This window comes from Vigna unguiculata, chromosome 4 (assembly GCF_037176805.1).
Source record: "Vigna unguiculata cultivar grain cowpea cultivar isolate G323 ecotype 2 chromosome 4, ASM3717680v1, whole genome shotgun sequence".
NCBI lineage: Eukaryota > Viridiplantae > Streptophyta > Magnoliopsida > Fabales > Fabaceae > Vigna > Vigna unguiculata.
This window is the reverse complement of record NC_140795.1, coordinates 38,220,732-38,281,679: the sequence shown is the minus strand read 5'-3', so window position 1 is coordinate 38,281,679 and position 60,948 is coordinate 38,220,732. Positions and strand designations below refer to the sequence as shown.

At 28.9% G+C, this 60,948-nt stretch overlaps 4 protein-coding genes and 9 non-coding genes across 14 annotated transcripts in view; 12 read left to right on the top strand and 1 right to left on the bottom strand.

The window, feature by feature from the left end:
- The first annotated feature begins 6,026 nt into the window (after positions 1–6,026).
- TRNAI-AAU (transfer RNA isoleucine (anticodon AAU)) lies at positions 6,027–6,100 on the top strand. Its single transcript has one exon. It is a non-coding gene; the product is annotated as a tRNA-Ile (tRNA).
- Positions 6,101–6,843: 743 nt separating this feature from the next.
- Positions 6,844–6,917, top strand: TRNAI-AAU (transfer RNA isoleucine (anticodon AAU)). Its single transcript has one exon. It is a non-coding gene; the product is annotated as a tRNA-Ile (tRNA).
- Positions 6,918–7,610: 693 nt separating this feature from the next.
- Positions 7,611–7,684, top strand: TRNAI-AAU (transfer RNA isoleucine (anticodon AAU)). Its single transcript has one exon. It is a non-coding gene; the product is annotated as a tRNA-Ile (tRNA).
- A 686-nt stretch (positions 7,685–8,370) lies between these two features.
- On the top strand, positions 8,371–8,444 carry TRNAI-AAU (transfer RNA isoleucine (anticodon AAU)). Its single transcript has one exon. It is a non-coding gene; the product is annotated as a tRNA-Ile (tRNA).
- Positions 8,445–10,728: 2,284 nt separating this feature from the next.
- On the top strand, positions 10,729–10,802 carry TRNAI-AAU (transfer RNA isoleucine (anticodon AAU)). Its single transcript has one exon. It is a non-coding gene; the product is annotated as a tRNA-Ile (tRNA).
- An 833-nt stretch (positions 10,803–11,635) lies between these two features.
- On the top strand, positions 11,636–11,709 carry TRNAI-AAU (transfer RNA isoleucine (anticodon AAU)). The gene has a single exon. It is a non-coding gene; the product is annotated as a tRNA-Ile (tRNA).
- Positions 11,710–16,877: 5,168 nt separating this feature from the next.
- Positions 16,878–23,353, top strand: LOC114181501 (protein FAR-RED ELONGATED HYPOCOTYL 3-like). Of its 2 annotated transcripts, XM_028067974.2 has the most exons (5): positions 16,878–17,014; positions 17,125–17,219; positions 19,609–21,557; positions 21,675–21,779; positions 23,035–23,353. In XM_028067974.2, the coding sequence occupies exons 3-5, from the start codon at positions 20,400–20,402 to the stop codon at positions 23,071–23,073; spliced, it is 1,302 nt and encodes a 433-aa protein (XP_027923775.1). In that variant the 5' UTR covers positions 16,878–17,014; positions 17,125–17,219; positions 19,609–20,399; the 3' UTR covers positions 23,074–23,353. The 2 variants fall into 2 exon arrangements, with proteins under 2 accessions (XP_027923775.1, XP_027923776.1); XM_028067975.2 differs by lacking the exon at positions 17,125–17,219 and having other exon boundaries at positions 16,896–17,014.
- Positions 17,442–17,924, top strand: LOC146887128 (pentatricopeptide repeat-containing protein DOT4, chloroplastic-like). The gene has a single exon (XM_085672038.1). It carries the CDS (start codon positions 17,442–17,444, stop codon positions 17,922–17,924), a length of 483 nt encoding a protein of 160 aa, XP_085528164.1.
- A 1,801-nt stretch (positions 23,354–25,154) lies between the features above and the next one.
- On the top strand, positions 25,155–25,228 carry TRNAI-AAU (transfer RNA isoleucine (anticodon AAU)). Its single transcript has one exon. It is a non-coding gene; the product is annotated as a tRNA-Ile (tRNA).
- Positions 25,229–28,692: 3,464 nt separating this feature from the next.
- On the top strand, positions 28,693–32,305 carry OTP51 (endonuclease). Its single transcript, XM_028068991.2, has 2 exons — positions 28,693–29,245; positions 30,238–32,305. The coding sequence occupies exons 1-2, from the start codon at positions 28,787–28,789 to the stop codon at positions 32,074–32,076; spliced, it is 2,298 nt and encodes a 765-aa protein (XP_027924792.1). The 5' UTR covers positions 28,693–28,786; the 3' UTR covers positions 32,077–32,305.
- A 14,260-nt stretch (positions 32,306–46,565) lies between these two features.
- TRNAI-AAU (transfer RNA isoleucine (anticodon AAU)) lies at positions 46,566–46,639 on the top strand. The gene has a single exon. It is a non-coding gene; the product is annotated as a tRNA-Ile (tRNA).
- Positions 46,640–54,027: 7,388 nt separating this feature from the next.
- TRNAI-AAU (transfer RNA isoleucine (anticodon AAU)) lies at positions 54,028–54,101 on the top strand. The gene has a single exon. It is a non-coding gene; the product is annotated as a tRNA-Ile (tRNA).
- A 6,044-nt stretch (positions 54,102–60,145) lies between these two features.
- The window catches only part of LOC114181456 (DEAD-box ATP-dependent RNA helicase 39-like), a 2,628-nt gene continuing 1,825 nt past the window's right edge, over positions 60,146–60,948 (bottom strand). The window contains exons 4-5 of the mRNA XM_028067920.2: positions 60,696–60,836; positions 60,146–60,582 (exon numbers count right to left, since the gene is read on the bottom strand). Of these exons, the coding sequence (XP_027923721.1) occupies positions 60,409–60,582; positions 60,696–60,836 (315 nt within the window). The 3' untranslated portion in view covers positions 60,146–60,408. The remainder of the gene's footprint in view (positions 60,583–60,695; positions 60,837–60,948) is intronic.

The window sequence follows — 60,948 nt, the reverse complement described above, 5'->3', positions numbered from 1 at the left end:
CATTTCAATATGGTATTAGTAGTTTAGGCTTTCGATCTGTCTTTGTTTTCTCTTTCTCACTAAAACCCAATGAGGAAGCAAAGGTGTATGGAAAATACTTGAAAAGAAGAACACAATCCTCTAATGAAGTCAACATCGCAAAACGGATTTGACACTCACTCATCTCTTTTCCACCAATCATGTTATGAATCCAGCAACCTATGGAAAATCGTGGCCCTTTCAATCTTCAACCCCTAACTATGTTCTCGATCACAGTCGTCACCCAGCCCTTCGCCAGCCACCTCGCCAACCTCGATCTCACTGCCATTTCCATTGTCTGTGGCCAAGCCTACGACACTGAACAACACCGCATGTTGGGCGTTTATCTATAACGATCGTGGGTTTTTTGCTCCCTGTCCTCGATTTTGTGTTGTTGACGTTCATGTTCACTATGTCGTTGTTGAAGTTGGTGCAATAGCCCTCTCTGCGGAGTGGTTGATCTTGATCTATACTATTGGAGAAGTAAAAAAATCACCCAAAATTTATATATTTAGTTATATACGGTACCTAAAGAAATCATATCACTTCTTCATCTCTTATGGTTCTTGAAGAGAAGTGTGATCTTTCAATATCTTAAATTGTTCATTGCATGTTTCACTGATTAGTGGTTGTAATTTTCAGCTTGATATAATGTTTGGTTAATCACTCTAGTTTAGTTTATTAACAACTAGACATATAATCTTTGATCTGAACCAATGTAAAATCTACTGTGTAAATTTCTCTTATCTCTACACTCTTTATTTTAGTGTTGTTATTGCTAAGTTAAAATTAAGTAGAGGCTTTTATAAATCCTTGATTTTTAAGGAAAAAAGTTTAAAGTTTCAATCTTTAACAGAAAATCATTTCACCCTTCTCTTGGTTTTTGTCCATCAACAAATATTGCATTGCACAATTCTAACAATTGATATTAGAGTTTGCTTTGACATTTTTTTCAAAATAAGTTTAAAAATAATGGGACAAAACTAAACTTTTGTTGAGGGTGCTTCGATTAACGACCCCTTTGTTTGTTGGAGAAAATTATCCTTTTTGGAAAGTGAGAATGCAAATAATTTTGAAGGTTGTTGATAAAGGTGTTTGAGATGCTATTGTTAATTGTCCTTTTTTCCTGTTATTAATGTTAATTATGTGTAGGAACCTAAGCCCTTTTCAGAATGGACTACAAAGGAAAATAGAAGGGCTCAATATGATGTTAGGGCCAAAAATATCATATCATCTAAACTAAGTCCTAATAAATTTTATAGAATTTTGGTGTGTATAAGTGTTCAGGAAAAGTGGGAAATACTTAGTAACAAAAGGAACAAAAATAACGAACCTTTAATAATTATATTCTAATAATATTTTAAATAATTATATTTTATTTAACAATTGAATTTAAGAATTATAATTAATTTATAATTAAATCTAATAATTCATAATTGAATTTAAAAATAATTGATAAAAATGTTAATTTTAATAAAAATATCAGTATAATATTTATAAAAAATTAAATTTAGTCTCAATTTAGAAGGGACAAATTGTTCCATTTTAACCAAAATTGTGACTAAATTGAATAAAAATAACAAATATAAGGACTAAATTGAACAAAAATAACGAATATAGGAACTAAAATGAACAAAAGAAAATAACACAATCACAAACTGACTGACATGTAGCACTGACATTGACACATGACACAATGGTGATTTGACACATGAAATTTTTTTTTAAAAAATTAAAAGGAATAAGAAAATTAAATAAAAAAACATAGTGGACACATGGCATGCACTGTTCTTCACTGACATTAACTATTTAAACACTATTAACAAAAAGGACCAAATTGACAAAAAATTGACGAAAATTAGGACCTAATTGAACATTGAATCAAAACGAGGACCAAATTGAACAAAAGCGACGAAAATAGGGACTAAATAAGTATTTAAGCCTTAAAGTTTTAAACTATATTTAAAACATTGAAACACATGGTCTATTAGCTTAGTTGGTTAGAGCGTCGTGTTAATAATTCGAAGGTCACAGGTTTGAGACTTGCATGGCTTAGTTGAGTTTGTCGTTTTTTCCCTACAATTAGTCTGTATCCAATCTTTTATTTTTCCAACACAATATTATTTTTAAACTAATTTACTTTTTTAAAACTTTAATGTTTATTTAAAACATTGAAATGCATAACTTATTAGCTCAGTTGGTAAGAACATCGTGAAGGTCGAAGGTTTAAGACCTACATGGGCGATTGTGTTTATCTCGTTTGTCTTTTCAGAATTTAGTATTGTATTTTTGTTGAAGGTTCGATACATTCGATCTTTTTCTTTTTTCCCAGAAAATGTTTTTTAAATAATTTGTTTATTTTAAAGTTTTAAATTGTATATAATTTTTAAAATGTATGGTCTATTAGCTTAGTTGGTTAGAGCATTGTGTTAATAATGTGATGGTCATAAGTTCAAGACTTGCATGGGCCAGTGAGTTCTTGTTTATTTTAAAGTTTCAAAAAGTTAATAAAACATTGAAATGTATCCATCTTTTATTCTTCTTTTTTTTCCAATAGAATATTAATTTTAAACTAATTTACTATTTTAAAACTTGGCCTATTAATTGAGTTGGCTAGAGCATTGTGCTAATAACGCGAAGACAGTAATTGTCTTTATTTATGAAAAGTCAAGTCGATACAATAGGCAATTGAAGAATAAGTACATGAATTTGAAAAATAAAATGTTTTGAAAAGTAATATGTATGAAACACAAGACACATGAATTCCTTACAAAGATCTTGGATATATAACCGCTCAATACATCGGTTTACCACTCTCGATGGAAATCAATGATAATAGACAATATATAGCCAACGTAACAGAACCTATTAATTTACGTATTGAATTAAAATTTGATAGAAATCTTGTGTATCGTATAAAAAGACTGAAAAAATTTCAAGCCGAAAGTTATGATATAGATTTGAGACCTAAATGGGCCATTGAGTTCATCATTTTTTCCTATAATTAGTCTGTATCCAATCTTTTATTTTTTTCAATGGAATATTATTTTTAAACTAATTTACTATTTTAAAACTTTAATATTTATTTAAAACGTTGAAATGTATAGCTTATTAGCTCAATTGGATAAATCATCGCGAAGTTCAATGGTTTGAGACCTGCATGGGCAATTGTGTTTATCTCTTTTGTCTTTTCATAAGTTAGTATTCGTTTTGGTTGAAGACTCGACACATCTGATGATTTCCTTGTTTCCAATTTTTTTTAAACTAATTTGTTTATTTTAAAGTTCCAAATTGTATTTCAAAAATTAAAATGCATGGCCTATTAACTTAGTTTGTCACAGTGTCGTGCTAATAAGTGAAAGGTTGCTGGTTCACACGCTTTAACCAACTGAGCTAATGGGCCACACATTTTAGTGTTTTAAATAACATTTGAAATTTTAAAATAAACAAATTACTTTTAAAAAAACATTCTATTGAAAAAAAAAAAGGATTCATACACTGAATTTTCCTAATGTAGGTCTCAAACCTTTGTCCTACACATTTAAAAAAAGGTCACTTTAACCAACTGAGCTAGTAAGCCAAACATTTTGCTATTTTAAATAAATATTAAGGCCATAAAATAGCAAATTTGTTAAAAAATAATCTTCCATTGGAAAAATAAAAATATTTGATACATATAGGAGAAAATTGGTGAAGTGAATGGCCTATGCAGGTCTCCAACTTGGATACTAACTTTTAAAAAGACAAAAGTGATGAACACAATGGCGCATGTAGTTCTTGAACATCGACCTCCAACTTGGATACTAACTTTTAAAAAGATAAAAGTGATGAACATAATGGCGCATGTAGTTCTTGAACATCGACCTACACGTTATAGCATGATGGTCTAACAACATAAGCTAAAAGGTCATACATTTTAACATTTCAAATAAAAATTAAAGTTTTAAAATAGTAAATTATTTTACATATAATATTCCATTGAAAAAAAAAAGAAAAGATTGGATAAAGGTAATTATAGGAAAAAACCCATGAACTAATTGTGCCATGTAGGTCTCAAATCTATATCATAACTTCCATCTTGAAAGTTTTATATTGTTTTTGTAATATACCTACAATATCTCTCAATTTTTAATTCAATACACAAATCATATGTCATTCACTTCGTCGTTTTTCTCCTATTTGTATTTGTAAGACCAGAGAAATTTAAATAATTAAATAAATGATTATTTAATAAATGTGGGTAGTGGGAACCTTTATGACATTTAATGTTGGGATTTATGATGAGGAATAGTACTAGCTCAAGTGGTTGATAGTACTTAGTTATGTGAGAGGATTTGAGTTTGAGTCCTTTGTATGTTATTTTAATAGTTTGTTATTTTTAATTATATGCTTGATCATGATGAGTGATTATAAATTCCTAGATGTATAAGAATTATTATGAAATATGAATTGGTTGAATGATTGTGCATTGACTTGACAATGGTGTGATTGTGTGATTGAATCTTGGCTTATGTGAAATAAGGTTCCTTTTTGCTAAAATTATTTTTTGCATGGATAGGAAGGGTCAGAAACCCTAGCCGTAAGGGGGGGCAACCAAAAGAGCTGGAAAACCATATCATAATGGTTCTTGAATGGCAATCGATTACCGACTCAAAACTTTTATTTTTCGAAAATCTACTTAAGATAATCGATTACCACGAATGATAATCGATTATCACTGGCAGTTATAACTTGGCTCTTCAAAAACGACTCAAAATAATCGATTACCATTTCTGGTAATCAATTACCACTAGCAATTATAAAATTATTTGTTCAAAAATGTACATGAGATAATCAATTGCCATTTTGGGTAATTGATTACCACTGCAAAATTTGTTTTCAAAAACCATTAGAATAATCGATTATCTTAAGTGGTAATCGATTATCCTTGGCAGTTTTAGCTAAACTCTTCATTTCTAGCCCGGCTTTCAAAAATCTCTTTAAATAGAACTTAGTTTTCAACTTCAAAACCACCTTTTTAAGATTTAAAGTTCTTATGTTGTGACTGCAAAGTGGTGCTATATCAGATTCCTAAAAATAGCTTTGAAAAGCCTAGTGCGGGTGAGTGATAAAATTTTCTAAGTAAGTTCTTAGAAGATTGAGTGTTGTGTTGTTGCTAAGAAAGTTGGTCATCCTCTGTGTGACTCAGGGGAATTATTGAGTTTCGTGATTGATGAGTATCATTTTGGTAGTACTTATTGAGCTATGTTGAATATATAAATCTATATATGTTGGCTTGAATGTTTGATGTTATAAGTGTGTGAAAACGACCACTATTGATGATATCACTATGACCGAGTGTTGCATGATCATGATGGGTTTTGGGCAAGTATGAGAACATGATAATCATGCTTTAAATGTAATGGGATTGCGGGGGCATACAGAATAAGTATATAACTTTGATTGTGTCTTATGTGGTGTATCAGTTATGTAATTGTGCAATTGTATCAATTCGAATATATGTGAGTTTAAATGACTAAGTGTTGATGTTAATCTAATTTAACATAAGGGATTGGTAAAATGGGGGTTCTTGTAGTTATTGATTGAGGTAAGACATATGCTTTGTATGAATAAATGAGTTACGTGCCTGTTGCCTTATTATTTCATAATTTCATATGAGCATGGTTTACTCTTGGGTTCAAAATGAATATTGGCATTGATTTAAGATGTGAGCATCTATGAATTTATAAAGGGATGTTACAATATCAAATATTTTCATTTTTCCAAAGAAGATTAATTTTAGAAAACATTTACTATTTTATAACCTCAACATCTATTTAAAATACCCAAATATATTGCTCACTTGGTTAGTTGGTTAAAGTGACCTTGTATTAATGTGTAAGACAAAGGTTCGAGACCTGCATTAACAAAACCCAGTATTTGAATCCTTTTTTTCTAATAAAATGTTTTTTTTAAAGTAATTTGTTTATTTTACAATTTCTAACTTTATTTAAAAAACTAAAATATGTGGCTCATTAGCTCAGTTGGTTACAGCGTCGTGCTAATAATGTGAAGGTCGCAAGTTCAAGACCTGCATGGGCCATTAACTTCATCGGTTTTCTCCATCTTAGATGGTTATAAGATGGACAATACTTTTTATGTGTTTTTATTAAAACATGTTAATTTGTGTATTGAATTAAAACTTGAAAGAAATTGCGGTTATTGTACAAAAACAATGAAAGACTTTCGAGATGGAAGTTTTGATATAGATTTGAGACCTACATGGCACAATTAGTTCATCAGATTTTTTCTATAATTACCTTTATCTAATCTTTTCTTTTACCCATTAGAATATCATATGTAAACTAATTTACTTTTTTAAAACTTTAATATTTGTTTGAAATGTTGAAATCTATGACCTTTTAGCTTATGTTGTTAGACTATCGTGCTATAACATGCACGTCGAAGTTCAAGAATTACATAGGCCATTGTGTCCATCACTTCCGTCTTTTTAAAAGATAGTATCCAAGTTCAAGACATGTATAGGAGGCCATTCACTTCATCGTTTTTCTCCTATCTCTATCAAATCTTTTCATTTTTCCAATGGAATATTAATTTTAAACAAATTTACTATTTTATAACCTCAACATCTAATTAAAATACCAAAATGTTTGTCTTACTAGCTTAGTTGTTTAAAAATACCTTGTATTAGTGTGTAGGACAAAGGTTCGAGACCTACATTAAGAAAAGCTCGTATCTGAATCCTTTTTTTCTAATAGAATTTTTTTTCAAAAGTAAATTGTTTATTTTACATTTTCTAACTTTATTTAAAAGACTAAAATGTGTGGCCCATTAGCTCAGTTGGTTAGAGCGTCGTGCTAATAACGCGAAGGTCGCAAGTTCGAGACCTGCATGGGCCATTAACTTCATTGGTTTTCTCTTATTGTTAGTCTATGTCTATTGAATTAAAACTTGAAAGAAATTGCAGTTATTGTACAAAAACAATGAAAGACTTTTGAGATGGAAGTTTTGATATAGATTTGAGACCTACATGGCACAATTAGTTCATCAGATTTTTTCTATAATTACCTTTATCTAATCTTTTCTTTTACCCATTAGAATATCATATGTAAACTAATTTACTTCTTTAAAACTTTAATATTTATTTGAAATGTTGAAATCTATGACCTTTTAGCTTATGTTGTTAGACCATCGTGCTATAACGTGCAGGTCGAAGTTCAACAATTACGTGGGCCATTGTGTCCATCACTTTTGTCTTTGTAAAAGATAGTATCCAAGTTCAAGACATGTATAGGCCATTCACTTCATCGTTTTTCTGCTATCTCTATCAAATCTTTTCATTTTTCCAATGGAATATTAATTTTAAACATATTTACTATTTTATAACCTCAACATCTAATTAAAATACCAAAATGTTTGGCTTACTAGCTTAGTTGGTTAAAAATACCTTGTATTAGTGTGTAGGACAAAGGTTCAAGACCTGCATTAAGAAAAGCCGGTATCTGAATCCTTTTTTTCTAATAGAATGTTTTCTTTAAAAGTAATTTGTTTATTTTACATTTTCTAACTTTATTTAAAAGACTAAAATGTGTGGCCCATTAGCTCAATTGGTTAGAGCGTCGTGCTAATAACGCGAAGGTTGCAGGTTTGAGACCTGCATGGGCCATTAACTTCATTGGTTTTCTCTTATAGTTTGTTTGTGTCTATTGAATTAAAACTTGAAAGAAATTGCAGTAATTGTACAAGAACAATGGAAAGACTTTTGAGATGGAAGTTTTGATATAGATTTGAGACCTACATGTCTTCATCAGATTTTTTCTATACTTACCTTTATCTAATCTTTTCTTTTACCCATTAGAATATCATATGTAAACTAATTTACTTCTTTAAAACCTTAATATTTATTTGAAATGTTGAAATCTACGACCTTTTAGCTTATGTTCTTAGACCATCATGCTATAACGTGCAAGTTTAAGTTGAAGAATTACGTGGGCCATTGTGTCCATCACTTCCGTATTTTTAAAAGATAGTATCCAAGTTGGAGACCTGTATAGGCCATTAACTTCATCGTTTTTCTCCTATCTCTATCAAATCTTTTCATTTTTCCAATGCAATATTAATTTTAAACAAACTTACTATTTTATAACCTCAACATCTAATTAAAATACCAAAATGTTTGGCTTACTAGCTTAGTTGGTTAAAAATACCTTGTATTAGTGTGTAGGACAAAGGTTCGAGACCTGCATTAAGAAAAGCTACTATCTGAATCCTTTTTTTCTAATAGAATGTTCTCTTTAAAAGTAATTTGTTTATTTTACATTTTCTAAATTTATTTAAAAGACTAAAATGTGTGGCCCATTAGCTCAGTTGGTTAGAGCATCGTGCTAATAACGCGAAGGTCGCAGGTTCGAGACCTGCATGGGCCATTAACTTCATTGGTTTTCTCTTATTGTTAGTCTGTGTCTATTGAATTAAAACTTGAAAGAAATTGCAGTTATTGTACAAGAACAATGAAAGGCTTTTGAGATGGAAGTTTTGATATAGATTTGAGACCTACCATTCACAATTAGTTCATCAGATTTTTTCTATACTTACCTTTATCTAATCTTTTCTTTTACCCATTAGAATATCATATGTAAACTAATTTACTTCTTTAAAACCTTAATATTTATTTGAAATGTTGAAATCTACGACCTTTTAGCTTATGTTCTTAGACCATCGTGCTATAACGTGCAGGTCGAAGTTGAAGAATTACATGGGCCATTGTGTCCATCACTTCCGTATTTTTAAAAGATAGTATCCAAGTTGGAGACCTGTATAGGCCATTCACTTCATCGTTTTTCTCCTATCTCTATCAAATCTTTTCATTTTTCCAATGGAATATTAATTTTAAACAAATATACTATTTTATAACCTCAACATCTAATTAAAATACCAAAATGTTTGGATAACTAGCTTAGTTGGTTAAAAATACCTTGTATTACTGTGTAGGACAAAGGTTCGAGACCTGCATTAAGAAAAGCCACTATCTGAATCCTTTTTTTCTAATAGAATGTTTTCTTTAAAAGTAATTTTTTTATTTTACATTTTCTAACTTTATTTTAAAGACTAAAATGTGTGGCCCATTAGCTCAGTTGGTTAGAGCGTCGTGCTCATAACGCGAAGGTCGTAGGTTTGAGACCTGCATGATCCATTAACTTCATTGGTTTTCTCTTATAGTTAGTCTGTATCCATTTTTTGCTTTTTTCCAAGTAATATTTTTAGCTTAGATGGTTATGAGATTGACAATACTTTCTATGTGTTTTTATTAAAACATGTTATTTTGTGTATTGAATTAAAACTTGAAAGAAATTGCGGTTATTTTACAAAAACAATAAAAGACTTTCAAGATGAAAGTTTTGATATAGATTTGAGACCTACAAGGCACAATTAGTTCATAAGTTTTTTCCTATAATTACCTTTATCTAATCTTTTCTTTTACCCATTAGAATATCCTATGTAAACTAATTTACTTTTTTAAAACTTTAAAATTTGTTCGAAATGTTGAGATCTATGACGTTTTAGCTTGTTGTTAAACAATCATGTTATAATGTGCAGGTCAAACTTCAAGAATTACATTGACCATTGTCTCGATCTCTTTCGTCTATTTAAAAGTGTATCTAAGTTCGAGACCTGCATAGGCCATTCACTTCATCGTTTTTCTCTTGTATGTATCAAATCTTTTCATTTTTCCAATGGAATATTAATTTTAGAAAACCTTTACTATTTTATAACCTCGAAATCTATTTAAAATACCCAAATATTTTGCTCACTAGCCTAGTTGGTTAAAGTGAACTTGTATTAATGTGTAGGACAAAGGTTCGAGACCTAGATTAAGAAAACCTAGTATCTAAATCTCTTTTTTTTTCTAACAGAAGGTTTTGTTAAAAGTCATTTGCATATGCCATTAACTTCATTGGGTTTCTCTTATAGTTAGTTTGTACCATTAACTTCATTGGGTTTCTCTTATGGTTAGTTTGTATCCAATTTTCTTTTTACCAAGTAATATTATAGGTTCGATGGTTATAGGATCGACGTTTGAGAGAAATTTCGAATATAGTACAAAAACATTAAAAAAACTTTCAAGGATGAAGTTATGATATATATTTGAGACCTACATGGAACAATTAGTTCATCAGTTTTTTCCTATAATTACCTTAATCAAATCTTTTATTTTTCCCAATGGAATATCATATGTAAACTAATTTATTGTTTTAAAACTTTAATATTTGTTTGAAATATTGAAATGTATTGCATTTTAGCTTATGTTGTTAGATCATCATGCTATAACATGTAGGTCAAAGTTCAAGAAGTACATGGGCCATTGTGACCATCTCTTTCATCCTTTTAAAAGTTACATTCCAAGTTGGAGACTTACTTAGGCCATTCACTTCATCGTTTTTCTCCTATCTCTATCAAATATTTTCCTTTTTCCATTGGAATAATAATTTTTAACAAATTTACTATTTTATAACCTTAACATTTATTTAAAATACCAACATGTTTGGCTTACTAGCTTATTTGGTTAAAGTGACCTTGTATTAGTGTGTAGGACAAAGGTTCGAGACCTGCATTAAGAAAAGCCAGTATCTGAATCCTTTTTTTCTAATAGAATGTTTTCTTTAAAAGTATTTTACATTTTCTAACTTTATTTAAAAGACTAAAATGTGTGGCCCATTAGCTCAGTTGGTTAGAGCGTCGTGCTAATAACGCGAAGGTCGCAGGTTTGAGACCTGCATGGACCATTGACTTCATTGATTACTTTTATAGTTAGTTTGCATCCAATTTTTGCTTTTTTCCAAGTAATATTATTAGCTTAGATGGTTATAGGATCGCATTTTTCCTTTTTTCCACGTAAATATTATTAGCTTAGATGGTTATAGGATCGATAGTACTTTCTTTGTATTTTTATTAAAACATGTTAATTTGTGTATTGAATTAAAAATTGAGAGAGATGGAGGGTATAGTACAAAAAAAATAAAAAACTTTCAAGATGGAAGTTATGATATAGATTTAAGACCTACACGACACAATTAGTTCATTGATTTTTTCCTATACCTTTATCCAATCTTTTCTTTTTCCCAATGGAATATCATATGTAAACTAATTTACTGTTTTAAAACTTTAATATTTATTTGAAATGTTGAAATGTATGACCTTTTAGCTTATGTTGTTAGACCACAGTGCTATAACGTGCAAGTCAAAGTTCAAGAACTACATGGGCCATTGTGTTCATCAGTTTCGTCTTTTTAAAAGTTAGTATTCTAGTTGGAGACCTACATAGGCCATTCACGTCATGGTTTTTCTCCTATTTGTATCAAATCTTTTCACTTTTCCAATGGAATATTAATTTTTAGCAAATTTAGTATTTTATAACCTTAATATTTATTTAAAATATCAAAATGTTTAGTTGACTAGGTTAGTTGGTTAAAGTGACCTTGTATTAATGTGTGCTACAAAGGTTCAAATTCTGCATTAAGAAAAGCCAATATCTGAATCTTTTTTTTAATAGAATGTTTTTTAAAAGTAATTTGTTTAGTTTACATTTTTGTACTTTATTTAAAAGACTAAAATGTGTGGCCTATTAGCTCAGTTGGTTAGAGCGTTGTGCTAATAACGCGAAGGTCGCAGGTTCGAGACTTGCATGGGCCATTCATTTCATTGGTTTTTTATCTATAGTTAGTTTGTATCCAATTTTTACATTTTTCTGAGGATTATTATTTATAAACTAATTTAAAACTTTGAAATACATTATTCATTAGCTTAGATGTTAATATGATCGATGGAACTTATGATATAGATTTGAGACCTACATGGCACAATTAGTTCATCAGTTTTCTCTAATAGCTAGTTCAACTTCGTTTTCTCTTCCACCGTTTACAACTCGTGAATCTGCTCCGGAAGCTATCGTACTCATTTGCTTAGGTGTCAGTGTGTTTTGCTAGCATTTTCCAGGTGAAGGGAGCTAGGGTTTTGTGCTTTACTATATGTTGGATGTTTTTATTTCTGTTTTATAATGAAACTGCTTGGTTGGTATTTGTGAGCGTATAAAACTATACTGGATGTTGTTTTGGATTTATGGTCTGCCATGTATGCGTGAATAGGGGACGAGAATTGATATTTTAACTCAAACGAGCTCGTCTCGCCTAGGCGAGAATAGCAAAAGCTCGCCCAGATTTATGCTTGAGCACTCGCCCAGGCGAAGGGCTGCATTTTTTAGCGACGAACCATCTCGCTCAGGCGAGAAGGCCTCGCCTAAGCGAGAACTCGCAAAATCTTCCTAGGCCTTTGTTCGCAGTCTTGCCTAAGCGAGAGTCTGTAGCTTGAGTGAGACCTCTCCTCTCGCCTGAGCAGGGCTCCTAGCTTGAGCGAGACCTAGCGCAGGTTGTGCTGATTTCTTACATTGTTGATGTTGGTGGCATGATTGGCTGGTTTGCTCTATTTAAAGCACGAAGTGTGTGAATATGCATGTATTATGTAATTTATGGGCTAGAATTGATGAGTTTGGCATGATCTTGCGTATGGAACATGATTGGATGGTAGGTTATATATATTGGTATGAGATTGGTATGCATGACAATTCTATGTTGGGTTGGTGATGTATGATTATGGTATGTTTAGGACGTAATTCCATGAATCTCTTGGTGAGATCTCATGGTGGTGCCTCATGGTTAGGACGTCATTCCATGACCCTCTCGGTGATAGCTCATGGTGTTGCCTCATGGTCAGGACATAATTCCATGACCCTTTTTGGTGGGAGCTCATGGTGGTGCCTCATGGTTAGGACGTAATTCCATGAAGGTTTCGTGGTGGTGCCTCATTGTATAATTTAGTAAGGATTCAAGTATAGATTGCATCCTGAAACTCTAAAGAGTCAATTAGTCTCACGTAGAGCATACTGAATCAAGTGGTGAGAGTAGTAGGAAGCCATAGTCTTTGGTAGGATAATGGCCTTAGATGTTTGAAGGCTAATCTTGTGCGTGGTAGGGTGAAACTCATTGGCAATGACTCTGTAGAGCAGTAGAGGTCACCGCAAGTACAAGCATCCAATGAATCCGACTAATTATATGTATATGAATAATTGAGTCTTAGAGTCTTAAATTGTTTGTTATCACATGTTTGGTTGATTTATGTATCTTTGACTTTTAAATTGTATGCTCAATTATATAATAAACTTTTTCCACTATAGCTTACCCTTTTTGTTTGCTTGTGTGTTCTGTGTGTGGTTTTCTCCTTTTGCGGTGATCATCAATTTATTTATGTGAGCAAATATGGGAACTCCTCGTGGTCCTCAGAGTGACGGAAACTCCGCTGCGTAGCTTATCTTGGGTTGGATTCCCTTGCTCCAAGTTTTCTTTTAAAGCAAGTGGCCTATGTTCCATCTTGCTCCTTGAGCATGTATTTTGAATACTGTTAAACTTTTATCTCGTTTTGTTAATGACATCGTGGTGTGTCTTAGTTTTCTTCTAAGTATTATGGACAACTATAGGGAGTGACATTTTCACTCCATGATAATGCCCTTTATATTATTATGTGTCATGTTTCATTTAATCATGTTTATTTATTAAATGGGACGTTACAATATCCATTGTTTAAATCAAAATATGTTAATTTGTGTATTGAATTAAAAATTGAGAGATGTTGCAAGTATATTCGAAAATAATAAAAAACTTTCAAGATGGAAGTTATGATATAGATTTGAGACCTACATGGCACAATTAGTTCATCAGTTTTTTCAAATAATTACATGTATCCAATCTTTTCTTTTTCAAAATGGAATATCACATGTTAACTAATTTACTGTTTTAAAACTTTAATATTTATTTGAAATGTTGAAATCTATGACCTTATAGCTTATGTTGTTAGACCACCATGCTATAATGTGCAGGTCGAAGTTCAAGTACTACATGGACCATTGTATCCATCTCTTTCGTCTTTTTAAAAGTTAGTATCCAAGTTGGAGACCTACATAGGCCATTCACTTCATCGTTTTTCTCCTATCTATATCAAATCTTTTCATTTTTCCAATGGAATATTCAGTTTTAACAAATTTACTATTTTATAACCTTAACATTTATTTAAAATACTAAAATGTTTGGCTTACTAACTTAATTGGTTAAAGTGACCTTAGATTAATGCGTAGGACAAAGGTTTCATACCTGCATTAAGAAAAGTTAGTATCTGAATTTTTTTCTAATAGAATATTTTTTAAAAGTAATTTGTTTGAGACCTACATGGCACAATGAGTTCATCATTTTTTTTCCTATAATTAGTTTGTATCCTATCTTTTCTTTTTTCCAATGGAATATTATTTGTAAACTAATTTACTATTTTAAAACATTAATATTTATTTGAAATGTTGAAATATGTGGTTTATTAACTTAGTTGGTTAGAGTATTGTGCTGATAACGTGTAGGTCCAAATTCAAGAACTAGATAGGACATTGTATTCATCTCTTTCGTCTTTCTAAAAATTAGTATCCAAGTTGGAGACATGCATCAGCCATTCACTTCATTGTTTTTCTTCTCTCTGTATCCAATATTTTGATTTTTTTTCCATTGGAATATTATTTTTTAACAAATTTACTATTTGATAACCTTAATATTTGTTTAAAATACTAAAAGGTTTGGCTTATTAGCTTAGTTGGTTAATATTTTATTATGATGCTTACACCTTATCTTTATTTGTTATGAAGATGGGATACTACTGCTTAAAGTCAACCAGTTTGTGAGCACAGGGAAGTTTTAGAAGAACATTGAGAAGGTATAGCTAAAATTTTTTATGCTTTTGTAGAAATGGAATTTGTCTAACTCTTCATTACTAAGAATGCTGTCTAAACCTATGGTGAATGTAACCTGTGATTTCGTTATCTCTAGAGGTGCGTAATCTTACAACTCAACTCTCACTACAAAAATTCAGTTTGTTATTTTTGATTGTTAACTGAAATTGTAATCTTAAGGGGAAAACCAGCCTGTGTTTGACTGGGCAAACCATGTTAAAATTCTAGCTAGTGCAGCCCTAGTGTAACCTGTGTTTATTAAACAACTTATTGTTAAATCGTTCTGGATATAATATAATGTCTTTGTTTCATGTCACTTTCAAGGTATTGTCGTGTAATTGAGGGTTAGTGGTTTCATAGTTCTTCCGATTTAGTCTATTGTTTTAAGTCTTGTGTGACTGCTCATTATGTACTTATGCTAACATTTTATTTCTTCAATTATTCAATTATAGATATTATAAAAACTCATTTCAGTTTGGAAGAAGCCCGGAAAGGAAGGAAGGGTCTCACTTCAATCCCTACAACAATTTGTTCCCACCCAATGAGAGAAAAGGAATAGCAATTTCAACGGTGTGTTTGGCTTATCATGTAATCGGATGAAGTGTGGAAGCAAATCATTTTAGGACTAGGATAAAATAATGAGCCTGTAATCTTGTTTTTTTTTTTTTTTTATATTGGAACAAGGTACTTTGATGTAATTTAGTTTTGTTATATTTAATGAAATATAATGTTTATTAATTTTGTCGTAGTATTGTTATTTTTTTATATATTTTAAACTTTAATTATTAAAAAGATTATTAAATTTTGAAATTATAAATATGAATGGATAATAATAAATTATAAAATATTTGAATTACGACGTTTGATAATAGTGACAGTTATAAATGTGACAATATAATGTAAATTGTGACACTTTTAAGTCTCACTATTTTTGATATATTTAATTTTCATTAAAAAAGTTACGGTAGTTTTAACTACCACAGTTTACTCAAAAAAACTATCACATTATACAATGTAAAAAATGGTGATTGTTGCGGCGGTTCACTTGAAACCGTCACATTATATTTTGTGACGACACGAATAGTGGCAGTTTTCAAAATCATCGTAAACGTAAATTGTAGCAGCTCAAAATCTTAGAAGAGACTTAGGCATTATAAATGTTGATTCTTTAAGTTACATATGTTTTAGATGATTAACTTTGTGTATCTGTCATTTCACCATGTAATAATCAGTTACATCTAATCATAATCGACTATTAAATTTATGATTGTTAGAAGTGGATTTTAAGCCTACCTCAACTCCACAAAACTGGTTTGTAAGGTGATGATTGCACCTCACTTATATATTGTGAATTGGCCTTATCTCTAGTCGATGAGAGACTTCCAACACACCTCCTCGCGCCGAGGTATATTCCCTCGTGCGTGGGACTAGAAATTTGTGAGTGGTTCATTAGCGGTCTGATAGCGAGTGGTACAGAATGTCCAAGAAATTGTGTTAGGATAGACTCTAACATGATTCTGATACCATGTTATATATGTATAACTTATGAGAAGGATAAATATTAACAAGAGATATTTGAGAAAAACAACTCAATAAAAACTTGTTAGCTGATTTATTAGAACTTTACTCAATAAATAAATAAATATATATATATATATATATATATATATATATATATTAATGAGATATGTAATTAGACAAAATGTGAAAATGTCATTAAATATTGAATCTAACAAATATAGTGACTTTAATTATATCGATAAATTGAAGTTGGGACGTTAAAGGTAATAAATATAAAAACTAAAATATCAATTTAATCTAAATTGTCAAGTTTAATAATTATATTTGATTCAATACATTAAAAAAAATTCTAAACAAAAGATTGATACAACACAGAAAAGATTAATGTTGACGGTTTTTTTATTTCTGGTTATATTAAACCATAAGAAAAATAAATGATTAAATCATTTTAATATTTTTAACCTTTTATAATTAAACTTCAATTTAAATATTTACATCTCCGTTTCAGTGCCTCGATAATTTGTAAATGAATTTTAAAATACAGAGTCAGAAATATACAAAGATTCGTGTTTTCCTCTGGCGGGGTCTTCCTCCAGTCTATCTTCTCCTGCATCTTCTCTAGTGTGTGTTCGCGTCAAAGTTCTGTGAAATTTCAATGTGAGATTTTCGAAAGCTTGTTCAAGTAATTTCTTCATATTTCAAGTGATATTTGCCCTCTGAAGTAATATGCCCTATCCTGTGACTTATTTTATTCAAATGAAGAGTAGTGATGTAGCAGCATGCTTGTTGAGATGGTTTTACTGGATTAAGGAGAGGATAACTTCTTGAGAATGTGCCACTAGTTGCAGAGAGTTTTTCATGGGTATGTTTTTAAACTAGGTTTTGGTTCTGATAATACTATTATCAACTCTCTAATTGCAGCTTATTCTAAATGCGTGATGTTGAGAGTGCACATAATATGTTTGATGATTTGAGTGACCTAGATGTTGTTTCCTGGAATTCTATGATTAGTGGATGTGCTTTGAATGGGTTTTCCTGGGATGGACTTTAATTTTTCATTCAGATACTGAATTTTGGGATTAGTATGGATTTGGTAACCTTGGTTAACATTCTTGTGGCTTGTGCAAACGTTGGCAACCTTTTATTGGGTAGACCTCTTCATGCTTGGGGAGAGAAAACTGGTTGTAACGGGGATGTTGTGTTTGACAACACATTACTAGACATGTATTCTAAATGTGGTTATTTAAAAGGTGCAATTGATGTTTTTGCGGAAATGGATAAAACTTCTATTGTTTCTTGGACTTCAATCATAGTTGCTTATGTACGGAAAGGTCTATATGATGTTGCCATTACATTATTTGATGAGTTGCAAAGCAAAGGTCTTAAGCCAGATGCTTGTACTATCTCAAGTGTTGTTCATGCTTGTGCTTGTAGCAACTCGTTGGATAAAGGAAGTAATATACACAATTTCATCAAAAAGAACAACATGAGATTGAATTTGCCTGTTTCTATAATGTTCTCATGTATATGTATGCAAAATGTGGAATCATGGAAGAAGCTCATTTAATTTTCTCTCAAATTCCTGTCAAAGACATTGTCTCATGAAACAGGATGATTGGAGGTTATTCACAAAACTCACTTTTCCTTATAAAAAGTATGGGTTTTAGAATTCCATCTCTTGAATTTGAATGTTTGTACAATTTTTTTTTGGAAATATTGCAACCTTTTTTGAGTGATAATGCTTAGGCTTTTTTGTTACTGATAAATTAACATGCTCAAAGCAATCTAAGCAAGTAAATAAGCTTGTGGCTAAACTAGAGTGCTTAGTTTACCAACAATGCAAGGCAGCGTATAATAGAATATTATTATTCTTCAGAGAGAAAAGGGAGTGATTCTGTTTAACTGAATTGAACTTGTTCATTTTTTGTTTTCTGAACTTGTTAATGACATTTGCCTTATGCAATCATAGAAAGAATCCATGAACAAGTATTGTAGTTGATGAACTAATAAATTTTAAATGTACGTACTATTAGTTTCATAAAACTCCGTCAAGAAATTTAAGTAATCTTGAATGACATTTAATTGAATATTTGAATTATGTTCGGACCAAATTGAGATGCATTTATTAATCTTAATTTTAAAGTTTTTGTGCTTCATAATTTTAACTTCAATGAAATTCTTAAAAACTAATTATTAATAATTAAAAATGTTATTTAGTCATGGTTCACTATGCAAGCTGTTGTCTCAGTCCTATGTCTGAGTATAGTTTACAGTTATAGTAGATGCACAATTATTTACTTCATCTACTGACTATTTTGTCTAGAAGTTATGCTCTGTTGTTATTGATTATTCAAAAACACAATGAATTGCCTTAATTTTCTTTCGAACTTCAAATAATCATGCTACACTTTGTTAGAATTAAGGATAGTAATGAATACACATACATGTACATACATTAGCACTAGGCATTTAATTCCTTGATGCACTATTACGATAGGGTCAAGTTGTGTATATTATGGGTTTTCCTTAAAATTAAGCACTTTAGTCATTCAGTCTAAGCACTGTAATCATTGAGGGTAAGAATGAGTTGGGTAAATGTTACTGATATCAAACCAAGAAGATGCAGGAGTGTAAAACATCATGTTGGGTTGTGGAAGAGTTGAACACATACGTTAGTTTGTGCATAATGCATTACAGCATTGACTACATAAGTAGACAGGGGTAACCATATACTGGGTTTAGTTCCCGTAGGGTGCATTGTCATTGACCCTTATAAGTAAGCGTTTTAGTCCTTGAAGGTAAGCATGAGTTGGGTAAATTTGAAGGATATGAAAGTAGGTGCAACCCTGTAATACATCATTGCCTAGATTAACAATGTCATCATTACCTAAAAGAATTACATTTTAGCCAACCTCAAAATGGTGATCAATAGTATTCTTTAAACATCTAAGGTGAACCCAATATAGTCTGTCTGATGTAGATGTAGTTAAATATAGTTGATGGGACGTTAAATATTTCCATTCAGATTTGCTTTTGTTTTTGCTTTGGTAGTTGTTTCATAGATTATAGTTGAAGAACATTGGGCACGTTAAATGACAACTTTTCAGAGGGAAGCTGGACATTCTATTATGGAGAAGCATGTTTAATACCCATGCTTTAGAGTTGTTTGTTCATTTATGATAACATTTTGTTTGTGGTGGTCAAAAAATGACTTGATTTTAATGTGTGGTGACGTTTTGGCATTCATGTAGGACAAAGAACTTGGCTCGTCTTAATAAGATGTTAATGGAGGAGCAAAAATCTTGTATCAAGACACCCTACACAAAGCAATTGATTGTCAAGCACAGTTAACTATTACAAGGAAAGATTGCAAGTGGTACATTTCTGCATTCAATGATATTCATTCCTGTGATTTAAGCCCAAGAAAATCGAGGTTATTTAGGAGCAATTAGAAGATCAATCTCCAAGCCAAAAGAGCTCTTGATTTGAACGACGAGGCAGGAGTGAGGATAATAAGAGTTTTAGGTCGTTGGTTTGTGCATGAAAATATGGAATCTATAGAACAAGATGTTCGAAGTTACTTATCTAAACAAAGAAGGGTGTTATCAAAGGATGGTGATGGCAAAGCATTATTAGCACACTTTTCAAGAATGTGGGAATTGAATAGAAACTTCTACGAAATAGACATAGATTATCAAAACCATGTAAGGAATGTGTTTTGGGCAGATGCCCGTAGCAGGGCTGCTTGTGAATATTTTGGGGATGCCATCTTCTTTGACACTACCTACTTGACAAATAAATATGACATGCCCTTTGTCCCATTTGTTGGTGTCAACCACCATGGACAAGCTATTTTGTTGGGTTGTGGTTTGTTATCTTCAGAAGACACAAACTCATTTGTGTGGTTATTTGAAACTTTTCTTCGATGTATGTCTAACAAAGCACCACAAGGCATTGTCACAGACCAATCTAAGGCAATGAGTAATGCCATTGAAATTGTGTTTCCTAACACTCGACACAGGTAGGTGGTGTATGGCATATTATGAAAAAAATACTAGAGAAGTTACAAGGATATGCAGCATACAAAGATATCAAACGAGACCTTAAGGAAGTGGTTTATGAATCACAGTCTATTGATGAATTTGTGTTGGAATGGGAAAAATTTATTTGTAAGTTTGGCTTGGGAGACAATGACTGGCTTCATTCCCTTTACGAGGACCGACATCGATGGGTTCCTTGTTTCGTAAAAAGATATTTTTGGGCAGGCATGTCAACAACTCAAAGAAGTGAAGGAATGAATTCCTTCTTTGACGGATATATAAATTCTCAAACAACTCTGCAAGAATTTGTCAATCTGTATGGCAATGCACTACAACAGAAGGCAAAGAAAGAGTATGAAGCAGATTTTACATCGTTGAACACAATAATTCCATGTGAGTCGCAGTCACTGATTGAACGACAATTTCAGAATAAGTACACGCATGAAAAGTTTGTTGAACTTCAAGCAGAGTTTATTGGAAAAATGAACTTCACGCGTGATGTGGTTGTTGATGGTAATTCATGCATTTACAACATTAAGGAGGAGTTCATTCGTGATGGAATAAGCCAGAAAAGGGTCTTCATTGTCTGCTTTGAGCGTGACAGTGTTGAAGTCAGCTGCAATTGCTTCTTGTTTGAATTTAGGGGTATTTTATGTAAACATTGTCTTTTAGTGCTTGCACATGAGAGAGTTAAAGAAGTTCCTACGAAGTATGTTTTGCAAAGGTGGTGTAAAAATGTACGGAGGAAACATAATTATATTACAACAGCGTACAACAGAAAAGATAAGGAACCTCATATTGAACGGTATGATAATTTATGCAAGACTTTTGCTGATATTGCTGAGATAGCATGTGAGTCACCGAAAATGACAAAATTATTATTTCACCACATCGAATCATTTGCTACCAATCATGCCATACCCCTTCCAATGAACTCAGCCGTAACCACCAACCACTTGGACTCAACAGAACATGCTCTTGACCAAACAGTCCAGTCCCCTCATGCAGACATTGACATAGTCCAGAGTCAAATCCATAGCCTAAGATGTGTTAAGCGAAAGGGACGTCCCTGTTCAACCAGGAAGCAAATGAGGTTTGAGAAGGGTGGAAGAACTAAACGGTCTTCCAATCCAAAGCTAGGAACATCTATTCGGAACTTAGTAAGTCCAATACCATCTATCATCCTACCTCCAGCTTATGTACCAATTTTTTGGTAACTTTGACCACAATATTGAATGAGGTTTGAACAAGTACTAAATATGGACTATTACTTTTAGGGCTTGATGCAGGACACTACTATAATCCCACCACGTCCACGGTTCCACATCAACTGTAATGCGGACATAAACATTCCCATAAGAGACCTTCCTTCATCAGAACCGGTTCGTGTGAATTATAAATTTGTTATTTTATATCGATGATTGAATTGTTTTTCGATGCATGTGGTGAACATCTTAAATATTAGGTTCATTGACATATAAACACCCAATACCATCGGTCCTGTCTCTAAGGTTTGCTTAGGAAAGGTTGTGGCTAAAATCCTAAGGCCACAGCACCCTGGTGCCCCATTATTTCAAATTTGTCTCCTTGTTATTTCACCCTTTTATCCTTTTGCAAGATTTCGTTATGTGAATTCCAGTTTTCTATTTAAATAAAACCAAACATCAAATGATCTTTCTTTTTAATATTATTCCCTTTCCTCTTTATGGAATCAACATTGATTTCAAACCCATTTGTGGTATCATTTATGTGTTTTCCTAATACGTTGTTTGTTGAGTGTAAATAAAAGGAAGGGAAATAGACAGATGGTGAATACCAAATCTACACTGCTTTTTTGAAGGGAGAAAATGGGAGGAGAGTTTCTTTTTTTTTTTGGGGATTTTAAAAAAATCTTACAAGTGGTAGAACACATTACAAGTGCATGCAATCTTGGCCTTTTACCTTCATTCATATTCAGTAAGAAGTAGTAATTTTTTTTGGGATTTTACTTTCTACATTTTTCAATTTGATTTTGTTTGAATTTCCATGAAACTCATAGTAAAGCACGCATATTGTCTATGCTAGTTGTATAGTCATATTCTCCCATGGTCACTGACTGAAAGCTTTAGAATTTAGTTTTATTTATTTTCCTTCTTTTTTTCATGTCATCTAGATTTGAAGTAGCTGGCTAGTTAAACAAATTAGTTGTATCACACTTTTTAACAGAATGAAGCCCACTAGCTAGTTTAATTAGTTCAGTTGTAACCTAATAACGTCTTGTCTGTCTGGTAACTTAATTATTTTGGAACAAAATTTTTATATTTTATATTTGGTAAGTTTATTATAGTTTGTATATTTCAAGTAGTTTCAAACAAAAATTAGCATCCTACAGGTTTTGACTAGGAGCTTAGGGAGAAGGGTTAGGTACCCTCAGAGGCTTCAACTTATAGAGTATAAGAAAATAAATGATTTTAATATATTTTTTAAACATTTCCATTACTATTTGTTGATTGCTTGATTTGGCCATGTACATAGTAAGTGAGGATCATTTGTTTCATCTTATTCTTGCATGGACTCTTTTTTTTATCTTTTTGAACTACTTTGATCAATTTAGGGAGAACACCTACTTTTAACTACTATCATCATTTGTGATTGCAGAGACAGGATAGCCTTCTCGTGGGAACACCAATGAAGTAGGCGCAACTGTCAAAAACGCCAGGACTTATAATGGGAGCCTCATTAGATCAATGGTCACATTCATTCTTGCACTCTATGATGATGAAGTCATCTATATATTATTGCAATCAAAGTGTCCAAATTTTGAAATACATTAATTTTGTAAATTATGAGGCTCATTATGATTTGGAGGAGGGTTATACTAAGTTATTAAATAGTGTGTTTATTTGACAATGGTTTATTAGTCGGTGTCAATTACAATATACCCAATGGGACCTAATTCAATCATTAGTTAGCACGATCTATTTGGTTATTATCTATGTTTAATTATCTCAAGTTATTACCTATGTTCAATTATTTGGTTAGTCATGTTAAGAGTTCTTCACAATCTAAAGTATATTTTAAATTTATGCACAACCCAACACCTTTTATTATACTACTACACCTTGTTTTATATCGTTAATATTTTTCCAAGTCATGCTTACCTTCAATGAATACAATGGTTTCTTATCAGTGCTGATTAGAGTAGACCCAAGGGGACCAATCCCACTAATTGGTTAATCTAGTGTATTTATGTGGTTACTCCTGTTATGTGTGATGAATAAAGAAACCAACGTCTAAATTAGACTCCTGCACAAGAAGTCGTGCTTAATGCTTAAAATAAAGGAACGACTATAATATATGATCTATGAGTATGATATATGTATTGAATATGACATGTATTTATACATAAATATATATATTTTGAAAATAATAAGATATAATTCGTAATGTATGTATATTAAAAAATGTATAATAATTTTTTGAAATATAATAAATATATAATTGTTAAGATGTGAATCTATAAATCATATATATTAAAATTATCAATATAAAAAATTATAAATTATTATCATCACAAAAATATTTTTTATTTTATAAATTATTATCAATATAAAATATCTTAAAATATCGAGTGAGTTACTCAAATTAAAGTATTTGTCCTCATAAGCTATAATATACGCAATTGGACACCATAAGGTATCATGCATTGAAACAACACTTACATGTATCATTACTAATAACTACAAATTAATACAAATTAATGTTATATCCACATGGACAAAGAATTCAAACTAGTATGAATAATACAAATTACATATAATGTCAAGTACAGTCCTACTGTCCTAACTCTTTCGATTCCTTAACGACATCCCCAATTGCTTCAACAAGAAGCCACACCAAGAAGTGCAAGGGAGATCGAGATCCAATAAGGAGGTGCGCGCAACAATTCTGACAGCGGTAGTTCCAACAACATCGATTCCGACACATAGAGCAGGGAGGCAATAGTTCCCTTCTCTTATAGTTAGTCTTTTTGATTTTTTTTCCAAGTAATATTATTAGCTTAGATTGCTATAGGATCGTTGGTACTTTGTATTCAGTGTTTTTATAAAAATATGTTAATTTGTATATTGAATTAGAAATTGAGAGAAAATGTGGGTATAGTACAAAAACAGTAAAATAATTTCAAGGTGAAAGTTATGATATAGATTTGAGACCTACATGGTACAATTAGTTCATCGATTTTTTCCTATAATTACCTTTATGTAATCTTTTCTTTTTCCCAATGAAATATCATATGTAAATTAATTTACTATTTTAAAACTTTTATATTTATTTGAAATGTTGAAATGTATGACCTTTTAACTTATGTTGTTAGACCATCATGCTTTAATGTGCAGTTCAAAGTTCAAGAATTACAAGGGTCATTGTGTCAATCTCTTTTTTCTTTTTAAAAGTTAGTATTCAAGTTGGAGATCTACATTGGCCATTCAATTCATCGTTTATCTCCTATCTGTATAAAATCTTCTCATTTTATCAATGGAATATTGATTTTTAACAAACTTACTATTTTATAACCTTAACATCTATTTAAAATACCAAAAGTTTTGGTTTACTAGCTTAGTTGGTTAAAGTGACCTTGTATTAATGTGTACGACAAAGGTTCGAGACCTGCATTAAGAAAAGCCCCGTATCGGAATCCTTTTTTCTAATAGAATGTTTTTTAAAAGTAATTTGTTTATTTTAAATTTTCTAACTTTACTTAAAAGATTAAAATGTGTGGCCCATTAGCTTAGTTGATTAGAGCGTCGTGCTAATAACACGAAGATCACAGGTTCGAGACCTGCATGGGCCATTGACTTCATTAGTTTTCTCTTATAGTTAGTTTGTATCCAATTTTGGATTTTTTGCAAGTAATATTATTATCTTAGATTGTTATAGGATCGTTGGTACTTTGTATCCAGTGTATAAAAAACTTTCAAGATGGAAGTCGAAGTTCAAGAATTACAAGGGTCATTGTGTGAATCTCTTTTTCTTTTTAAAACTTAGTATCCAAGTTGGAGACCTGCATAGGCCATTCACTTCATCATTTTTCTCCTATCTGTATCAAATGTTTTCATTTTTCCAATGGTATATTAATTTTTAACATCTATTTTAAAATACCAAATTTTGGCTTACTAGCTTAGTTGGTTATAATGACCTTGTATTAATGTGTACAACAAAGGTGCGAGACCTACCTTAAGAAAAGCCTGTATCAGAATCCTTTTTTTCTAATAGAATGCTTTTTAAAAGTAATTTTTTTATTTTAAATTTTCTAACTTTACTTAAAAGACTAAAATGTGTGGCTCATTAGCTCATTTGGATAGAGTGTCCTGCTAATAACGCAAAGGTCACAGGTTCGTCATTAAGTTTATCAACTTTACTCCTTTAAGTACTTTGTATCCATTGTTTTCCTAAAATTATATTTATCCAATCTTTTCTTTTTCCCATTGGAATATCATATGTAACCTAATTTACTATTTTAAAACTTGTTTGAAATGTATGACCTTTTTGCTTATGTTGTTAGACCATCATGCTATATCGTGTAGGTCAAAGTTTAACAATTACATGGGCCATTGTGTCGATGTCTTTTTCTTTTTAAAAGTTAGTATTCAATTGGGAGATCTGCATAGTCCATTCACTTCATCGTTTTTCTCCCATTTGTATTGTATCTTTTCATTTTTCCAATGGAATATTAATTTTTAACAAATTTACTATTTTATAACCTTAACATCTATTTAAAATACCAAAATTTTTGGCTTACTAGCTTTGTTGGTTAGAGTGACCTTGTATTAATGTGTATGACAAAGATTTGAGACCTGCATTAACAAAAGCATGTATTTGAATCTTTTTTTTTCTAATAGAATGTTTTTTAAAAGTAATTTCTTTATTTTACATTTTCAAACATTATTTAAAAGATTAAAATGTGTGGTCCATTAGCTTAGTTGGTTAGAGTGCATGCTGATAACGCAAAGGTTATCCCGCCCAGATATTACGAATTTTAAATAATAAAATAAATTGTAATAATAATACTTCATTTGTTATACATTTTGACTTCAGGAAGTTGACTTTCGGTGAACATTCTGACTTCCGGTGATACATTTTGACTTCCAGAAGTTGACTTCTGGTGAACATTTTGACTTCCGAAAGTCGACTTTCGGTGAGCATTTTGACTTCTGGTGATACATTTTGATTTCTGGAAGTCAACTTCCAGTGATATATTTTGACTTCCAGAATTTGGCTTCCGGTGATATATTTTGATTTCCGGAAGTCATATATTTTGACTTCCGGAAGTCGACATCCGAAAGTAATTTTGGGGGTGTAGTCTCCGTGAGTTTCTTAAGTGGTCAAAGGGTTTTTTGGAAATTTAAAAAATTTTTGGAGGTGTAGAAAAAGTTTTGGAGGTACAGGAAGAAAGAAATTTTGTGATCTTTAGTGTAAATCAAAACAAATTATGTTAAAGCAAGAAAGAAAACTTTAAAAAGAATTAATGTACAATTCGAGAAGACAAAAAAGTGAGTGCAATAATGTAAAAATATTTTTTCTACTTGAATTTTAAAAATTAATTATCTATTTTATATTAATTTAATTATGAATTCATTTGATAGTTATATATTATTTATTCATTCTTTTATAAAACAACGATGAATAACATTTTTTTTTTATTTTGTAGTGTGATGTTTTTTTTTTTTTTTATAAAAAGTATGCTTTTAACTGATAGGATGTTTTTTTCTATAGAAGTATAATGAAGTTGACCAACAAAGATGATCAAATTAATATAAAAACAAAATTTTAAATGTGATAATATTGTTATTGTGAGTTTCTTAGAAAATATTAATATTGTGAAAAGGACAAGTTATCTCATTAAAGAATCGTAAAATAAGTGTGAAAATTTTCAAAAATAATACACTTCATATATTATTTTGATTTCTATCAAGAATATTATTATTGTGAGATAAGAACAAATTATCATATTTAAAAAAAATCAGAAAATAAATATAAAAACTTTCAAAGCATATATACAGCTCATACTATTATTGTGACATGTATGAAAATATTGTTATTCTGATTTAAGAACATATAAAAAGTATTATTTAAGTATTATTGTTAAGTAAAAATTCAAGTATAAAAGTATAAAAAGTAGAAGAATAAAGTGGATGAGACATACTGAAAACAGTTAAAAAGGATAGCATAAACTAAAAAAGAAATCAGAAAGAAGGTAAATAACAATTAACCTACTTAATTATTTAAAACTTAGGAAGTTGTTCCTAGTAAATGAAAATTATTTACCACTTAATACAAATTATTAATTATAAACTTTTATAAAAACTAATTCTTAGTCTCCCATATTTAATCATTTATATAAGTTGTCAAAATATATAACTTTTATTAAAACCATCAACTCTATCCATATAAATTATTTAATTTATATATATATATATATATATATATATATATATATATTTTGTTAATAGTTTACTTTAAATAGAAAATATATTTTATTGTTTTATTATGACTTAATTTTATTAAATTACCATTATAATATTTTCCCTTAAAAATTATTAAAATATTTTTTAATTATAACAGGTTAAAAATAATAATTGTTCATAAATTTTCTTGTAAGTATTAAAAATAATTCAAAATAACACTTTATAATTCTCTTTATATTTCAATTTTATTAATTTGTAACAAAATAAAAAAGTTAAATACTTCATTTTTTTATCAAAATAACATTTTATCATATAATTCTCAATATTTATTAATGTCAAACAAAGTAAGATAATAATTTTTTTTAATTTGAAATATAATTACAAAATAACATAACTTTATCACATAAATCTACTTATTTGTAAAATTTATTTTGTAACAATATAATATAATTAAATATTTTATAATATCGTAAACATAATATAATAAAATAAATTTTTTTGTAAAATAATTATGTATTTTATAATTTTCAAATATAACGACACTCAACATATTATAAAATAGGTTGAAAAATACTTAAGTTAAAAAATAATAAATTTATAATTCTGTCTCGATCACACCTTCCCACAAAATATACAAGAACTCATCTCAACCTAAAAATAATGTCTTAAAATCATTTAATATATCTAAAATAGAAAATTATATCACATTTAGTTCGTAAAAAAAATAACTCATCCAGAAAAAAAAATATATTAAGCGTAAAATAAGTAAAGTATTAAGTTACCATTATATTTTCCTAAGTATAGGTTCAGATAAAATTTTATTAATTTTGAATATGTGAAAGATAGAATATGAAAACCGAAATTTTGTTTGAGTTCATCTGTTGTGAGCCTCGGGAGGAAGAAGGTGTAACAGATTCTGACAACAAAACAGAGTGTAACCAAACATGCCCTTCCCTCAAACCCTAACCCTAACCATCTTCTCCACCCCTAACTTTACCCCTCACTTCACAACTTCTTCCATGCGCTCTTCTCTCCGCTCTCTCACCTTCTCTCTTTCACATCACCTCACTCGTCCTTTCCTCTCGTCGCCGCGGCTGCCACAGTTGCGGCTGCCACAGCTTCGGCGCCTTGCCGTGACGGCACCGGAGCAAGAGGCTCTGCGGTCGGCAGAACTGGAGTCGAGGAAGCTGCGGGGCCCGGAAGTGGAGGTGGGGGAACTCAGTGCGGTGCCAGAGGAGTGGCGAAGGGCGAGAGTGGCGTGGCTGTGCAAGGAGCTGCCGGCGCACAAGGCAGGGATGCTGGTTAAAATACTGAACGCGCAGAGGAAGTGGTTGACGCAGGAAGATGCCACCTACATCATCGTCCACTGCTTGCGTATTCGGGAGAATGAGACCGGCTTCAAGGTCTTCCTCTTCTTCCCTTCTCTCATGACTATGACCATGACTTCAGAGTTGATTTGTAATTTCGGACTTGTATTATAACTTTGCAGAATAATCTTGGGGATTAAATCTGTTGTGAGAGGCTCAATTGTTGAACAGTAAGGAAAAGTGAGTTATTGGCTTCTGACAGGAGAGATACTGGTTCAAACAAAAAATAAATAAAAAAAATGGGAATTTTAAGGTAGTATTTGTATTTTGAGGGAGTGATCGGTTTTGGATGAAATTGTAAATTAAGTTATAGGGATTGATGAGAACCATAAGCTTTAAACTGGATGGGAGTAATTTATATGTGTGAAACATTTCGACACATACATTTAAGGAATTCAAGTTGTTGTTATATTATATCAATGGAGCATATAAATTCAATTCATTACCAATTTGCTATTTTATGTTCACTTTGTTGTTATATTACATCAATGCAGCATATAAATTCAATTCATTACCAATTCATTATTTATGTTTGCACCAAATGGTTTTAGTGAATATGGAGGAAGGGACGACAATTTTGAGAGAACAGGTAAATTATACGATATTGAAAATACTGATTTTGGAATTTGTGAAATTGATGCCTAGATGTAATGGTGCTTTGAGAATGGGTGTTGGCCATAATTTATCATATGCTTGGGGAATGTTTTTTGTGGTTACTGGTTGATTATCAGTAGAGGGTGGTATGTCTAGATTTCTGATGCTTCATTTGCAGGGTCATAAGCATGAAAACCAATTGCGTTCATGTTGACTTTGGAAATGTTTTGTACCTGGAATATTATTTTATCAAATTAAATCTGTCTTTCCTTCATGTGAATCGGATGTTTATTCTTTGTTTCTTTTACTGCTTGGAATTGGTATTTGGCTATAAATTGTTATTTGTTTTATCACTTGACAAGAGCATTTTACAAGATCTCATCATAACCTGTTATGTTTGTTCACAAGTTTGATTACTTTTTTCCCTCATAAAGGTATACAAGTGGATGATGCAACGACATTGGTATCGATTTGATTTTGCTCTTGCTACCAAGCTAGCAGATTATTTGGGTAAAGAGCGGAAGTTTTCAAAGTGCCGTGATGTATTTGATGATATTATCAATCAAGGTCGTGTTCCTAGTGAGTCCACATTCCATATACTAGTCGTTGCATATCTTAGTGCTCCTGTTCAAGGTTGTTTAGATGAAGCATGTGGCATTTATAATCGTATGATTCAGTTAGGTGGTTACCAGCCCCGTCTTAGCTTACATAATTCCCTTTTCAAGGCTATTGTAAGCAATCCAGGGATCTTATCAAAGCATTACCTTAAGCAAGCTGAGTATATATATCATCATATGGTTACAACTAGACTTGATGTGCAGAAAGATATTTATGCAGGCCTAATTTGGCTTCACAGCTATCAGGATTCCATAGATAAAGAAAGAATAGCAGAATTGAGGGAAGCAATGCAATGTGCTGGATATGAGGAGGATATAGAGGTTCTGCTATCAATCTTGAGGATATGTGCAAGGGAAGGGGAGGTGGAGGAAGCAGAGAAAACTTGGGTCAAACTTCTTAAGTTTGAAAGTGATCCCCCAGCTTTGGCTTTTGTGTATAAAATGGAAGCATACTCAAAGGTTGACATGCCTATGAAGTCATTGGAAATATTTAGGGAAATGCAGTCAAAACTCGGTAAAGCAGATGTTGCAGCATATAATCAAATAATAGAGATATTATGCAAAGCACAAGAATCAGAATTGGCAGAATCAATAATGGCAGATTTTGTCAAGAGTGGTCTGAAGCCCCTTACATCATCATATGTGCAGTTACTAAACATGTACTACAATTCGGAGTTATATGACAAATTAGAAGAGACGTTATCCCAGTGCCTGGGAAAATGTCGTCCTAACTGTACTATATACACTATTTATCTGGATTACTTGGTGAAAATTGGTAATATTGACAAGGCTGAGAATATATTTTACCGGATGAACAATGATGCTTTTGTTGGTGTTAATGCTCGATCATGTAACACCATCTTAAGTGGATACCTTTCATCAGGAAATCACTTGAAGGCTGAGAAGATCTACGATTTTATGTGTCTAAAAAAGTATGAAATTGAATCCCCATTAATGGAAAAGCTTGATTATATCCTTAGCTTGAAAAGGAAAGTTGTTAAAAGACCAATAAACCTGAAGTTGAGCAAAGAGCAGAGAGAAATCTTGATTGGGTTGCTTTTAGGTGGTTTGCGGATTGATTCTGATGATCGAAGGAGGAATCACATTATTCGCTTTGATTTTGATGGCAATTCAAACAGCCAGTATGTTCTCAAGAGTCATATATATCGCCAGTTTTATGAGTGGCTGCATCCTTCTTGTAAGCCAAGTGATGACAGTGAGAATGTACCTGATAAGTTTTGTACCATTGCAAGCTCTCATTTTGGCTTTTATGCAGATCAGTTTTGGGCAAAAGGTGAACCTACCATTCCAAAACTAATCCATAGGTGGATGTCACCATGTGTTCTGGCATACTGGTACATGTATGGTGGTCTTCGAAATTCATCAGGGGATATTTTTCTGAAAATCAAGGGAAGCCAGGAAGGTGTAGAGAACATTGTCAAAAAGTTTAAAGCCATGTCCATGGATTGTAAAGTCAAGAGGAAAGGAAGGGTATTTTGGATTGGTATTTTGGGAAGCAATTCAACCTGGTTCAGGAAATTGGTTGAGCCATATATGATTGAAGATAGAGATTTTTCTGAAGCAGGTGATGAAACGGAGAAACATGATGCAATGGCAACTGAAGAAATTAACTTCAATAGTGATTCAGGTGAATAGAAAAAATGATGATACTGCACGGTGGTGTTTTGGTGAAGGTTTTTGAGGAGCTTTCCTTCAACCAATTTTTTTTTTTTTTTTACTGAAGTCATGATTGCTATGGTTGCAAAATGAAGGCTTTCATGAATATTTTTGTATTTATTCTTTGTAATATTGTAGGTGTATATTCATAATTTATGATGCATAGAAGGTTACATAGTAAGTGACTATCTGCCAATGGGTTTGCAAATTGTCACAGTTCATATAAGTTTTATTTTATTTAGTTATTTAGTATGATTGTGGCGGTAAATTAAATGTTCATAATTCATCTCAATATTGTAAATGGTAAGTGCAAACTAACTGAATGAGTGATGATGTACCTCTGTTTTTTTTTTTTTTTTTTTGTTATATGCAATGTTGGTTGACTTTGTTTCAGGCTTAAAATAAAGTGTTTTAAAAGAGTGATTATTAGTGAGACTTATAATAACAAAAATGATTTGTTTTGTTATAATTATAAAAATAATTTTTTAACTAAATAGTAACAATGTATCAATCAGTTGATTGAATTTTTAATTATAGTCAAAATAATTGAATTATTATGAAATCTAAGTCCACATAAAAAAATTGTTTGGATTTTGTAAATCTAAATCTAAATAAATCGATTAAATTTTAAATTGAAATCTATATTTCAAAAATAGGTTGAATGTTTGTAAATTAGTTTGATACCGATTTTAAAATTGATATTTATAAAATTTAATTTTAAATCTAAAATAATTTAAATTTGTTATATGAGATAATTGTACGATGAAAATTTATTGAAATCTTTCGTATTTAATAAAATATACAATTAATTAACATTTTAAAAATAAATTATTTTGAACGAGTGACTTAATTATATATACCGTTTGTTTGTGTATCATTTAGTTTGAATGAGTGAATTTATATATCGAATAATTTTGATTTAATGAGAAAATATATAAAGATATTTTTCAAAAAATTATAAAATTATTTGAATTTGTGATATTTATTTAATGTGATCTTTTTATTCTTTCATTTTAATAATCTTATTTTAGTGCTCTCTTATTTTAAATTGATGTTAAGATAGTTAGGTAAGATCACCACATTCAGGCTTGAATTTTTTCTTTTTTCTTTTTTTTTTTTAGTTTTTTGTGGTTTCATTACACCTATTACTTATTTTTTTTAATTTTAGAGGGATCACGTGTCATTATCGGGGACAAACTCTAGCATTCTTGGAATTTATATAGTCACCCACTCTTTTCTCAACCTTTTTTCTTTCAAAAGTTCTCGTTCCTCTCCTTTTTACATTGCTTTGAGTTGATGAATTACATTGTCAACTTCTAAACTATACCTATCTAATGAAAAGAACTGCATTAAATCTTTTTAAATAAAACGGAGACTAAGTTTAAAACAAAAAATTAAGGGATCAGATTTTGTAAATCAGACGAGATCAAAATACTAATTAAGTCATTATTTAAGAATGTACTTATTCGCAAAACACTCCGTAAATAAAACCGGACTAAAGAAAAATAGTACATTATTTTACAATGATTGAAATTTGTGGGAAACAAAAGAAACAAAAGAAAAAAAAATGGTTAAATTGTGATTCAAAATCCTTTTAATACTTTTTGGCAAAGTATTGTGTGATAATAGGTAGTTAGACAATAGTTTTTTTATGACAAATTTATTTTTCACATATGCTCTCATTCTTTAGTTAACAAAAATAAAATAACATGCAAAGTAACTTAGTAGGAAAGGGAAGGAAAGAGTACTCAATATTTTTATGTTAGTTTGTTTAATAGTGTAGACTATATCTAGTTCCACTTGGTAAACTAATATTCTTTTGGATTGTATCCACTATTAGCTAACTTTTGTATGAGTATTATTTTGAAATGCATCCTTTTTTGGCATAGTAGGAATATTCCTTCAACAACAAACTATTTGTCGTTTAATGAGATTATTCTTTTAACAACAAACTACCTGTAGCTTAACATGATTATTCTTTCAACAAGTTACTCTTGACTCAAGACAAAGAAAATGCTTTTGTGATCAATAGATTACGGTTTCACCCACTAGAGAACAAGTTATGTCTTTTGACTTTTACAAGGTTAAATACTCTCTATTAGTTTACTAAATGAACACATAATGTTTCTTACAAAGCTATATAGGCCCAAAAAAATTTTATGCAACTCAAACTCTTCTCTTCTTCTTGAAGGATGGCTTTATATTGTCGTGAATAAAAGTAGTCATTGGAAATCCTTTTTAGGGTGTTGAGTCAACTTCAAAATCACTTGAATGAGATACTCTGAAAAGCTTTGAGGTTGATTAGATGCGTGTCATGCATACATTACATGCACTTATCTTCTTCAAGCAAATCCTAATGTTTGATTATATATATCAAGTCTTGTCTAAATCAAAGAACCTTTACTTGAAACTATGTAAAAGGTACATAGGAGACAATGCCTTCTAGAGTTGAAAAAACGTGTGAAAGAATTGGTGAAGCAACCCAAAATATTTTACTCCATTTTGTTTTAATTGTTTTCACGTATTATCATATGTGAGGTTTTGTAGTTAGTATAAAATTATTTTGTGATTAATACAAAATGACAAGTAATTATTATTGTTTTCATGGAAGATGTGTTAGATAATAACATGATAGGGACAATTTTTTTGTCATTATCAATGATAATGCGAAAATTCGTTACAAAGCATGATGACCTCGCTATCTAATATATTTTCAATTAGAACATTAAAAATCATACATCAATCACAATAACAAATTTTATATTAACCACGTAACTTAACATTAATAAAGTTAGATGATAATAATTATGTCACTCAATTAAACTTAAGAAAATAATTGTCACCCAATGACACAAACTATATTCAAACATATAAAAATTTGGTTTAATTATGTTTTAAATACATGATAAATTTAGAAACTTTCAATTAAGTATTTAATAATTTTTTTATAATTTATTAAATACTCAATAAATTTAATTTTTTCAGTTGAATTTATTTATATTCTAGGAATAAATATTACAATATTAAAACTTGAGCTCGTTGAAGCAGTAAGGGACATACTTTGTGATTAGGGGTGGAGTTTGAAGCTTATGTCTCGTCCAAAGACGTCATTTCCTCGACATAACTATTTCTCTAAAGAAAGATCCTCTTTTGCAGTTGCGTTTCCCCAATTATTAAGAAGGTTATGTTCTAAAATCACTTTGAAAAACATGGATAATTATTATTTGACACCAATTCCTCTTACTCAATTTTGACACTGTCTATGTGTCACCAATGATAATAAGTTTTTATTTTTTTCTCGTTCATATACATGCGACATTTTGGGGTGGGAAATTTGGAAATTAAGTGAGCAACAGTTCACTTTAGTTGAAGAAACCACCAAAAGTTCAAACTTTTCGAGTGTTTAATGCTTGCAGCGGAATGAAAAGGTGAATGCTTTGTTGGTTCATTTTGGCACCAGAGTGAAAAGATGAAACCTTTGGCATGGAGATTTGATATCAACCAACGGAAAAAAAAGGGCTTTTTACTGTGGATGCGTGGGGTTCTGCCTTGAAAGCTTTTGTCTTGGTCCCTTTCATTGTGGGTTGGGTTAGAAATGTGGTGTGGATACATCTGTTATGAGTGTTTTTCCTTTCGTTGTGGGGTTAGAAATGTGTTGTGGGTGTGTCTGTTGTGGTTCATTTTACGTACACAGAACATGGTGTGTGTAAATTTAAAATTGTCATAAGCATATACAGAAACCCCAAAGCAACTCCCTAATTATTTGCACATGACCCCCCACATGTGTGTCAAAGCTGTTGTGACACTTTTTTGACAAAAGATTGAATCCAATCCATTATTTTTTTTTGTTCATAATCACTTCAATGTAATTAGTATGGTCCAATTTTAAATCTAATAATTGGTTATGGGCTGAGAAGTTCATACACTTCCATGGTCATTTTTGTTACTAAATATATTAACAAACCTCTTCAATTTCCAATAATGATAATACACAATTTCCTTTTATTTGCAGGTCTTATTCATGATGAAAACATGACAATATAGCAATATGTATAAATGTATGAAGGCAGAACCTCGAATGCGGTTCAAAAGTTGTGCGATAAGAAATCCATTTGTTCGATATAGGAAGAAAGAGAAGGGACCGAAAATAGTTTGATAGGTTTATTATTGTTGTAAACTTTAGAACATGTATAGATTGGTAGCAATTGTTAGGGTTGTTGTATGACTAAAAAACTTATATATTAACCATATTTTTGTATAAAATAGTAATGCATGTATATTTTGCTTGATTTAGTTGTGAATATATCTCCTACATTATTGTCCATGTAGGAAATTTTCCATGTGCAACTGTACAATTAGTTGTATGTTGTTTAATGTGTAGTGTTGTATTGTGAAAAACTTTGGGTTTGTAGAGTTCAAAACTTGTGGAAAAAGTCTAATGCAGCTCCCCGTTTAATTACCTTGTGCTCCTCACTTAATTATGACAACATGAACCAGTTCATTTATGGTAATGAATGTTTAAGGTAAAGTTAATGGTGATTTTATGTTACAATTCAACTTGGACAGAAATGACAAACAATGAAGGTGAAGGTAGAACATAGAACTTGTGTCATAATTTCAAACATGTCAAAAAATTGTACAAAAACTCCAACACAATTCTCCACTTATTTTCACATGGCTACTCCAACACAATTCTCCACTTATTTTCACATGGCTCCCTGCATGTGTATGTGGTAGTTGGTGTGGTATTTTTTTTTTTTGTAAAGATTAAATCCAATGTACTATTTTGTTTTTGATAATGATTCAAATGTAATGTCTATGATTAATTTTACATACATAGAACATGGAGTGTGATAATTTCCAACATGTCCATAATTTGTTCAAAAACTCCAGCGCAGCTAGAGATGGCAAATAAACTCGTCCTCATTTTGACGGGAAATCCCCGCATTGATTGGGTATGGGTATGGGTATGGGGAATCCCTGATTTTTTCGATTGGGTATGGGGATGAGGATGAATATATCCCCGCCATAATACCCGTCCCTGCCATATCTCCATCCTCCTTTAAATTATTAAAATATTCACAATTAATTAAGTAACCCTATATATATATTCTTTCTATTTTTTTTATTTCTTCTAAATATTTGGTTTGTCATGAAACTCATTCGCATCTCCAATATATTTTTTTGTTAAAAACAGATCTGTCTATTTATCTTAACCACAAAGGGATCTGAATTGATTAATAAGCTTTTATCTGGTTTAAGATGAATCTTGAATAAATCTTTAGGTTTTAAAGCTCAATTAATCAATTTCACAGTTCTGGGTTAATGGACTGTTTTAATTCAATCAAGAAAGATTATGAGAGAAGAGAAAGAAACAAAACACAACAATTTATACTGGTTTGATTCAGGATGAATCTACATCCACTCTTCTCCTAAGTAACTCACTTAGGAGGATTCCACTAACACAGGTAGGATCAAAGAATTACAAGCACACTTATATAATTCTAGACCCTAAAACCCAAGAACTTGATTTGCCAATCAAGAACTCCCCCTAGGAGCAATGCATCCACACAATTGCACCTAGGCCTACACTTCACACAATGAAGCAACTATAATCAGGAATACAATAAACAGAATCAAGAAACGAATACACCTATGTTGTGCAGATTTGACAATATGCTCCTTGATTCAAGCAAGACCCATCATGGTAGAATCAACTATCAATCTTCTTGGATCTGCACTTGAATGATCTTCCAGAATGCTCAATATCTCTGTGACTCTCAGAAGGCTCTCTCTCAGAAGGAAATTGTTGTAATCTATCAATTTTCTCCAGACTTAAAACAGATTTTAAAACCAGCTTTTATACAGCTTTCTCTGCTGTCATTAATGGATTAGCAATTTACCTAATCGATTATCGTGAGTTTATTTTCACTGCCTTAGTGTAATACTCACAACTAATCCATTAGTTAAACAACTAGCCATTCATGTTTGCACAAGCAAGAGTGTAATGATCCAATGCAACATAAAGCAGGTCTAATTTACATATGATAAAGAAAAACTATTAGCCTAATGCATAACCTAACTAGACCCAATCTATGTTCTATTCTAATCCTGTAGACATCATCAAAACCATTCTTCATTCATAGGTGAAGTAGCTCCCCCTACCAACATTTTTTATCTTATCATAACCTTTATGTAATTGTGTTAAAATGATGTATGTCAATTAAAAAAAATTTATGTCTAACATTTGAATATTTCTATTATTTTTTAATATTTTTATTTATTGTATATTTTCCTTTCACATGAGAATGTTTAATACTCTCAATTTAAGTGTTTAATAGGATAAACATTTCATTTACTAGGTAATATAGGAAAAAAATATATTTACTTATTATTATTAATTTTTGTTTTCATTTAAAGAACTCTTTTATTTCGCTAAAACAATTTTTGTTATTTCTCAACCATTGAGTATATATGTTGATATTTGAAAAGTTTTCTTAGATCTCTAAGATATTTTTCGTCTTATCATACCCTTAATTATACATTTGTTTTTCTTTGTGCAATTCCTTCCAATAGTCTCCAAATTGTTTATAAGACACACACTTGTTAATTTTTTAATATTTTTATTTTTGTTTATTTTCATCATGTAGAATATTATTTCGATAAATTTTATCTAATTATGTTTTATTTTCTAACTCATTACAATCATACTTTAATTTTTTCACTATAGTTGTATAAATAATTTTTATTTACTATAATATAAAAATTTAATGTAATTGCCATGAATATTCTTTTACCACCATCCAACATATATTGTGATTCAAAAGATACAAGATCTATATTAAAATTTTATTATTATGTTTATTATTTGTTTTTTGCGTCATTTTAATCAAGTGATATATTATAACTTTTATTAGTGTATAAAAAAGAGATTCATTATAATTTAAAAAATTGAAGTAAAGAAACATTTAAAATATATTTTAATTTAAATATTTTTTTCCTTTTATATTTTTTTAAAAATATTTTTTTCACTATAATTGTATACATAATTTTTATTTACTACAATATAAAAATTTAATGTAATTGTCATGAATATTTTTTTATCACCATCTAACATATATTGGAGTTTAAAAGATACAAGATCTATGATAAACTTTTATTATGTTTATTATTTATTTTTTGCGTCATTCTTTTATCAACCATTGAGTATATATGTTGATATTTGAAAAGTTTTCTTAGATCTCTAAGATATTTTTCATCTTATCATACTATTAATTATATATTTTTTTTCTTTTGTGATTCTTTCCAATAGTCTCCAAATTGTTTATAAGACACACATTTTTTAATATTTTTATTTTTTGTTTATTTTCATTTTAGAATACTATTTCGATAAATTTTATCTAATTATTTTTATTTTCAAACTCATTACAATCATACTTTAATTTTTTCACTATAGTTGTATAAATAATTTTTATTTACTACAATATAAAAATTTAATGTAGTTGCTATGAATATATTTTTACCACCATCCAACATATATTGTAGTTCAAAAGATACAAGATCTATGTTAAAATTTTATTATTATGTTTATTATTTATTTTTTGCGTCATTTTGATCAAGTGATGTATTATAACTTTTATTAGTGTATAAAAAATAGATTCATTATAATTTAAAAAATTGAAGTAAACAAACATTTAAAATATATTTTAATTTAAATATTTTTTTCCTTTTATATTTTTTAAAAAATATTTTTTTCCTTTTATATTTTTTAAAAAATATTTTTAAAATTTATCAACTAGGTTTCATTAATGTTTTCAAATTTAATAAATGTTTTGGTTCTCATCAAATTTTATTTGGTATTATAATCTAAAATGTAAACAATTATAATTTATTTCAAAGTGTTTGATATCGAACAAACAACCATACTCCTAATATTAAATATTTAATAATATTATGTTTCTTTTACAGTAATTTTTTATAAAAATTAACTAAAATTAATATTAAAGTAGTAAGAAAACGGGGTATAGATATGTGTACGAGATTACACCCATTACCCGATGAGGATGGGATGAGACAAAAGTTTGATACCCGTTGGGTTTGGGTATGAGGATGGGGATAAATATTTTTTACGGGGATGGGTATGGGGATGTGGATGAATATTTTTTACGGGGATGGGTATGGGATAGTGAAACCCCTCTCTGCCCCGCCTCGTTGCCATCCCTAAGTGCAACTCTCTACTTATTTCTACATGGCTCCCCAATGTGTTTGTGGGAGCTGGTGTGAGATTTTTTTTTTTTTTTGTAAAGATTGAATCCAATTCACTATTTTCTTCTTCTTAATGACTCCTATGTAATTTGAATGGTGCATTTTAGGTACATAGAACATGTGTCATAATTTCAAAGTTGTCAAAAAATTGTACAAAAACTCCAAAGCAACTCCTCACTTATTTTCATATGGCTCCGCACATTTGTTTGTGGCAATTGGTGTGGTATTTTTTTGGTAAAGACTGAATTCAATATACTATTTTGTTGTTGATAATGACTCAAATGCATCCTCTGGTGATCAAAATATATGAATTTCACTTTTGTTTTTAATTTTTTCCACACATCACATTTCATATTTTGACCACAAAATTAACATATAAACTAAGTATGTTATTAAGTTTGGATGCGTCATTGCTCAAAAAAATGTGGTTATAGCTGAAGTTAGTCAAGTCGGGAGCAAAGCCAACATAAGTGGGTAGTTCAAACTTTAATTATTACACAACAATGTCATTAACTTCACCGATGTTGTCCACAAATGTAGTTGTTACACACTTTTAGGTCAATTGGGGAGCAATGGAAAGTTGTGCTCTTCCAACTTCAATATGTGGATAACTAAATCAAACATTTATCATAATATATTACTTCTTATTGTTTATACTCAAAACTAATTTAGTAAACACAACAATATTTTATGATTGTATATATCAATCACCAAAAATAACATATTAGTTTATGTCGTCATGCGTAAATGGGGACCACAGACTTAACGAGTGGGAACCTACCACACACATTTTGAATAAGTATTGTTTGTTACACTAATTTTGGTTTTATCACAATATACCTGCATATAAACGAGCATATACCTATTCATATAACTGCACATAACCAAATTCATAACATCTAAAAATTTGCAGACAACAAATCCATACTCAATTAACCAAATAAAATTGCCAAATTTGAAGTCCTTTTCGCCTCATTTTGTAGTCTCACAACAAACACAACAAAATCAAACCACCTCACCCACGACAGGTCAACAACAATGTACAACCCATCCACCACAAATCCAACCACCACATGGCCGACAATTATCTCTGAAACCAAAGATTTTATTCTTCAAAGAGCTTTGTCGTTCTTCGGAATGGGTTTTTCTAAATCAACAAGTAATCAAAATGAAACATTTCCAGGTCAAACCCGCACACAATGACCACCACAAGCCTTTCTTTTCCGTTGGTTCATATCAAATTTCCATGCCAAAGGTTTTACCTTTTAAGTTTCACATTTTCCTTTCGTTGTAGGCAATTAACCAACGCAATGTTGATTACCAAATTTTTCACCCAAAATGGTCACATGTGTGAATGAAAAAAAAATTGCTTATAATTAGTGACACGTAAACCGTGTCAAAAATAAGTACGAGAAAACAATGTAAAACTATCATTATCAAAAAAACATAGAAAACAATGAAACAATCTTGCAATCTTTTATTGAGGTAATATTTAATTATTGTGGTATTTTTTATCATGTTACATATAAAGGTTAAATTTAATATATATTTTTAATAATATGTTGTATATAATTTTTTCATTTATTTTTATGTTGTTTTAATTTTATCCAAGATATTTAAAATTAGCATTGAATTAATTTAAAAGTAATATGTGGGACCGAAAACCAATCGATAGAAGTCAAAAGTTTATGAAATAAATAAATAAAAAGTGAGGGGTGAAAGTTTTTTCTTTTGTTCACTATTGAAAATTTGTATTTATGTTATAAAATTCATAAATTATAAAATTATAATTTATAATTTATAAAATTTTAAAATAATAAAATTACATTTGACGACAACTTAATAAAATCATCACATATCCAATTTAATAAAAATATTAACCAAAAATATTTAATTAAAAAAAGTTTAAATTTATTAAGTACTCACAGGCCATAATTTATTTTCAATTAATATTCAATTGAAAAAGGTTTAAATGTATTGAATACTCATAAACCATAAAAATTAAAAAACTTTATTAGAATATCACTTCGGAAGTTCCCAATTTATTCAGAATTTAAAATACAATTAAGCCTATAAATTTTAAATATTCAAAATAAATAAATTAATTAATATGGTTAATTATGTTTTTAATCAATGATAAATTTGAGACTTTTCATTTAAGTTTCTATTAAATTTTTGTGAGTCCTCAAAATTTAAAAAAGTATTCAATTAAGTCATTATCATTAGATTTGCTTGTTAAATGTACAGTAACAATTACCTTACATTATCATTCTACCTAAATATAGTTAAATAATCCTTTATTACAAGAGATTTTGTTGTATTTGACAAAAATTATTCTTAAATAAAATTAAAAATTAAAAATATAAAATATAAAATAAAAACATAAAAAATATATAAAATATAAAATTAGATAAATAATAAAATTATGAAATCATTATACAAATAAAAGATATAATACAGTAAATCTTTGAGAGATCTCATCATTAATGTCTTTACGTATTATGTAATGATATTTAAGTGTAGATAACAGTGTAAAGTAATTGTCACATATTTTATATATATATATATATATATATATATATATATATATATATATATATATATATATATAATTAATACTAAAATTTAAAGATAGAGACTCAATTGAAAAATTTTAATATTTTGAAAATTCAATACACTACAAAATTTTATTATTTCAATTAAAAAAGTTTAAATTTATTAAGAACTCAAAACATAATTAAGTGTAATAAAAATTCAACTAAAATTATTCAAATTGATCAAGACTTGAAACTTGAGTCTTAATTTTTTTTAACTTAATTAAATTTTAATTTTTAATAAGGTTATTTTTAATTAACTTCTAACGAAAATATTTTTAATTAAATATATCATTTATAAGAAATATTAAATATTTTATATTACTTTTATTTAAACTCATTTATCAATGGCGTATAAAACAATAAAGTGTATTAATTTTTACGAAGATAAATTTAGAAATTTATTTTAGTTCAATATGAACAATTGAGTTTTTTTAATTAATAATCTTAATTTTTTTTAATTTAGATAAATGAATAATGCTATTTAATTAAAGTGTATATTTTTTTGACGAAGATAAATTTAGAAATTTATTCTAAGTTCAATATAAATAATTGAGTTTTTTTTAGTTAATAATCTTAAAATTTTTTAATTTAGATAAATGAATAGTACTAATTAATTCGTAAAAAAAATATAAAGCAGTATTTTTTAAAGTAATAATAATTTCAAAAGAAATATATTTATATTGATTTTAAGGGACACTTAATTATTTTTTAATATAAATATATTTTTAATAATTTTAAATATTGATTTTTAAATACTTACTTTGTCGCATAAAAAATAATTTTCTAAAATGTTAAAGTATTTCTATTTGAGATTTCAATTTGGGTGACATTTTAAATTTAAATGAATAAATTGATAATAGAAAAATTAAGAAAAATATAATTTTACTTATTAATTACGACCTTACAGTAAATAAAAACTTAATAAATATTAGAAATGAGAAACACATAAAATTTAATTAAATTGTTATAAATAAAAATTAGCAAACACAGACGTTTTGCATTTAGCGCCTGATGTTCACATTTTCTTAATTTTTATAAAAATTTGAATTGAAATGAATGAAAATATATAATTAAGTATTAAAATAAATTTTAAATGTAAAATTTTAAAAAATAAAATATGCAAAAAAAAAAATTAACATAATGGTTAAAAATAAAAGAGATTTTAAAATAGTAATTAATTTTAAAAATAATAATTAAAAACGAAATGGGAATATCAAAACGTGATTAAATAGGGATTATCTTTTTGTATATATTATTATTGATTACATAGTTTTGAGTAATTTGTTAATAATTTTACTGACGTTACAGAAAATATATATATATATATATATATATATATATATATATATATATATATATATATATATATATATGTATGTATGTATTTATATAAAACTTTTTATCCTTCAAAAAAATATACGAGAATCACTTATTTTACAGTCTACAGTTTTCTTTGAAACACTAATTATACGTAATCGAAAATTATCTGCTTATTCTTCTTGCAAGCCTTAAAAATAATATTTATCCTTTCTTTACTCATATGTATAATTTTGTGACTGTTTTGCCAATGTTTAGTTCATCAAATTCACACACAAAAATAAATAAAAATCATAAATTAACCTTGTTTTACAAATTTATTTAATAAATTTTTTTTTAATACATCAATCAAACCTTAAGTATGAATCTTCATTAGAATATTATTTTAAAATTAATCTTCGTTTAAATCTTCCAAACTTTATCTATGGTACTCCTGAACATAACATAATCCGCATTCAAATCAATGGAACTTAATATACCATTTTAGATATACTTAAAATTTCGAAGTTCAAACATAGTCAATTAGCTTAAGTTGGTTAGAGAGTCGTGCTTCGCAGCATGGGCCAGAGTTTTCTAATCCAAATATTTATGCATATTATATTTCTTGCATTTCATTCACTGTATCTTATATTAATTTGAGATCAAAGCTAATTTAAGATGTTTATCCAAACGAAGTGTTATTGAAGAATAAATTAATGAAATACATAACCTAAGAAATACTCTTATGATAATTTATTTAATAAATAAAGATATGCGGTTTTAAAAGTAAAGATATAAGTAGTTTATGTTAATATAAAACAAATAATTTCAGCAATCGAATTTACAATAATTATATCATCTAATTTGTAATTAATTTTTGTAAAAGAGAAATTAATTATTTTTTGTAATTTAATTTACTAATGACATATTAGTTAACTCCGTTACATTACTTAATAAATCAAAACGATCAAAACTATCCCGTGTGAATCTGATTCCAAGCTTGCATTGGGATTGATTTTTCAATAGGATCTTCATCTTTTCCCTCCTTCAAAACCCAACATGATGAGTATTACCTTTATTTTATAAAAACTATTTTATTTAAATATTTCTCCAAACATTTACCTAATGTTAAAAAATACTGAGTTAAATATGTTTTAATTTTTATATTTGGTTGCAAAATTGAAATTGGTTCTTATATAAATTTTAATACATTTTGTTTTTCAAATTTAAAAAATGAGTGGATAAATTTTTTTTAAATCGATGATATTAATGATTTTTTATGTGTTAAACGATCATTCAAACTAATATTTAAGTTAGGATTTGTCAAAATTATATACAATTCAAAAGTTAACTCAAAATATCATTTAACACATTAAAAATATTTAATACAATTTAATTAGAAGAATTATATTGATTACTTTTTAAGTTTGAAAATTAAATTATATCAAAATTTTAAATACTGCACAAATCTCAATTTTAATTTTATGTTCAAATTTAAGAATTAAAAATATATTTAATTAAAAACATTAAATGCTCTTAGTTTTCTCTTAACTGTTTTCATTAAGGAAATTAAGAAAGTCTTAAATTTCTACTTTTCATAAATGTTTTATATCATTAAAACTGAAACATAACTAACGAATAATAACTCAGTCACTCATTCTTTACACCAGTACCATATGATTTCTTTTGTTCAGTCAAATAAAAAGCATTTAATTTATTTTTTAAGTAATCTTAAGTGAATAATATCATATATATATATATATATATACCTTTTTTAGATTTTTTGTATTTTAATCTATATTTATGTGTTATTTCATTATTAAAGATTTGTTCTTTTCACATAATATAGAAAAAAAATTACATATAATAAAAGATAGAAAAATATAGTAATACATAAATATATATTCAAATAATAGACCAACTAAACAATATACAATATATAATTTATTTCTCGCAGATGAAAATACCTTAAACAAATACTACAAAAGATATAAAAACGAAGCACTGATGGATTATGTATATTAATTAATATATCTATATTCTGTCGTTCTTTTACAAAATTTTATTCATCAAATTAAAAAAGAAAATTAAACCCTTTTTCACAAATTTCTTCACTACATAAATAAACTTTAATTATTGATCTGAATTAGGATATTATTTTAAAATTGATCTTCATTCAAATATTTCAGACTTAATTGATTATAATGCAGAAGATAACAGTAATATTCGTTCAAACCAAGGAAATTTAACATATCATTTTCTCTTTCTACAATTTGGAGTTTAACTAAAAACATAAAAATAAAGAAGCGTGGCCTATTAGCTCAGCTGGTTAGAGCGTCGTGCTAATAACGCGAAGGTCGCAGGTTCGAAACCTGCATGGGCCATTTTTCTTTTTTCTGATGTTTTCCTTTTTTCATTTTTCCTTTTTCTGATGTTTTTCTTTTTTCTGCATCTAAGTTTTGTGCTACCTAACTAACTCCCTTTGAAAATGTTTATACCTAATTATATTAACATTTTTTATAGTAAAAATTTAATTATCGTTTAATTATATATTTTATATCAATTCAACATATAATAGTTTAACAATCTAACCATATTTATTTATTGTTTATATTATTTTTATTAGTATAGATTCCAACATTTTTATAACAATATCTCTACCAAAGAAACTGTAATCATACAACTAATATATTTATTATACATCTATTTTATACTCAAATAATCTCATTCAAAATTCTTTTTTTTTCTTGGAAATTACAATGTGATACAAGGATTTCATCCTTTTGAAGAACATGTATACAAACACTCTACTTCCTAATATAAAAAACATTTCATACTAATCATGAAATAAAAGTAAACCTTTTTATATATTTAAAAAAAATGTTCAGTTTTCTCTTATCTACCCAACCAATTCTCTATATATTTAATGTTTATCTTTAACATATTTTATTTTGCCCCATTTGATATGTCTATTGGTTTTATCCAATATCCTATGGTATGACACGCAAAAAGCCTTACATTCTTTAGAGCTTCCATCCAATTAGTATTAATCTTCAGTTACATACTTCATGGAAAATTAATGATTGTCGAATTAATAACGTTAGAAATTATTGAACATTTTATAAATGACATGAGAATTAGAGATTGCACAGTTAACCCATTTTGATGTAAATGATTTAATTGTTATATTTCATTAAAGATTTATATCGTAGGCTAAGTTTAACTATAGTGTAACGTGATAATTATATCTTATTGGTCACATTGATGCATCTTTTGCATGGTATATTTATATTGTACATCTTCATCGATTAAATGGGGAATGAAATGAGGTGGATGTTTTAATTATAAGCCCACATGCTAATCATTTGATAAATTCTACAAAACTTTTTCTTACATACATACTTCTGTATTGATGTATTTGTCTCTTTTTATTGTAAAATACTTGTTTGGAAAAGTATCAGACTTTATAAAAAAGGGTTTAATTTTTTTTTTCTATTTTTGTTAAAAATATCAAATTGATCTTTCAGTGTGTTTCTAGTTTCGATGCTAATTTTTTTAAAATTGATGTATTTAGTTATTTGTATTAAATTTTTTGAAATGAATTAAATTTCCGTTTTCAAAATTGAAACTATTAATAAGGATGATTTGTTTTATTGATGTAATTAACTTAATTTTAATGTCAATTTTGACAAAAATTTTTAATCTATTTCAAGAAATTTAATGACAATAATCAAATTATAATAATTTTTTCAAAAATTAAGACTAAAAAAATTAAAGGACCAACTTAACATTTTTCAACAAAAATAAAAATTAAAAAAGTAATTAAACATAAAAAAAAATAACCATTAAAGAGAAACTAAAATGATAAAGAGAAGAAACTTGACAAAAAGAAAAGTGAAAATGTTGACAAAAGCATTAAAAAAAAGAAAAGAAAAGTATAAAAGGGCTATCAAATTAGATAAATAAGTAATTAAAATAACCACAATATTCATACTAAAACAAAATGGAAAAAGTAAATCATTGAAACTCACACAAATTATAATGATTTAATTTAGCTAATCTCACAATAAAAGGTGGTGTCTAATATTTGTTGATTTAAGGAAACTTGAATCTAACACTTTAAACCAAATAATTTTTCACTTTTCCTTTGCCTATTTGGTTAAGAATGTTCTTATAGTGTCTATTATATTTTTCATTGTGAAATTTTTTTTCTTTTCAGATACAAATTTAATTGTGCTTCCAAGGTAAAAATTAACAACACTTAACATTTGTGTTGGCAAGTCTCAAATCAATTCAATGATAAGCTTATTTAAAATTGTTGAGAAATCTTAATACTTTTACGACAAAGAAAACAAAATAACAAAGACATATTCAAAACACATAAGCGAGACTCAAATTAGATTAATCATGCAATCAATTTATACCCATGAAACAATAAGAGGTTAGACGAGGCTATATAAAGACAAGTGAATGATGTAACACCTTCTAAGCTTTAGTTTAGGTTATAACTTTTTATACCATTTTGTAGTTTTCCCTTAAACATGGATTGAATCTACCCATTTAACTAAGACTTTAATCTAAAATCAAATTTTTATATCGTTAGCAAAATTCTCAACCGAGTCAAAAGGAAAACATGAACAAAATAAGTTAAATAAACAAAAGAAATTAAGGAAAAGAAAAGATACAACATACTACCTAAAACAATATATTAAAATTGTATTAAAAAAATGTATTACTAAGTTTTTGGTAGGCAACCCCTTTTCATGCATCATTATGATGAGTCTAGCCTTGCTCTCTCATCTCAATCTCATGATCACAAGAATTGCACCACTTTAAGTAGAGTAATACAAGTGCCTCTGGTTCTTTGGCTAACAAACAAAATATCATGCAACGTAACATATTAGGAAAGGGAAGGAAAGACCACTCAAAATTTTATGTTGATTTATTTAATAGTGTAAATTATATCCAATTATTGACCAACGAGTCAATTTTCACCAGACACTCATGTTACAAAGTACAATCAAGTATTCTTTTGAATCGTAATCAATATTGGCTAATTCTATATGATGATTATTTCATAAATGTAGTCATTCTTGGCTTAACAAGATTATTCTTTCAACAACAATTCACTTATGACTTAACAAGATTATTCTTTCAATAAGTCAATCTTAGCTTGAGGCAAAGAAAATGTGTTCATGATCAACACATCACAGGTTTCACTCATTGGGAAGGAGTTACGTCTTTTGACGTTGACAAAGTTAAGTACTCTATTAGTTTCCTAAATGAAGACAAATAATACAAAGCTTAATACAAAGCTATTTATTCTGCAACTCAAAGTCTTCTTCTTGAAGATGACTTTATATAGCTAATAAAGGACTATCCCAAGATTCTATACAAGAAGAACTTGAAGATGAACCTTTAGGTTTTCTTTTAGAAATTAGTTATGTTCTATGTTTTTGAGCTTTGGGTTTTATTTTATTTATTAGTTTATGTTTTTATGTTTTGGGCTTGGGGTCTTCATGTAGGGTTCTGAGATTTTCTTGAACTTATGTGCTTATAAATAGAAGTACCAAAAATCGATGTAGACACTTTTTAGTTATATATTGAATTTGATTTCATTAAAGAGAGGATTATCTTTATTCTTGGCTTAGGCCTATGGTTCTTATCAAAGATTAACATCTTTGTGACGAATCTTCACTTGACTTATCAATCTGCTAGATTGTGACGTCCTCCATCTCTGTCTTATTTCGCATTCTTCTCTGATTTATTCGTGTCGTGCCTCAGAAACGATCGTACTATTTCTTGGATAGGATTGTATCATCTGGTATCTAGAGCAAGCTTCTGGTTTGAATTTCCTCTTTTGTTATTTTTTTGTCATATGAAAAAAAAAACTAAAATTTTTCAATGACTATTTGTTTTGTGTTTTGTTTTTAAATTTTGTTTGTTTCATTTTTTTAAGGAGTAAAACCCCTAAGGTTTTATCCAATTTCGTAAAATTTTTTATTTTTCATATATTTTCCTTTTTCGTTCTCCGTTTAAATTATGTATTTCTACATTTGATTTGTAAAAATTATTTATTTTTGTGTTTTGGGATTTGTAAGGGCACTTACATTGATTTACATGAGTCTGGGAGTTTGAAGGAAAAAATGTTTAGTTTGTTTGTGTGTTGAACTACAAAAAAAATAATAATAATAAAATTGTGGATCAAAGTCAGAAGAAAACAAAAAAAAAAGTAAGGATCCAAAAAAAAACAAAAAGGGGAGTTCAACATAAATTTTTGTTGCAATTTTATTTGTGGTTTATTGATTGCAATCAATCTTTTTCTTAAAGTCTTCGTGTTGTCTCCTTTAACTCTCTTTGGTAGTCCTATTATTTTCTAATTTTAATTTTCTTTTTTTTTTGTCTTTAAAATTCTTTGAAGTTTTGTCTAGAGTTTTGTATTTTCTTCGATCTCTTGAGTCAAGATTTAGATCTCGCAACATTTTTCACATTGTTTGTTCACTCTTTGCTTAAGCTACTGGAGTTCTTTGCCAAGCGCTAAAGGCAAGAGAGCACATTCAAGAAAAAAACCCCTATAAGTGTGATACACAAGTGAAAATTTGAGTGAAACACTTAGAAGAGTGGTGAGTTCCTAAAATATATTTTATTATACTAACATTTTCTTTCATGAACTAGCAATATTGAGTAATACAACATATTTCCACAAAGGCATCCTTCTGGAACTGGTTTAACATATGGTTTAAATTATCCTACTCCTAACTAGGATCATTTGGTTAGAGGACTTGAACGTACCAAGAGAGTGACATGTAAAGATACACCTAGTGTTTATGAGGCCTTGGTAAAGGATGTCAATGGCAAGATTGCTAGAATTAAAAGGAAGCACAATATTGATAGAAAATCATTGTCAAAGACAAGTGCACTAAGATGTTCCAAATGTAAAGGCTATGGGCATGAAACTCATCAATGTCCTAATGGGGATGTAAGTCCCATGACCAATGAAGACCTCGAGAACTACATTTCAGACTTAAGAGAGGAGGAAGAAAGGACAATGCAAAAATTAGATGTATTGAAAAGAAGGCAAGAGTGGAAGCTAAAAAATGCCCATGAGAATGAAACACTTAAAGAAAATGAAGCAAAGGAAAAGAGAGAAAAAAAAGAGAAAGAGACGGAGAAAGGATACTTAGGGAAGACTTGCTCATCAAACAACAATGGGATCAACAATGGGAAGACGAAATGATGATAAAAAAGGATACAAGCTTAGAAATATATACTCATGAATTAGCTTGTTTACCCATTCCTAACAAACCTATGGGTGATCAAAGTCATACATGTAATCTGGTTGTTTGTTTGTGCAATATTACATTTTTTTTCTTTGAGCATTATATCTTTAATTTAAAATTATTTGATCATTTGTGCAGGTGCATATTTGACCCTGTAGGCAGACCTCCAAAATCTTTGATAATAAGATATTGCCCTATTATAGGATCCAAATCCCATTTTAGTAGAATTTCTAATTTTTTTTATTTAATCAATGTCTCTGATTTATGTTTTGTTTGTGCATAGGGCCTTCTAGAATTCAGGTTGAATTCTCTCCAAACAGGGGATAATGATAACGAATCTTCAAGTGAGACGAATTTGACGACAAATTCTCTTCAAGAATGAGAAAATGATAGAGGACTATCCCAAGATTCTATACAAGAAGAACTTGAAGATGAACCTTTGGATTTTCTTTTAGAAATTAGTTATGTTCTATGTGTTTGGGCTTTGGGCTTTCTTTTATATATTAGTTTATGTTTTTATGTTTTGGGCTTGGGTCTTCTTGTAGGGTTCTGAGGTTTTCTTGAACTTATGTGCTTATAAATAGAAGTACCAAAAATCGATGTAGACACTTTTTAGTCATATATTAAATTTGATTTCATTAAAGAGATGATTCTCTTTGTTCTTGGCTTAGGCCTATGGTTCTTATCAAAGATTAACATCTTTGTGGCGAATCTTCACTTGACTTATCAATCTGCTAGATTGTGACGTCTTCCATCTTTGTCTTATTCTACATTGTTCTCTGATTTATTCGTGTCGTGTCTCTTGAGGATTCAAATCCAAAAACGATCGTACTTTTTCCTGGATAGGATCGTATCAATAGCCGTGGAAGAAAAATAACCATTGCAAATATTTTTCTAACCATTAAGTCAATTTCATATTCACTTGAATGAGTTGCATCGGGGAAGCATTGATGTTGAAGATGCATTAAATGTGCTCCATGCATGCATTACATGAACTTATCTTCCTTAAGCAACATCCTAATAGTTGGTTAGCCTTATCAAGTCTTCAATCCAAGAACATTTACTTGAAACTCAGTAAAGCATAGATCTATAAATAGCAAATGATCATTTCTAGAGTTTATAGAGCATGTGTAAAGGAGTTAGCAATAACGAACCTTCAACAAACATTTTGAGGATGCCAAAATCTTTGTATAGTCATAAAATTTTGAGAAAGTGTAAAATATATAAAATAAATTAAAATTTAAAAACAACATTTTAAATTATATATATATATATATATATATATATATATATATATATAATTTGCAGGGTCCTCTGAGCTCCATGATGGTTTGCCACTAAGAGTTTATATTTTTCACTTGAATTTCTTTTGATTAGTTTTTCTTTAACTGGGTTGGTTGTCATCTTACCTGTCATTTTGTTTATTTACCTTCATGTATTATGAAATGTGAGGTTTTATACTTAATATAACATTATATTATGATTAATGTAAAAAATCAAGTGATTTTTATTATTTCCATTGAAAATGTGTCAAATAATAAGAATGTTGTGATGATAAGGACAATCCTTTAGTCATTGTAGATAATGATATGAAAAGTCGTATGAAAACATGACAATCTCATTATTCAACACGTTTTAATGAAAACACAAAAAGTCACTCATTGTTCTACATCAATCATGAGAATATTTTTATATTAACCATCTAGTCTCGCATTTCTTAATATGTGAAAAATAAGTAACTAAGATGACAAACTAAGATAATAGTTACGTTGGCAACGACTCAATTGAAACATATAATATTTTTAAGTACTAGAAAACAAAAAAGAAAATTAACTCTCAAATACAAATATTTAAATTGATTAGTTAAGTCTTAATTTTTAACGATTTTACTTTTAATTGACTTTTAATTAAAATATTTTTAGTTAAATATATCATTTCTAAAAAATATTAAATATTTTAAATTGTTTTTATTTAAGCATATTGGTCCATTTATCAATGGAGTATAAAACAATAAAATGTAATTCTTTTTTATGAAGATAAATTTATTTGAATTATAAAAAATAAATTTCTAAAATTTTAAAGAGTTTAAAATCAGTTATTTCTATTTGAGATTTCAATTTGGATCAAATTAGAAATTTAAATGAATAAATTGGTAATAGAAAAATTAAGAATAACATAAATTTTACTTTTTTAATTACAAGCTTACAGTAAATAAAAACTTAATAAATATTAGAAATGAGTGATACATATAATTTAATTGAATTTGTTATAAATAAAGCTACATAGTTTGAGTAATTTGTTAACTATCTTGACGTTACAAAAAAAAAAAAGTGTTATACATATAACTTTTTATCCTTAAAAAAAAACAATAATCACTTGTTTACAGTCTACCGTTTTCCTCCTTAAAAAAAAGGCACTTAATAGATTATTTTCCTTTTTTAGTGTTTGCATTTTGTAAAGTTAAAATCTAATAAAAAAACTTAATATCGTCTGGCCTATTAGCTCAGCTGGTTAGAGCGTCGTGCTAATAACGCGAAGGTCGCAGGTTCGAGACCTGCATGGGCCACTTTTTTCAAACGTTTTTCATATTAGAATTAAACATTTTGTAATGTTTTCTTTGTTTTGCTGCATCGTCTGGCTTAATAGTTTAGTTGGTTATAGGTTTCGTGTTAATAACCAAGAGGCTTTAGGATCGAAACCTGCATAAGTTACCTATTATAAACGTTTTTCCTATTTTAATTAAACATTATCCAATATTTTCTTGTTTTTCGGCATCTTATGATACGTAACTAGGTACCTTTGAAAATATCTATAACTAATTATATTAACTTTTTTTAAAGTAAAAATCAATTATCGTTTAATTATATATTTTATATGAATTGAAAATATAATAGTTTAATAACTAATCATAATTATTTCTTATTTAATTATTTTTATTTGTAAAGATTCTAAAATTTATATACTAATATCTCTGCCAAGGAAAATGTAATCATACAACTAGCATTTTATTACATCTATTTTGTAATTAAATCATCTCATTCAATTTCTTTTTTTTTTAAACTACAATATGATACAAGTCTGAAGAGCTTGTGTACAAACATTCTACTTCCATATAAAAAAACATTTGATACTAATCATGAAATCAATGTAAACATTTATATATATATATATATATATATATATCACTCTTCTCTAATCTACCCATCCAATTCTATATATTTAATGTGCATCTTTAACATATTTTACTTTGCAACATTTGATACATCTACTTATTGGTTTTATCTAATACCCTCTGGTATGCACACAAAAAACCTTACAAATTCTGTAGAGGTTCATCCAGTTAGTACGGGTATTATTAAGCTGTCCCCAAAACCATTTATTATATAATCTTGAATTACATAATTAATGGACAATTAATCATGTGAACATTTTTAATTAGTATTTGGTATTATTATCAAATAATATTATGTTATAAAATAAAGCTAGCAACATAGAAAACAAGGAAAGGAAAAACAGATAATGAAGAGTAACTTTTGCATGTATCTTATTATTGATAGAAAGAACCCTAGTTGTATATACTCACAAACAGATTAAATAATTAATATAAATATTTAAACTTAAAAGAGGAGTAATTGTAATAAGTCAATCAATCATATCAAACATATGAGGTAACTGTATCAAATCAATGGACAACCATTAATTCATAACACTCCTCTCCTAATACAATAATACTCCCTCTCAAGTGTTCATTGATAAGAGAATGTGTTTAGTTAAAACCTTACTAGAAAACACCATTTGGGATAAAAACTTAGTGAAAGAAAAAGAGTACAACATTCTGTATTTTTTAATACAATATCATTTATCGCATATTTTATTAAGATGGTGAAGTCAAAATCCTAATAAAGGAAAAAGAGTACAATATTCTATATTTTTTAATACAATATTGTTTATCGCATATTTTATTTCTCCCCTTCATGTAAACTCATATCATTAAGATGGAAAAGTCTAATCTTGTGAACCAATTACATTTAAGTTCTCTTTGGTAAAGACTTTGTAAATAAATTTGTCAAATTTTCACATGAATAAGTCATTTGGATCTCTATATCACTTTTTCAATTGAACAATTCACTATTATCTTCATATAAGATTGTTGATTCCCCTTTTCCCGAGAATAGACCACAAGTTTGTCACACATATTGAATTATAGACCTTAACCAAACACTTCACGACTTACCTTATGTAATGCTAAAATTTTGCATGATTTAACGATGTTGCTATTATGGTTTGCTTCACTGACCACCATGAAACCATTATGTTATCACATGTGAACAAATATCTTGTTTGTGATAAACCACTATGACATTGTGAGGATATGCTAACTAACATGCATTTGCATAGCCATTAGATATGATTTTGAATCATTTGGATAAAATAAGCTCATCATAATACCCTTAAGGTAACAAATTATATGTTTTAGTCCAATCCAATGTCTTCTCGTAGGTGAAAAACTATATCTTCCTAAACAAATTTACAACAAATGAAATATCAGGTCAAGTATAATTAGAAAGATACATTAGTGCTCCTATCAAACTGAGATATGGTACTTCTAGACGAAGAAGTTCTTTATCATTTTCTTGAGGTCTAAAAGAGCCTTTATCAATATATAACAACCTCACGACCATTAGAGTGCATAATGGATGTGACTTGTCCATTTAGAACCTTTTAAGCACCTTCACTATATAATTCTCTTGATGTACAATCTTAATGTACAAAAACACCTTTACTTAAATACTTAATTTCTAATCTCAAAGAAAACTTTGCCCTTCCAAGATCCTTCATCTGAAATTGTTTCTTTAAGTAATCAATTTTCTTTGTGAACTTATTAAGAGTTCTAACGATGTTTATGTCATTTACATAAACAACAATTATGACAAATTCATTTTCTAATATTTTCATACAAATACAAGGACAAATAGGATAATTTTTATACCCTTCTTTTAACAAGTACTCATTAAGATGGTTATACCACATACATCTTGATTGCTTTAACCAATAAAGGGGAACTTGTTCAATCTTATTGAATAATCCTCTTTAGAATTTGTCTTGGACAAATTAAATCTTTTATGGATTTTCTGTTGCCAAAAGAGGAAGATTTAAACTTAAAAAGATTTTGATGATGACAAGGAATCTCAAGCATATATTAGAAGATAATTTGAAGACAATTTAATTTAAGTTTAAAGCTCTCTTGTAACAAGTTAATTATGTTTTGAGTAACTTAAATTAGCTTAGATCATTATGAAACAGCAACTAGCTCAATTCTCTAATACATTTTTTTCTTTAACTCAATTCTAGTGATATAAAGATATTTCAAATCTCTGTCATTATTTGTCTTAATACGATATCCATTTAGACAAATATTCTTGAAACTTAATAAGTTTCTATTAAACTTCTTGGTTGAAGTATAATAGCTTTTATGGAGCCTTCAAATATATTTGTAGTACCAGAGATAATGCTAATATTGACTTCTCGCATAACCAAACAAAAAAAATTATTACTCTTGAAAATCGTGTATGAGTGTTGCACTATCAACGAAACACAATATATTTATTAGTCTATACAACACTACTACATACCAAATGATCATATATATAATTAAATTTTAATGTACTTAATAACCTCAACTCGTTGTAGGTACCAATCAAAATTTATCAACTTCGCAAATCATATATCATCATATAATATCAAATAAAGCTAAGTATAAAACATCATCTCCGAAAAAACTTTGAATTTATATATATATAGTATAACAAAATAAAAACCACAAATTCATATCAAAATCCTTATTTCACATTCTTACACATAATACGTATATTTTAATATATCATTAACTTAAAAGATATCCATATGTAATATATGTATAAATATTAATATTTGAATATATCCATTCACACTTCCATAACAATTAGTATAGAAAATATATATAATTAGAAATACTCATCATACACTCGATTTACATATACATTCTATACTACAAAAAAAAAAAAAATTCTTATACTTATACATAATACTAACATTAAACATGCATATTTTAAACCAATATATATATATATATATATATATATATATATATATATATATATATATATATTAAAAACACTATAGAAAATTCACTTTAAATTAAATTATAATAAAAATAAATTAAAAACTTCATCACGTAATTGTCATTTTATAACTTATATATATCTTGTATTGTTTTATTTGATTTTCAATAGAATTTCTATAAATAATGCATCTCTCAAATCTTTGTAGGCACAAAACCACACTTATATAGATGAAACTCTAATCAAATTTCTATTTAGTTAAATCTCTTGTGTAACTTTGGTGCTACTATATGGACATACTTTCTAAAACCTTATGAATGCAGTCATAATATTGCAATTAAATTCCTAATGTAATTTTCTACATGAATGTGTCTCCTCCATGAACATTTGGGTATTGTTATACTTTTTTGAGAAACTTTTATAAGAGTACCAAATTAATAGAGCATAATTTCAAAAAAAGAAAATACGAACAAATCAACAAACAATTGTAGAATACTTTTAAAAACAAAACTATTAAAGAAAATTTATAAAAATTTAATGACAAACTATCTATAGCAATATATAAAGAGATTCTCTCTTTTGTGTCCACATTTCAAAATACCAATTTTATCCTTTAAAATAAAATTATTTATTAAATTTTTTAAAATTGACCATTACTTTTACAAATCTTTTATAAAACCGTTTACATGTACTTTTTTTCTTTTTTCTTATTTATCAACGATTATTTTCTCATCTTTTCTAATATATTTAACTTTATTTTTAATAAATATAATTTTATTTTATATATTAACTTAATAACATTACAATATCATCACCTACTAATTTAATATCACACATATTAAAAAATGCGTACACACAAGCGCGATAGCGCATGTGTTTACGCTAGTAATGATAAAGAAAACAAACTTGTAAAAAAAATAAAGAAAAATATAAAAATTGTCAAATTAAATAAATAAATAAATAAAATTACTTTAAGATTCATACTAAAAAAATGAAAAAAGTCTATCAAAGAAAACAAGTCATTGAAACTCACACAAATTGCAATGATTCAATTAAGCTAATCTCACAAAGAAAAAAAAAATGTGTCCAATATTTGTTGATTTAAGGGATCTTGAATCTAACACTTTAAACTAAATAGTTTTTCTCTTTTCCTTTACGTATTTAGTTAAAATCTATGACACATAGATATGATATGTGTATCGGATACGACACGTATCCGATACGTTGATACTATTATTTTCAAAATAGTAGAATACGATACGTGATAAATACGTGATATATGAATATTGAAAAATATATAATAATTCTTAAAAACATAATAAATATATGATTGTTTTGTGTGAATCCAAATTAAAACTATATGTACTAAAGTTGTCAACATAAAAAATATAAATTATTATCTTCATAGAAATACCATTACAAGAAAACTCTTAAATAATAACCAATTTTAGTAACCAAAAATATGTTAGAGACCAATTTTCTAATTAAAGATTAATTTAAAGACCAATTATTTTGGTAGCCAAAACCTGATAGCTAATGTTAATGATTAATTTAGAAACTAATTCATGATTGAAACTATTTTAGTTATCAATTTAGAGACCAATTATAATTTTTTGGAACTATTTTAGTTGTCAATTTGATCACTATGGAAATCGCATGTATGGAAACCACTGTTGTTGTGGGAACCCCCACTATGAAATATGTCATGCGCGCCTCCCCTCTTAATCTCACTCTCCCTTGCATCGTGTGGTGGCTCGCAACGTATTTTTATGTCGCTCTCCCTCGCGTCATGTGGAGTGGCATGAACATGGTAATGACACCACACGTGCGTCCTCTCCTGATCTAACATCATCGTGGTGGCTTGCAGTGTAACTGTGTGTGGTGGTGGTGGCGGCTGATGTCGCGTTGTGTGGCTTTTGACTGCTTGGTGTTTTTCTTTTTTAATTATAGACCATAACCTAGTCCAACAAGCATATGTGTATGAGTAGAGTAACATGCCTTCTTTTGGTTTAACAGGTTGCAGGTTGACCTGTTTTGACTTAAAGGGTTGGTAAGTTGTGCAAGTTGAACTGCTTTGGACAAATAGATTGAAATTTCTAATCCAACCAGCCTATTTTATGTTGGATTGCCTGGTTGGCTTTTGAAGCCTAGTCCACCTTGCCACCCCTAGTTGTGATGAACATTACAAAACCCAACTTCCAAATTTTGAAGATAGTTTGGTTTTTTCTTTTTTTAGATTTGATGGGAACGGAAATAAACCAATATCAATCACCATTCATACCTTTTCCTTAAAATTCAACTAGTATAATTAATCATTAATTTTGAAATCTCTAACTTGTTAGTCGATAATGAAATAGAATGATGTCTTGATTAGATGACGTTAATAAATTGTGATTGTCTTGAAAGAAAATGATAAAATAACTTTTAAGAAAGTCTTCTTCACATATAGAGGGTACGTTATAAAACTCGTACACAAAACTCACATCTTGCTTATCACTTTAGAAACATCTAAAATAAGTTGGTATATAAACATAAAAGAAATTAAACTGAACAATGTCAAATTCTTTGCCTTTTGAAACACAACTCGGATAGTTCCCTCCTAAAGCCTGGTATTTGGTGCTTCAGTGTTAGAAGAACATGATAATAACATACAAGGGTACAAAACCTATTTTGGTGCTTCGGTGTTAACAGATAGTTTCTATAAGAAAGATCATAAAACCTATTTTGACTTTTCTTTCGTTCCGTGTCAGAAATTGTAGATCAAGATGTTAGTTATTCTTGTTGCAAAAGGGAGTCCATGGCCTCTGCCACTTTTTTCTTAAGAGCATGAAGAGACTCTGTGAAATGAAAGACTTCTGTTTGATCCATTTCTAAAGACATTGCAGAAATATTTCCTGCATGATGGCACTCAAGATGCTTTACAATGGGGGATTGTTCACCCAAAACCTGTCATATGGAAAAGATAAATCATAAATATGACCAGTATTATGATGGAGGTATAAGCACATTACCTTCATGCAAGAGTTCAAATACTAAAACAACATAATTGGTCATCATACCTCAGCCATGGTTGAAATGGCCAAAATAGTTTGTAATCTTTTGACATCAGATTTTGATTCATGATCTTGTATTGGTCTGAGAATTTTATGGATTTCAGGATCAAGGCCACTACCAAGCATGCAATCTGCCTCATCCAACACCTGCGCAAGAAGCATGAAAAAGAGTAGTGTGATCAATGATAGGAGCTTCCAAGAACTGGTAACCTGAGTGCTATACATAGATTTTGACACAAATATTTTTAAGTGAAACTAA

Bases quoted from the DNA above. Each gene is read 5' to 3' on its own strand.
- LOC146887128 (XM_085672038.1), top strand. From the start codon at position 17,442: ATGGATTTGGTAACCTTGGTTAACATTCTTGTGGCTTGTGCAAACGTT.
- LOC114181501 (XM_028067974.2), top strand. From the start codon at position 20,400: ATGAAAAAAATACTAGAGAAGTTACAAGGATATGCAGCATACAAAGAT. The intron at 21,558-21,674 runs GTAAGTCCAATA...TATTACTTTTAG, and splicing joins GAACATCTATTCGGAACTTA to GGCTTGATGCAGGACACTAC. The intron at 21,780-23,034 runs GTTCGTGTGAAT...TTGTGATTGCAG, and splicing joins ACCTTCCTTCATCAGAACCG to AGACAGGATAGCCTTCTCGT.
- OTP51 (XM_028068991.2), top strand. From the start codon at position 28,787: ATGCCCTTCCCTCAAACCCTAACCCTAACCATCTTCTCCACCCCTAAC. The intron at 29,246-30,237 runs GTCTTCCTCTTC...TCCCTCATAAAG, and splicing joins AGAATGAGACCGGCTTCAAG to GTATACAAGTGGATGATGCA.